This window comes from Lichenostomus cassidix, chromosome Z (assembly GCF_008360975.1).
Source record: "Lichenostomus cassidix isolate B80296 chromosome Z, HeHo_3.0, whole genome shotgun sequence".
Taxonomy (NCBI): domain Eukaryota; kingdom Metazoa; phylum Chordata; class Aves; order Passeriformes; family Meliphagidae; genus Lichenostomus; species Lichenostomus cassidix.
In genome coordinates, this window is record NC_139511.1 from 52,635,640 (window position 1) to 52,699,471 (window position 63,832).

The window sequence follows — 63,832 nt, forward strand, 5'->3', positions numbered from 1 at the left end:
TCGAGATGAGAAGTGGAGCGATAAAAATCCAGCCAGGGTCAATCTGCTACAGATACTTGCTTTCACTTTTGTAGCCTTTTTTTTCTTTTTCTTTTTTTTTTTTTTTTCCTCCATGCCATCTAGGAAGTCATTAGCAATGAAAACTGTAGATACAAAGATTTTGTTTATCTGAACATCCTGCTTACCTGTTTTAATGTTTATACATTCTAGAAATATATTTACTATCACACAAACAGTGCTGCCAAAAATGCTACCAGCAGCTTGAGAAAGAACAATTGATGTTTATTTTAACAGTATCCTCACAGTATTTTTAACTATATTCTTAATTATTTTGATTACACTCTTCTAAACTTTAATGAATGTACTAAAAATTTTATTTGGAAGTGTGCTCTCTCCTGAAACAGATCCTTCCAGACAGAGGACTTTTTCTGAGCAGTTTCCACACCTTTCCAGATACCATACTCAAGATGCTAGCTTGCTGGCAAGTCTCTCAATTTGAGGTTCCTAATATTCAACATCTGTGTATTCTTTGCATATCATTTGAGAATAGCCAATTAAAAGAAGACATAACCTCATATAAACCTGCCCCTTTAGCTGGCAGATACAGGAATTATGAAGAGGGTGAGAGAATAATAGGTTTGCAGCCTAATGTAAGCTTTGCAGAGGCTTGATACTGCTCACCAAGCTGAGAAGGAAACTGGAGGAGAAGGAGCAAGAGCTGTGTCCTGTGAGCTACAATGTGAACTGCTGAAGGGAACAAGACACATTTGCAAATCACAAATGTTTTATTTTCACATCTTATTGAAGAAGTATACCGTTATACTAGTCAAATTTCTATGAAGTACCGTTTCCTGTTTACCTGTTGTAGATTACTTGTGTTTTCTAAGATTTTGCTCTTCAGGTGATGATACTTCGAATTGTGATTATGATAATGTGCAATTCTAACTCAGAAGATGTGCATTTTAATTTCTTGGCCTATGAGTTAGCCATTATATTATTTTCCGGACACACATCATACAGTAACTTTAATATAAAAATATAAACTAAGATCTGATTACTGATGTTTGCTGAGTAGCCAGTGCTATTAATATGTATTGTATGTAGCACTCAATACAATTAGAGTTCGCATTAAAAAAAGGACACCTATATGCAGCTGGATAAAGGGGAAGTAATTAAAACCATAGTATACTACCTACCTAAAGCTTTAGAGTTAAGGCTGCCATGGCAACCTTAACTCTGCATTTCCCACCTTTAGTGATTTCAAAAGCTCAGTTTCACTCTTACTTTAATATAGTATTTCACACTGAATACTTTCACCAATAGTAGGATTTTTCTGAAACCTGACGTTTCTAGGACTCCTAATACTAACCCAGTTTACACAGCAACATTATAAATTATTCAGGAGAAACTGCACTAATACATAGTGCACAACAAAGACTGAACTTGCCTCAAGCTGGTGTAATGTATTATGGATATCTGTTAGCCTCTTCATAGATAAGGCACTGGCAGCTTTCCTTTGGATCTCTGTTTCATTTCCTCTGTGACATTGGCTGAAGAACTATCTGGCCTGAAAAACACCATATTAAAACTGAAGACAAGAAGGAACATATCTGCAAATATAAAATTGGGAAAATTATTTTATTTGAGTTACAACTCATGAAAAAACATTGGCAAGTGCACCTGGAAAAATGGCGGTAGTGAATATAAGCAACACTGTGGATTACTGCTGCATTGGATAGAATTGTTCCAATTTTGAACTTCTAACTTTTGCTTAGACTTCTGTGACTTATTTCAGGAAGTGTGTATGGGCACAGAGATATGTGTCCATCTCTTAGCTGCCTGCATTTTAAGATGAGTGTCAATTTTTTGGCTTACTAGTTGTCGCTGTTGAGCAGCTAGCAGAGTAATGAATGCATCGGTTCTCAGTGGCAAGAAGAACCTTTATTGTTTTGATTTCATCACATATATAGAGTTCTCAAAAGTCACCCAGATTGGTCAGTCAGAAGCCTTCCCCCAGGCCTGATTGGCCAGGCCTGCACTGCCCAAGTTCTGAGACACTGTTCCAAAAACATCCAAACTTTATCTTTATTTACAAAACACAAGAAAACTTCTCATGGGAAAAACTGTGCTAGCCACAACTAGTAACAAATGCTATCAACTTGAGAGAGATACACTTGGTTTTCAGAGCCAAAGTACACAGGACTAGCTCTTTACAGGATGCTTTACTTAAATGGTTATTAAAAACTATGTCCACTTATTCCTACTGTAAAGCTTCATAGAAAGGTTTTGAAGAAAGCATATATGTATATATATATATATATATATATGCTTTGAAGAAAGCATATATGTGTATATATATATATGTATATATATATATACATATTGAAAAGTTTAAGGTAATCGTTGGCCTTGTAAACAAAAATGTTCTGATTTCTTGAGCAAAACTCCTAAACACTAGTACATTTTATTTCTAAGCTTTTATGATACAGGAAAAGATTATTCATTCATCAGTGTCTGAAAGTATCTGGAGGATGCCAAGAGGATGAGCCAGGCTCTTCTTAGTGCAAGAGGCAATGAGCAGAAACTGATGAACAGGAAATAGTGCAACACCTGAACATGAGGAAGAACTTCTTTACCGTGTGGGTGACTGAACACTGGAACGGATTTGTCCATAGAGAGTGTGGAGTCTCCCTCACTGGAGATATTCAAGAACTGTCTGGACACACGCCTGTGCCACGTGCTCTAGGATGATCCTGCTGGAGCAGGGAGGTTGGATCACATGACCCGCTGTGGTCCTTTTCAACCTGATCCATTCTGTAGTTCTGCCAAACATATTTGAAATTTGGCAACCTTTAGAATAACTTTTGTTTAAGTAGACATGTAATACTCAGAATACTAATATCTTTAACAATCTGCTCCATGGGAGTAAGATTAAGATTAAGGAATTTTTTAGTTGATAGGTACACATCTTTGACAACAAAACCATTATATAAGGGTTTTTCCCATAAAATACTGTTATCATTTCCATCCAAATGGTGAAATTCAGCTCTTAAACATGAACAAGCTCGTTAATCAACTAAAACTGGGCATTCAGATGCATTTTCCACAAACAAGTAAGTGACCAAAACTGGAGATAAAAACCTGAAAGACACAGTAAAGAAATACAAGAGAATTTATGTTGGGCACCCATAGACAGCTCTTGCACCCTTCTCAGCCTCTGGCAGTGCACATAGGAGATGTTAGGAAAACAGAACACAGGTAAGAAGCTATATTTTATTTACTAATTCACAGGAGGACCTTCCCAATTTGTTCAAGCCTCAGTATGCTCATTGAGAACTCATAAATTCTAAGTGCATGCTTAAATTTATCAATTTTAAATCAAATATAAAATACAGATAATACTGATTTTGTTAAATGTTTAATTTAGGGGAGAAAAAAATTTGTATCTGTCTGTCCAGCAGTTTGGGGATTTACTGTATGTGCAAAGATAAGTTGATGGGGAGGTATTGCTTCCAGATCCATTAACCTTGAATCAATTTTTCTGAACCACTTCTAAAAACTTTGCAACAGTAGATTATCTACTAGACCTTTGTAACAACAATAGAATTCCTATTTAAATCCTAACCCTCAGAAACCTACATATTAGGCACATCCTTCTAAAACTTAACTGAATAGCTTAGGGCATGAAGAGCATGAATATCCTAAGAGAACAATGGGTTAAAACAAAACCAAGTGGCAAACCCCCAGATCTGTAGCATTGTGCAGTTGGTATTATTCACTGTTTTTAATCAAAATTCATGACCCTGTGTATTAATTTTAAGATGTATCTTCCTTCACACGAGAGAAAATATTAAAATTTGGGAAAATGTAGATCTTCCTTTAAAATAGTTTTATTTAAAGTAGTGTAATTACAAAATCTACAGAAATAAAGCACCGAAGTAATAAAATTACTAGTAATTACTCATTAATCTAACCACAGCAGAACATTAACCATGTATCATAACACCTTAAATGTCATCAAATGCATATAGTATATTTTGAACAGTAATGTCAGTGGTGCACTACAAAATATTTGTCTGAAAAAGATACAGGGATTATTTCTATGTAGACACCCCAAATAAAGATAACTATAAAAACATATTTGGCAATAAATTATTATTATTACAGATTAATGAAATCTGTATTTTATCTGGATTTTACCATTTTACACTGGAATTCACAGATATAACACACATGTTTGCAGAGTTATCTCACATTTTCATTTCAATGCCTATGATACAAACTACATTTCATAAATACTGTACTGTATATTATGTGATATCTATATGCATATAAAATTAGTGTACTGTATGTAATAAATCTATCAACTGATCTCTCACTTTAAAAGCACTGAAGGCATATACAGGCATACATGAGCATCACTGAATTTGGCTGAAGGTTGAACATCAGAACTAGTGTGGCTAGCACAGGTTTTTCCCATGAGAACTCTTCTTGTGTTTTATAAATAAAGATAAAGTTTGGATGTTATTGGAACAGTGTCCCAGAACTTGGACAGTGCAGGCCTGGCCAATGAGGCCTGGGGGAAGGCTTCTGACTGACCAATCTGGGTGACTTTTGAGAACTCTATATGTGTGATGAAATCAAAACAATAAAGGTCATTCCTTCTTGCCACTGAGAACTGGTGCTTTCATTACTCTGCTAGCTGCTCAACAGCGACAAACTAGAATGCTGGACAGTGGAGAAAAATACTGCATTTGTGTAATTAATTATTAATTTTTCATTCAGTATTTACTTGCTAAACTTTTGAATCTTTCTTTTAATGCCATTGTGCCTTTTTAATACTGTTTCCTGTTGTACATCTAGTTTATGTTCTCTGTATTATTATTAAAATCTTGTATTGTTTTCCTGGGGAAAGCTGTTTTTTCTCTGGTACATAAAATTTGTTCTAGACCTAAGTCTCTGGCTTGGATTCAGGCCCAGCATATCCTGTTTTCTAAATTAATTGCAAAACATTTCATATGGGTATCATGATTAAAAAGCTTCAGTCTTCACCCTGGATCCTGTACTGTATTAATCTCTGTTGTAGTGCCATTTCTTTCATTGTAGTTCAATTTTTTATTTTAACATATGTGCTAGGTTTTGTCTCAGTATCAAATATGCAAAAGGGATTACTTAAAACGAAGCTCTGTATTGACACAAGTTTCATTACATCAGAACTGGTTCTGAAGACTAAAAACATCATAAATGGCCATATATTACAGGTAGTTTTGAAACTGAAAAAATGTTTCAAGTAAGTTAAATAATTTCCCAGTACAGAAAGGGTACATAAATACATATTCTTCATCACTCTCAATGAGTGCTGTAGTATAGGTTGCTCTTTAATACAACTGTTTGCTATGGTAAAGCACATTCTAACCATACCCCTATCTGGGTTCCCTTAGGCCTTCTCTAATACCAAGAGGGAAAGAAAAGAGTCTGTAAACTCCCTAAAGATTAGACAAAGGTTTCCATAGAGGAACTGGGTTTTATTCTTCAGTTTTTCCTCCTTTAACTACTGAAAATTGAGATGTTTTGACCAAACCTTCCATCACTATTTACCTCCAGAGAACTAGAGCACTTGAGTTCCAAAAGTTTCAGAAAAATGCAAAAAGCACCAAATAGGGACTTTATTGTTGCATAAATGTTTTCAATCTATGAGAGAGACTACAGATGGCTTATCAGAGATCTCTTTGTCAATTACTTCTGGAAAACACTCTCCTACCTTTCAGAACTAAGTATAGTTTGTAGTTTATAGAGACTGACTTTAGACTCTGCTTCTGTTATAGGTCATAAATTTCTTTCATTGATTGTTCTGTTTCATTGCTGTTGTTCAAATACATTAGTTATACAAACTGTTCTTTTACAATACATACATAATTTTTATTCTAATGCAAGCATTTTTTTGAGGCAGAAACAGAAGACCAGTCCTAAGACATTCTATTTGGGGGAATCTGTTGGAATTACTAGTGCAAGTTCTCAGATTCTTTGTTGTGTAGTTGTTCAGTTGAGTATCTCTTGACCAGCAGTCTGATTCCTGACTAAAACCAGAAGTAAGGCTTTGTATGTCCTTTCTAACAGAAGAGTATCTGAAAACTGTCTGAGATAACAGTCAGGGTCAGGAAGTAAGACAGCACATATTGAAAAAGTAGAACAGCTCTCAGAACATCAAAGCACAGAGATTTGTCTCAGAAGGCTGTTGGCAATTTGTAAAATGTCAGGTTATTTCAGGTGCCTCACTGAAATGTGTAGCTAGGTTGACAAGTGAATCCAGGTAAAACACGGGGAAAAAATCCTTAAGAGTGAACAGTCTGTGCCAAAAAGAAGAAAAATGTTATTTGGTATCTAGATTGAGGCAAACACAAAATCAGGATACCTTGTGCCAAGGAGCAGAGGAAAGGGAGACCAGGAAAAAACACAGCAACACAAGTTACTTCAATCAGTAAATGCACTCCTAAATATTCTTTCTTTATTTTCTGGGGGTTTTTGTTTGTTTGTTTGTTTGTTTGTTTGTTTTAATTTTTGGTGTATAAAAAAATGTTGATTTTTAATACCCTGCTATAAATACTGTCTGCTGCAGGTATATTGATTGTGTTAGGTTATATTTATTGTAGGCTCCATGGCAAATGTGAGAAACCTATAAGCATGACATGCTTTTGGTTAATGGATAGATTATGGTGAGAAGAGTGGTCGAACAGTCTGGAGAGCATCCTTGGAATGAGCCTCCTGGGGAACTCAGGCTATAAGCAGTTGTATCACTGACTTTTAACAGTTAAGACAAAAAGTTTCTGCCTTGAGCAGGAACTAAAAAGTCTTGATTTCAAACAAATAACACAGAAAGATCATAACGGTTTTGTCCCATCTGGCACCCAAGCACCATACAGCCACTTCCTTGCTTCCCCACTAGCAGGATCTGTGAGATAACCTCAGACGGGTAAAAGTTAGAAAACATGGGTTGAGATACCGACAGTTTAACAAGGAAACCTAAAGCTGTGCATGCCAGCAAAGCAAAATAAGGAATTTATTCACTGCTCCCCATGGACGGGCAGGTGTTCAGCCATCTCAAGGAGAGCCGGGCTCCATTGCAAGTCACAGTTACTTGGGAAGACAAACAGTATAATTTCAAATGCCCCCCTCTTCTTCCTTCTTCCCCCCATTTTATATACTAAGCAGGATGTCACATGGTCTGGAATATCCCTTTTGTCAATTCCATCACTGTCTCAGCTGTGTCCCATCCCAGCCTTCCAAGTAGCTCCAGTCCCCTTGCCAGAATAATAAGTTCTTAAGGGATACTTCTTTGTGGCTGAACTTTGCTTTGCATCTTCATTCCAAGTATGCCATAAGGATTTGTCTCTCATTAATGTAATGCTAACCATAGCCATGAGCTGACCCTCATATGAAGATCCCATGTCATAGCCAAGATGATAAAGTCCTTTCACAGCCCAAACTTTCCCTTGCCAGTCCCACTTCACTGGGCCCCTGTGTTTTGTCTCTTTTTTATCTATTAAGTCTGTGTGTGAGTAGTCAGCCTTAAGCCATGACAGCTCCAACTCTTGTCTGCTCTCAGCTGAGTAAGCCCTCAAGTAAGAATTTTGAAGTTGAGCAAGCCTTCAACTCACCACTTTCCTGTCAAAGGTGGGAGCTTCAAGACTGCGTGTATGCACAAACTCATTGTTTACCTGCTCATGGTAAGCGTCCTCCCCAAGAAGGAATCACATTAAAGAGGACATTGAGGTGCTGGAGTGTGTCCAGGGAAGGGCAACAAGGCTTGTGAAAAGCTAGAAAATGTATCATAAGAGGAACACCTGAGGGAGCTGTGTTTGTTTAGTCTCGAGAAGGGGAGGCTCAAGAGGGACCTTAACGCTCTCTACAATTTCCTGAAAGGAAGGTGTAGTGAGGCGGGAGATGCAGGACTCCAGGAACTGGCCTTAAGCTGACAGGAGAGATTCAGATTACATATTACAGTTTTTTTTCCCCCCATTATTAGGGTGGTCAAGTGTTGGAATAGATTGTCCAAGGAGGCAACCGGGTCACCTGGAGATGTTCTAGAGGTGTTTGGATCTGGTGCTGAGCGATGGTTTAGTGGTTCAGGGGTTACAGTGCGAGTGCCAGGTGGGTGGTCGACGGACTGCATGATCTTAAAGGTCTTCTCCGACGTTCAAGATTTTATGATTCTATGATTTTGCTTCTGTCTTCTGAACTCCTCATCCTTCAGGGAGCAAGCATTTTAGTCTGTTTGTGGCCTCAGGTTTATCCTAGCACGCCTACAATTCTTGTTCGCCAAATCCTAATTTATTTAGCCGAATACAATACTCTGGACACACTTCTGAACAGTAGCTCGGTTACAGTGGGCCAGTAATTACAGAAAGCAAACCAGCTGCACTGTCATGTCTCTTTGGGCCCCTGCCAGGCCTGGGTGTCGCTGCAGCGCTGTGACCGCCACCTCCGCCCCTCACGGAGCCCGCGCGCGCACCAGCCGGAGCCGCCCCGCGCATGCGCCCCGCCGCGCCGCTAGGGGGCGTGCGCCGGGGGAGGAGGTCACGGAGCGGCGCAGAGCCGGGTGAGGGAGCGCTTCCTGCGGTGGCCAGGCCTCTTCCTGCCGCATGCCGGCCGCTTCCTGCGGTGTCTCTGCATCCGGGGACGGGCCTGCGCTCAGCTGCCGGAGCTGGTCTCCGCTGCCCGTCCGGCACGGTGCTTCCCGCGGGCCCGCCCCGCCTGCCTCCGCTTAGGCCTTGCGTGAGTGTCCCCTGGGGGTCCCTCGAGAACGGGGCAGAGAGCGGTGTCGGGTGGTCGGGCCGTGGTCCAGGGGGTGGTGGTGGCCCGGGACTCCTGTCTCGGCACGGGGGATGGGGACTGGCGGGGCTACGTGCGCCCGGGCTCGCCTCCACGGTTCGCTTGTGTGTTTCTGTGGGAAGTACACGCTTGTTTGTAAGCAGTGCCCACGGAAGCAAAGGTATCTGAACTGTGAGCTGCGAAACTCTTCTGGAGAATCTGGCAATTCCTGCGGAGGTAACCAGGGCTGAAAGTCACAGTAACGTTGTCGCTATCGAGAGGCAACGGTGTTGCTACATTGTTTTGGATTGGGGAAGGTAACTCCTCCACTGCTTCTCTTCCTGGAATTTACATCTTCAAAGGCTAAACCGAATGTGTTTTTCTTCTGCGCCTATCTCTTGAATTCTCAGTCACGGTTCTGTTACTAGTTAATTGTTTCCATAAACCGCTTCTGCTCGGGAGGACTGAGGCATGTTATCAGTTGTTCTGTCTGCTAGAAATGGAGAAGTTTGGACACCACACAGATACTCAGTCAAATTAAATGTCAGGTGACTTTCTTGTTATGCAACTCCGTGTAATTTCTTTGGCAGATTTGAAAGTGGACGTCCAGTAATAACTTCCATATGCATAATGCTTCTCCTCACCCACCCCATAAAACAGGGCAGGGGGGGAAAAAAGGAAGAACTGTTATAGCTTTTTCTTGGAGCTTGTGCAGCAATGTCCATGCATTTACTTTTCACTAGTGTGGGTCGTCATCACAGGAAATAAGGAACAAAGCCAAACTCAACCACATAAACTCCTCATTATTCATTTTCCTACACTCTGTGCTAATGCTGCTTGCAGTGACAGTCAGAGCTATCTGGCCAGGATCAATTTTAAGTTTAACAGATAGTAAACCTACATTTTTCTATTACAGAGTCTATTCAGTAAAATGATACTATTGATGCTATGTATGTATGATATTCTTTAAGTATGAGTAGATGATGCAATTGATGTCATCACTTGACTGCTTTTTTAAATGTCATGTCATGAAAAAAATACTAACTTTGTGAAATAACATGTAGCTCATGATCAGCTGCATCTTCATGTTCTTGTGAGGTAGTGAAGTGTTTCTTTCCATATATTGTGAACCTCATTGTGGAATGTTTAAAATAGCAAACAAATGCCACTGTTACATGGTACTTTTCCTTGGGATGAGAACTCTTTTATCTTCTGATAAGTAATTTTTTGAAAATGAAAATTTAAAATGGAGGGGGCCAAATAAAAAATTGCTTTTAAACATAAATAAAGTAAGCAGTAATTATGAAACTTTAGAGTATACAGTATTTTTATTCAGTAACTTGTCGTGAAAGGCAATAAAAGCTATCCTGTGATCACAATTCTCTTAAGCAATTCCTATAAGTATATTCTAGATTACTTGAATTTTTAAACCAAGAGCTTAAAAGGTAAGTAGTATTTCTTTTTGTCTTATTTCAATTTTATTTTAATTTTTTTTTTGTAGATAAAAGGATACATGTTCACTTCAAGTAGAAAGGAGCATGTTCCCAAATTCTTCCAACTTGGGTCGTCCACCCTTCCCTCCAAAATATCAACAGCAGAGTACTTTCTTCACTAAACTTCCTCTAAATATACCTCGTACTCTTCTTTCTCACCAGCCAATTATTGTTCCTCCACTTCATTTTCACTCTGCAATGTAAGTATAGTGAGATTTGATAGTGGGGATTGGGTCTGAAAGAAGTATTTCTGTCTGTGGAGGATAGTTTTCACTGTTTTTAACATTGAACTGCATTGAACTTCACAAAACATGAAGGTGTCACGTGTAAAAAAGAGCTGTATCATTTCTCTTAAAGACCTACAAATCTTAATGCTCTCCTGCATTGTACATAATGCATGACATGCCATTGCACTGATTGGGCTGTTAATCCACGGTTCAGTTTTAAAGATCTTTAAAGCTGTATTTGTTTATTGGGGAGAACAGGGAGGAGATGAGAAAGGGAAGAAATGTTTATTCTTGCATCTGTATTTGAAGACACCATAATGTTCTTTAGGCTTTTGAATTTAACAGTTCCTTAAGTGAATTTGTTTGCTAGCACCTTCTAACACATATGCTGGCAAGAATTACCATTTTCTATTTTTAATTAAATACATCATATAAACTGAAATATGTGCTCGTTTTTAATAGAAAAGGAAGATGTATTGCTTCTAAGAAAAAACAAAAAGACAGGACTTCTAGAGTTTAATATTCACTTAACAAAAACTACCAACCCATAAAAAGCATCTTGGTTATCTTATGAATAATACTTACGGACTGTAGTCTTTCTAGAACTCTTTTGAGTGGGAACTTTGAAGCTACTCCAGCTGTAACTCCAATTGTTACACTGCAACCAATGACTTATGGAAGTGTCAGTCCTGTGTCGAGGTCAGATGTCCTGACATCATTTCAAGGAAGGAAGTAAGTTCTTTCTATGTGTGTGACTAATACTTGTCGTAACATACCCGTTGTGAACTTTGTCTGATATCAATTTCGTATGCAACTTGAGATATATTAGAAATTGCAATACTGTATACTTTTTTCATTTTGGTAGATATAGTCCATATATTGGCTCTTTAAAGCATTGTACCTGTTTTTGACAATCTTAGTACTCATAAGAGACTTCCTATACCTAGTTTTTCTATTCCAACAACTGTAGCCTTGCAGAAATTATTTGAGTGATTTATTGTAATACTGCAATGGATTTTAGTTTGTGTGGGCTTGACTATAAGCAGGCTTGTGTCAACAAATGTTCTTTTCCTGTTAATTTGTCAAGCTAAGAATAAATGTGCACCCTCAAGCTTTTATAGAATTGTTCCATTTTCCTGATGACACATTAGGTGTTCTTCCTCCTTTTCTTAATTATGGGATGTTTTATTTTTCAAATACAAACTATTAACTTCAAGCATATGTAAGTTCTTTTTTTTAAAGAGGATTTTGTGGAAACCTAGTTTTTTCTAGTTTTTTTAAGAAAACTAATTTCAATTTACATTACTTCCTTTGTTACAACTGAAAGGGAAATTTCAGATTAATGCTTTTCTTTTAGAGCTTTAGGAAAATATCAGTTCTCCTTATCAGTTCAGATATACTACTTGATATGTGTTTCTAATAATTCTGTGAATCAACTGATTGGAAGGAGGTTCTATGCAGTCTGTCTTCAGTACTAGCTCCTGTACGCTATTTCTCTTCCAGAGCTAACAGATGAAAAATAAGCGCAATCAAATATATGCTATTAAGTTGTATTTGAGTATGTAATTATCCCATGAACTAAGGAAGTCCCTGGTTTCATGCTGCTTGCATCTTTTCCTCTAGAGCAGTCGGTTTTATGGAAGGCTATGCTATGGTGGGAGATTTGCAGTTGGCTTAACCAAACTTATCATTTGAGTTTCAGTTGGTTAGTGCAGACACTTGCCTTAAAGAATTGCATCAATCCAGTTCTAGAGTAGCTGCACTTCTGCAGTTTTATGTTCTCTTGTCCCATTCCAGGTTTGTTTCACATAGTACCTAGGATGGGCACACCTGTTCTGTGGCAAACTTGGGCTTAGTGAAGTAGTTACATCATTAAGCATTAGTATTTGAACTTTGTAGAAACTGTCTTGTAATCATAAGTTGGAGCTTGTGAACTAGAGGAGTTACACAGTCTCTCTCTCTAGGAGACAAAGTCAACAAAGTGTTCCAAATGATGCCAAACGGCAGCGGATTCATTCACATGATTCTGAAACAACTGTAGTTAACCAAGCAGTGCCTTTACCAGAAGAACGTAGATGCTCCTTTCCAGCGTCAGTTTCAGTTCAGTCTCCAGTGTTGCGTGCGCATGCCTCACCAGCTTTAATTGGATGTATCCCTCCTTTGCAAGATACTTTGTTTCCATGCTCTACAGTAACGAGGCTTCCTGTGGCCACGGACGAGGTAATGGCTTTCTGTGGCAGTGCTTTACTTCTGTCTTCAGAGTTGGCACCCACCTACCGAGAGGTGCTGTGGGAGGCTACGGAAAAATCTGCAAGGGTTTTTGACACTGTCATGGGGTATCTATTGCTAAGCTGCCATTAGAAGGTGTCAGTAAGTGTAGCTGCCACTGTGGTTCAATATCACCTCCTTGTGGGTGTGTGGGTTTGGAGCATTTTTACGGGGGCAGGGGATGTCAGAATGTTGTTTCCTAGTGTTGTTTGATTTCCACTGTAATGTCAGGAAACTTACATATCTGCTCTAGGAAGTAAAAATTGGAGAAATAGTCCATTTCTCACATAAGAGGTGGGGAGAATCCTGACTAAAAACTGCCACTGTAGTGGGGAATATATGAGAAGCACATTCTGAATAAATGCAGTCTTGGGCCTGTAAAGATGTTCTCTGCCTCTTTTCAAGAGGGCATGAAAGTTACTGTCATGGCTGTTCTGGAATATAGAAGAAAATGTAGTGTAGTTTAGAACTGTTTATTGTTCTGCGCCCACATGATAGAAGGGTTTTGGGTTTTTTAGTGTAAATATGCCTGTTGGTTACAGAATGTAACAGTGCTGTGAAAGGAAAGCAGTTAATGCCTCCTTCCAGCAAAGATCTGGCTACTTCTTTAATACTTTATGTGGGATAAAAAAAAAGCTAATTTAAATCAGTTTTTTTAATAATTATTTTCTCCCTTTTACTGGTAGGCAAACTGTTGACATCAAAGTCAGCAGAAAATGTCTCTGGTCTTTCATTATTTATTCCATGAAAGGCTGCATATACTGATGATGCAAAAAATATTTTCTGTGGTTTGACATTTTTTAACAAATGGAACAAATTTAAATTTAAAAACTTAGCAGAAATTTCTTCTAGGGAATTATTCTTTGCAAATTTAACTGCACTAAAACTCTAGACAATGGAGTAGATCATGTGAAATGGTGCTGGATTTTGCATTAAAAAAACCCAGCCTTCTGTGTTTCATGTTATTGCATCTCTGACAGAGATGTTCACTTCTCTGTGTCTTTACTTTTTGTATGTGTGTGTCCAGTTAAGTAAACAGGTTTTGGAGTTGTTTCAAGCATGTCGGCAGCAGGCCTCTGATTTGAACAGAAAAGAGCTCTGCAGAACAGAACTCCAGAAAGAAATTCAACTCCTTTTTCCACGTATGTTTTGAATTTGATTACTTAATGTCAGTTTGAATGTTCTTCAGGTTCGCAGTTCTTCCTTCCTCTGAAACTGTAATTTGTCACATCATGTTTATTTTCTGTTACAGAGAGCAGACTTTTTTTGGTTGGGTCCTCACTGAATGGATTTGGCACTCGTACTAGTGATGGTGATTTGTGCCTGCTGGTTAAAGAAGAACCAGTAAGTATTTTAAAACATACATAGTTAAAACAAAGTCTCATTTTGCTTGCGTGCTGTTAAAAGGCTGGATCCTGAAATAATAAAAAAAGGCTCAAATATTTTTGATTTAATAATTTAGTTTTGCACTCATTATAGCTATGAACTGTGGCCCAGTGGTGTGCAGATATGAATTCAACCTTTTAAACCTAACAAAACATATTTTTTAAAGCTTTCCGTCAATTCATAAGTGAAAATATACAGCAAAATGAAAACAAATACCTGGAATGAAGAAGATTGTTGTTTGGAGAACTATTTTAGATGCAGGAACTACTTTTAATAAGTAACATTTTTACACTATTATTTAGATTCATAGCTGCCTATTTTAGTTATCAGGCATAAAAATGAATTTGATAGACAAAATATCTTAAATATTTTTAGTGACAGAAAATGTTATGAGTAGATGTTAGATTGACAGGGTGTCTAAAGGAAATCTCAATAGACCATAAACTTGAAAGTATTGAAGTATCATTTAAAGGGAAGAAGAGGACATTTTTGTGTAAGTGGGGCTAGGTTGTCATCTATGTCTATAATTTTTGGTGTCTGATAATTACTTTGCATATTGAATGTGGATTGTCTGGCATTTGCCATGATATATATGTATGTTGGCTCTAGGATGTGTTGGTGTATATGTTCATGTCTTACCCTGAAAATTAATTTCATTTTAAAAGCAAAGCAGGCTTACTTTGAACGTTTAAATAAGAGATACCAACTTTTTTCTTTAATTTTAATACCACATTTCAGGTGAATCAGAAGACTGAAGCAAGACATATACTCAGCTTAGTCCAAAAACTCTTCAGTACTAAACTTTGTAAGTTACCGTCTGAAGTGAGGTGGTAAGAATATGAGCAATTCTGGAGAAGTATTGATGCACAATTGCAAATAATGTATGTAACTGCATCTTGTCTAGGTTCTAATCACAGTACTCTTTGAAGAAAAGTGATAAATATTTAGTAATGCTACTTGATGCTGATGAATGTTAATTAGAAAATCAGCAGTTTTTCTTGAAAAATAGTGGACTTCAATAATGGGTAGTATCTCAGATGACTTTTGAATTGTGGAGCACAATGAGATGGGAGTAGATTTCTGTTTGGGAAACCTAGTGAACTCTTGCTAATCTTCTAGATTGCAATGCCTTTCTGGGAAAAATGCACTTAAGAATTTGTGAAATAAGATGTCAGTCACAGTAGACTGTGTAGAATTGATTTTTTTCTTCCTTGAGGTGGAAGACCTTGATACCAGTGAAGTAATTAACTTAGGTGGCTAATGAAGAAAGTAATAAATTTTGACAATACCAGCCCATACAGATAAAATGTGACAATTCATAGTTTTTATAGGTTGTTATTTAGACTCCCTTCAGATTAAGAATTCAGATGGGCAGTTCTTGACTTAAATATGAAAGCCTTCTACTTCAAAGAGGCTTTTGTATCAGCCTTTGAATTTTAAAATACCCTGACATTTACTGATATCAGTGACTTTACCACCCTGCTTCCCAGACTTGTGTTACATTCTTTGATTCTACTCCTTATAGTGATCAGTCCTGCAGTGCTAAAAAGAACAAACCATAAGTTTAAATGCAGGCTTCAAAATTTCTTCATTGGCAAGCATGCATGCACAGATTTTTACAACTCATTTGGAAGAAAGACATGATAGATCTATTGCAGAATAGGCATCTGATATTTAATGCTTATTACTGTTGTATATTGACATTTGCATAAGTCTGAAAATTGATCTGGGTTTGCCTGTGGTGCAGCTCTCTCCAGTGCTTTCTGATAGCACAGTGATAAAAAAGGTGTGTTTCCAGGGATCAGAAAGGGAGCTTCTAAATGGGCAGTCTTTTTCAAGAGCTCTTGTTCTGTGACAGAGCATTAGACAATATCAAGTGTGTTTACCAACATCAGAAAGGTACGATGATCATGTGTAAGTGATCCTCAAAGGTATTTGTGCCATTGCCCATTTTTGATGCTTTCCTAATTCTCTGTTATCTTGCAAGTTCATTTGATCAGCTTGATTTTATCAAAATGTACTTTGGAAAGTAAGGCAGGACAAAGCACTGCTGAGATTATCACTCCTGTCAGGCTCTCGTAATTGTGGTATGAAGACCTCTTATATCATCTCTTCAGAACCTTAACATCACTGTGGCATTAATTCCTATACCTAGCAATCTGTCCTGTGTCTGCATGGATGTTTTGTGAATAGCACTGACAGGCAAAAGTTGTTTGAAAATGTTCAAAGCGAAAAAGCTTTGGCACATGGGTCTTTTCACTTAGATGTAGGTAATTTACAAGCTGTAGGACAGCTATGCAAAGATTTAGTACTTCTGAAATAAGAGATATCCTGGTTTCAGCTGAGATAGTTAATTTTCTTCTTAGTTTCTGGTACAGTGCTGTGGTTTGGATTTAATATGAGAATAATGTTGATAACACACTGAGGGTTTAGTTATTACTCAGTAGTTCTTACTATAAATCAAGGACAGCCTGTCTACCTAAATGTATGAAGCTGCCTCTGATAATTGTTTTCAAGTTTTGTACTGCCCTGTTAGCATGTAAGATGCTGTCCTATAATTTTAAGGTAATACCTCTTTGACAATATTAGTTAAGTCTTTCTTTCTTCAGTAGAAGAAAGACTGTAGTATGTTCTCAACAGGTGTTGTGAGCAGTCATAAAACTTACTGTTGCTTCGCATGAGAGAACGGAAATAAACATAGTTTGAGCCAAACGTGAAAGCTAGCAAAGTGTGTGCCAAGATATAAGAGAAACAACAGGAGGGAGAAAATATAAAGATGCTATTTGAAATTAAGTTCTTGCTCCAGTTTTGTGAAAGAGTTAAAGGACTAAAAGAAATAAAGAGGATATTTGTGGCATAGGTAAAGTTTTAGAGCTTTTTTTAACCTTTTTCCAGATCACTTCAGTTCAGAAACTTTTGAGAAGTTTTTTCTATCTGTGCCTGTCATAACATCTCCCTCTACAATGTTCCTGTGCATTCCAAAATAAGGACAGTTAGAGTGTGATTCTGTGCTTATGTCACTTTAATTCCATGGTTCATAAATGAAGAAGCATTCCAAGTAAAAATTAGATCAGTCTCTTTCACAATTTGTCTTCAGAACTTTAGGTGCCATCTCTTTTATCCTTTATATAGAGTTGAATGTGGTTGTTAGATTAGGATGTTTGGGAAGCAGATTTCAAAATTTGCTTTAGCTTGTTTCAGTTTCAGGTTTGTAAGCTAACAAGTGTGAGCAAGGAATTTCAGTCCATTAAATTTTAAGTCTTAGAGCAGAGGCTTTTCTGTGTTGTCATTCTGCATGTAGAATACCAACTGAAATGAAAATCTGTTCTGTTTTTGAATAGTCTAATCACAGAGCAAAGTAGAAAAAAGCTTCTGGTTATTTATTTACTGTTTTGGTGGGTTGTGTTAGTCTTAAAGGTTTGTATTGTGTTTCTCCTAGAGTAGAGAGATGTTAGGATAGCAAATATATAATCTATTTAAAAGACTAGCTGGTCACGTATAACTTCCTGGCTTGTTTGTTCAGATGCCTGCATATATATTTTTTTACAAGTCTGGCTTAGGTTCCCAGGACTGTGTGCTGAAGCCAATGTTTTTAGAAATGTGAAACATTAATTTGGGGATATAACTGAAGAGATTATATCTAAACTACTGAGAGTAAATTTCAGATTGATTCTTCACTTCAGATTCATCTATGCAGGATTAATTTGAAAAACACCATGGCAGTATTTGGTGGACAGGTGTTTACTATCTTCATAAATAACAAAGAGCTCATTTTCTTTTAGATTTACAAAGAGGTATGGTAGTGTTGAGACTAGTGTGTCAGAGTAGAATCTGCCTAATGGGCGTCTCGTGGGAAATGTGTAGCAGCTGGGACAAGTGAAGGGATTTGAACTCAGTTGAATGACTTTGAAGGACTGTGCAGGTCAGTGAGTGAATTCCAAAAAAATCAGCAGTTATTCCATTTTGTGGTAGGTTGTACCTTCCTAAATTCTTCATGAATGTGGATTCTGACTTCTGTGTTGCCCAGTTTCTCCTGTATTATAACCCAGTCAATGAGAGCAGGCTACATGCCCAGGATGCCCAAGATCTTTTTGGCATATACCGTGTTTGTGATTGATAGGCTGTAAAATTGCCTAATCTTTTATTCTATAACAGAAGAGAGTGAATTAAGCTGTTCAATCTGAAATTCTACATGAATAAGTTATATATGAACCAGTGCTTAGTCTGTTTTGAAGCCATTATATCCTTTTTCGCTGAGCCAAAATGGTGTTCATGGCTTTTTCATAGACTTGCCCAAACTGTGGAGTGGCTGTATAGATTTCTTTTCATGTATTTTGGTGTGACCCCTCTGGTTGTAGAGATTTCAAGATCACATAGTTTACTTAGGCACTCATTCAACCTGTATGTATTTTAGAATTCTACATCCTGTATTTGTGACTGTTTCTTCCCCTTCTTGTATGTATATGTAAGGTACAATATAGGTTCTGCTAACAGCATCACTAGTCTGAGCCAAGAAAGCGGATACCAGGAGGAAGTTGGTGCCTTCTAGCATCTTTGCTCTTCTGACTTCTTCCTTGCTTTTTACCATCCTGTGAAACAGATTGGGATTATGTTTTGGACTGTGTCTTTTTTCTTAGCCAGCTAATTTGGCACAGCATCCATCAAGTGTACGGAGGCATTTGCAGGCAGGGATGTGTTTGGAAGTGGATTCTCGCTAGAGTGAGTTCAGTTAACTTTTGAAGAGCATTGGGAAGGGTCATAGTGAAGAAAATTGAATTGCTGTGACAGACCACATACAAATCCACCATTGTCTACCATGTGCTAGTACATGGGAATCTTTGTCTTTAATTTGGTAGTGAAAGAAAAGGAGGCAGAGACCTCTGCATGCTTTAGACCTTCACTTTAAGGATGTTCTGGGATGCTGGAGGAGAGATGCCTGGATGTGTGTGAAGGTGCAGCTAGAAGGAGGGTTTGCTTGTGTAAATTGCACTGAATTTTGCAGTCAGTGAACATGAATTGAAGTTATTTATTGAAGATTCTCCCATTAATATCATGAGGAAGATTATCTTTTATTCTGAGTGTTGATTAGGCTCGTACAATGCATTAAAGTCCAGGTAGAAGATGCCCTCTGGTCAAATCTATCGGAGCATGCATATCCATAAAACAGTCTCAGAAAGTCTGAAAAAAAAAAGTGGAGTTTGTTTTAATTGAGTACTGCATAGCAGTGTTCCACCAAATCTGAATTTGTCAACCAAAAGAGATGATGCTGTTTAATCAAGGTGGCAATTTAACTGATAGAAGTACCTCTCTGCTTTTTCTGGAGAAAAGGAGATTCTGGAGATTTTATTCAAGATTATTTTTAGTCTGTAGTACTTGTACTGTGCCATACTTATTTATGCTAATTTGAGGTTAATTTATAGAAACAATGGGAAAATGTATGATGTTGGATATGGACAAATTCAAGTGGTCCTAGATTTGGCAACAGAAGTAATTGCTAAAGTCATGCCTTTTGCCCAAATTCATATCTTGTAACCTAGAGGCTCTACTTTTCTTTCTTTTCCATTATTTTCTTGGGCACATAATTAATAAAGGATTATAGGCAGCTAATGAATATAGACTGAGGCATCGGGAAGTATGGGGAAATCAAAATAATATGACTGGTGCAATGGTTTTGGGGAGCTGAGTATGAAGAGTGCATTCGGTGGCACTATGAGTGGCTGAGCTTAGTATGTGTGAGTTTGGATGGTCTGGCATTGAGCCTATGTGTCTGTTCTGTGTAGATAATGATCAATGTGAATTTCTTGCATGTCCTATCACATTAAAGCAAAAGGCAGATAAATTATTTCGTCTTTGATAGAAAGCGTTGTCCTGTTTTCAGTAGCATTTCCTAGTATGTACTTTATCATTCAAATGAATAGTTTTCAAAACAAGTTTTAAGTATATCAATGAATACTAGCCCATCCTGGTTGGATATGTTGCTGCTTCTTTTATTTTTGAATCTTAATTATAACTATTCAGGATTTCTCTTACAAGTACTGTTCCATGAAAGCATTGTAGTACTGCATTCCTTGTGTTCAAATTTCTGGAATATATTTCCCACAGAAAAATCTTCTACTCTATGTTCTTTTTTCTTCTCTAATGTTTGGTGTGGGTTTTTTTTTCACTGGTTTTCCTAGATTGGTCTTTTTTTGCTGCAGTTGCTAAAGGTTTCTTAGGTTAGCACAACCCTTTGGGGAATATATTTGCTAAATTTAATAAGCTGCTATTTGCTGTAAATCAGTCAATAAGACTCTACTATAGGATCTTTTATTAAGATCTGCATCTTACATGAACCTTAATTGCATATTTTTCTCCCTTTCAGCAAGCTACATTGAGCGACCTCAGCTGATCAGAGCAAAAGTGCCAATAATAAAATTCAGGGATAAAGTCAGGCAAGTATTCTGTTCAACATAATTTTTTAGGCTTTGACATTGGAAAGTACTCTATATATGTACTGCCCTTAGGAGTGGTCCCACTGTTACATGTGTTTATGTGTGTGGTGCAATAGTCGTATTGCAGATTTGTAGAGCTAGCATGCAGTGGCAGCCAGCTTATTTCCTTGATGATCTGAGGCACCTCTTGTGGCTGAGATGCTGTTTGGTTCCTGTGATATGAATTTTAAACAGTACATCACACATTTCTATGGGTTATTTGTGCATAGTGGACTTCAAGTTGACAGATCGTTTATGACAGAAAAACAATGGTGGGAAGAAAAATGTTATTGCTTGCTGTGCAGACATATCTGTTTAGCTACTTAAGGCCTAATTGAGAGTATTCGTGCTATGAAAACAACACTGAAACTAGTTTGTGATATTTTCTTGTATTCATTGTATCTTCATTATGAAAATATGAGAATAATTTACAGGGATGTACTAGGACAGAGAACTATGTATTTCCTATTGTGTGTGATAGAAGTATCTGACAGCGGAAAAAGTCACACAAAGCATTGAAACATGTTGACAGTGTGTGTAATGCTCATGTCATCCTGTGTTCATTGGCTTAGTTTTGTTACAGTGATATGTAGCAGCTTCATGTAGTAACACAGTTTCATTCTTCTATGTAAATTGGACTTTGAACAACTTTCATGTAGCTGTCTTCACCCATCTGTATGGTTGTAAAACTTCGCAACCCTGTACCTGTCTTTTGAAAGCAAATAAGCCCACTTCCCTGGCTTCTCCTTATGGAAGAATATCACAGCATGTTTTTATTATGCTATACCTTTATCATGGCAAGGTTCCTGCCCTGATAAAACTAAATTTTTCATGTTTACAATTTGAACTAATGTATATCATCAATTTAACCTTTTGTTTCATCTGAGATTATATACACTTATTGGGGTTTTTGCTTTATACTTCTTCATGTACACCCAATCCTGTATTTACTTTTAAAAATTTGAATGTTTTTTACTTTTCTCTTCTAACAGTACAGAAGATTGTTTCTTCCTTGCTTTCTGAAAGTATGATACTTGTCAAGCTAAAATTTGGGTTATATGGATTAGCTACATATAGCAATGCTAGTCTTTTCATATATACATGAAATGATAAATTCCTGGTGAAAATATTGAATGAGTTATGGCAGTCTAGCAAGAATATTTTTTCCCAGTTTAAAATCAGAAAATAAACTTTAAAAAGAAACCTTAAGTATGGAACTGGATGGAAGTGATTGTGAGAATGCTGAAGTATTTTTTAGGCACTTACAGTCCATAGTACGGTGACTTTCAAAAAATAATAAGTCATGATAATTATATACCTTATGACAGGATTTAAAGAATTCTTTAGTTCATACTTAATCAAAGTATAATATTCTAAGACTTCTAAGAGGCAGCACAGTATATTTTTGCAGAGTAAAAGTCAGTATTGTTCACCGTTTGGTTTTCTGTATTGCTTTTGTAGAAGAGGAGTGTGGCAGGGAATGTTGTCACTGGGTTGAGTTTTTTTTTATTGTAGTTTGTTTTTGTTTTGTTTTCTGTCTTTACAGTTATCTTTCTCCTACATAACCTGTCATCTTCCATCCATGTTTTGTCTTTCTATTTAAGCATCTGTCTCTTTCCAGTCTCTTATTGGCCTCTTGTCTTTTGTAGGCTCAGATGTACAAACACGTGTGTGCTCATTCATTTTTTCATGGAGGTCTTGAAAAATAGGTTGGATATCCTGTACCCAGGGCACTAAGCTTATCTTTGCCAGAATTGGATACTAAACATTACAAGCTTCGTGTGGAAACCAGTTTTTTGATGCCTAGCTGCTGGGAGAAGGTGGTTGAGTTCAATGGGTGGTATCTCTGTATCTAGAGATGCACATTCTAATGTGTTACCAATGGTCCATATATACCTGGAAATGGCTGAATAAGAAAGCATTCAGTTTGCATTTGTTCTTTTTTTTTGTCTTAAAATTTGGGGGATTGCTTTTAGGGCTATGATGGTTAGGGAAGATCCATTGCACTTAAAGACTAACCAATTTTTTTTGTAGTCTTTCCCAGGAAATTATTCCTATGCTGGCTCTTCTTCCCAACAAGCCTTTGATTAATTATCAAGATTTTTTTACTACAGAAGATACAAAAACTTCCTCTTCTGCTGCAGTTGATGTGCAGTTGACTCTTTTCTTCTCTTTTTGTGTTTTTTAGTAGAACTTGAGTCCAAGCAGCACAAAACCTTTTTCACTTGCCCCAACTGAAACAGCTGTTAAATGTGCATAGTAAAGTACAAAATAACAGCAATAGAACTTGCTTCAGTTGGCGTGTGGTAAATAGTCATCTTCTCAGTTTGGGTTAACTGGAATTTCACATGGAATCTGACATTTTTTTATTACATTTGCACATGCAGCTAATATTCTTACTGGTGTTCATGCTTATATTTACAACTGTGAAGTGGTAGCTCAGGCTTGTTTATTTCCTGTATTATGTACTACATTCTTAAAACATATAAATGGTCATACCTGATATTAACTCAGGTTTAAAATTATGCAGTATTTGTGATGCAAAGGATATTTTAATATAAAAAGTGTTTGTTTAAAATATGTAAAAAAATTCTTGTAGGCCTCAAATTATTGTGTTTCACCCAATTCAATGAATTTCAGGTCCATTCAGGTTCCCCTTATATATTCAAGAAAATACAAATGAGTATTTGGGTGAACAAATGCTATGTGAATGACACTTGTGCGTGTAAAATGGAAATAGCTGTGTGTCACAGATGGCTACTTCTTTGTCTAATAATCGGCTCTTCTTTTCGAGAGTTAGTGTTGCCATGGCTTATTGACTATGAAGGCAGTATCATTTTTTGAGTTGTTAGGAGTTAGGCTCTATATGCAGTAGGATATTCCAACTGGGGGCAGGTTGTGTTGTAAATAAAGCAGTTAGTGCTTGTTTACCTTATTCTTACTTAATTTTAACAGAACAAGTTATCAAAACGTTTTATTGCAAAGCATGTAGTGTTTTACTCAGAATTGTTTTTATTCCAAAGTACTGATTCTCTCTTACTGTCATTGCAGAAATGACTCTTACCTTCTAACCTCTTCCAATTCTCTTTCTCAGCTCAGATAATCCTTCCTGGTATCAAAAGTTGTCTGTAGTAAATCATATAGTGCAAGTCTAGTTGGGAGAAAGATTTAAGAAAAGTAAAAAAAAGATATCTTAATTGACCTAAAGTCTAAATTTGTATCTACATGTATTCTTCATGTAAAATAACAATTGCATTTTTTATAACAAAGAAATTCAAGTCTATACGTAGGTCAGGTACCATAAACAAAACTGTAGGAATCACAGCATTTAAAGCTCTGAACAAAATTTCTAGGGCTTTATATTAAAATTATGTTTCTCCATATCTGTCACAAAGTAGATAATAAACATTCAGAAATTTAATACCATGATGCTTGATTTTTTTTTTTCTCCTCCCTAATAGCAATGTGGATTTCGACTTGAATGTAAACAATGTTATAGGTATAAGAAATACATTCCTTCTGAGAACCTATGCATTCAGTAAGTTTTTATTGTATTTTCTTATTTCTTTGGACTGATTGAGTTTGTATTTTGGTATTGATCTGCTATGAAAAATTAGTTTAATACATTATGTGATTATGTATGTGTATAAATACCTATTTAGCTACATTGAGTAGCTTTAAGATAAGTTCTTGTTGCTCATTCTAAATATACATAGAATACAGCTAGGTATGTTTTCAATTGAATATTATAGTATTCAGAAGATAACAAAGATTCTTGTCCACATATCTACTCCAAGGGCTGCTTCATGTGTTCTGTAGATAACAAGATCATGATAGTAATGATTATCTAGTGGTATAATCTCCAGTTTCTTTTGTTTCCTTACCGCCAATGCGTGGCTGGTAGCCACCTATATCTTTATGGTGATGCAGAGTCTTTCCTTGGAAAATGCAAAATACTACTTCAGTATTTATACTATCCCAAATCAAAATCGTTTGTGTCTACTCAGGAATTTGCATTTTAGGGAGAGATTGTGACACAACCTTCTGAAAGAAAAGTAATAGGAACAGCACTAGCACTCTTAGTGGTTAACTAAGGTTTTCTTACTTTAACATCACAATGTCATTTGGGAGATAAGTACATAAGAAATGTGCCTCAGGCTATATCTTCTAGGGCATTTGCATTTGTTCCTTTACCACCTTCTTCGGTTCTTGCATAAAGGAGTTTCTTTCTATTTAGGGTAGGCAATTACCAATAGAAGCTACCTATACCAGTTAATTTTTACTAACATTTCAGTCAGAGTAGTTTGTGTTCCATATTCATGTTACTTAGGAGAGTCTACAACTTGTCCTGGATCAGTTGGTTAACTCGGGTTTCTTCATACATTCAGGAAGATATATGACTGGAAAAATATTTCCTTCCAAGTTTAAAAATAATAGGAGGTAATCATGTCATTTATGACTGCAGATGAGTGGTTACTTCCCCAAGTCTAATGTTGATATATTTGTTCATAGCTTCTGTGACAGATTGTCCTTTTCTCAGAAAATCACAGTAGGGCAGGCAGGTCCACATGTGAAAAGAGCAGTGGAAGGGGTCCTAGTATCCTACCTTTTCTTCTGTTCTGCTGTAGTACTCACTTTTATGAGGCCAGCAAAATTAACTTCGTGTTTCCTGAGAAGGCTAAATATTATTTTTTTGAGGTCAAGGAGTGAGTTAATAGCGATGGGAGACTTTTGATTGAAAATATTATCTTCTCAATGTTCTAGACCTTCCAAAATAGTCAAACTGTATAAAGCATATAGCTTGTCTGTCTTGTCTTGAACCAGAAAACTCAGGTGACATAAGGCAAACAAAACTAAGTGGAAAATTTTATCAGACTGTCTCTTTCCATATTTTTATAAGCCATATCAGCAAGGATGGATAGCCTTATATGTATTATTATGCTCAATTAAATGTGTGGTTGAAGGGCTTCAACCTGCATGGGGGAAAAAAATATCAAATTGCCTCTAATGTGGAAGATGTACTGGTCTCTTTTCTATTAAAACAGATTAGATGCTCAGGCAAACAAGGGACTAATTATCTTAGTGAACATGATAAAAAAGTTAAAACACTCCAATATTTCTGTGGCTGGTCTTTAGTCTATTGTGAAGTAGCCTTTCTGTTTTGGTGCCTAGGTGCTGTAGAAAACATTGAAGATGATGAGGCAAGGTGAAACAGAATGTCCACAGAAATTGTAGGTAGATTAGGCAGAGCTAGAAGGCGAAGGTCTGTGCTGTTATGTTACCAGTGCTTTGTTGAAGGAGACATGTCTGTGATTAAGTCCGCAATTTTTGCTAGATGTTTTTCAGTTAGTGGAAGCATGACTTTTTAGCTTTGAGCAAGTAACATTACTGAGCATTTTCTTGAGGGGTAGCTTGTATTGGAGTATCAAAGTTTACTGGCCATATTGCACGCTAACTTGGTTGTATACTAATTCCAGGCACTAGCAGACAGAATTTAATACCTCAAAATAAGGGTGACTAAAAAGATCTTTTCCACTGTGACACACACAAAATAGCCTTGTTTGAAACTGAAACCAATATGCATTTTTCTGTCATGAGAAAATCCTATTCTGATTAATGCATGTTAATACAGTGTCTGTACAGTACTTCTTTGGCATCTCACAGTTAGTGTACTAACTTTTATTTTTTAGTTCAACCACTGGTGAACAATGTCAGGAATAAGGTGATTGCTGGTAAAGAGTTTGGTTGTTTCCAAAAGGTCTTCCAGATCTAATAGGGCATTCATTCTGAGAAGAAGAGTACCACTTGCACTGGTGTGTGTGCTGAACCACTCTGAATGTGTTGTGAGAAAATCATGCTTGATAGTTTCTCAGAATAACAGAGAGTACCCGAACTGGTGGAGTTGTAGGATGTCTTTTGTCCCTGTGTCCTGATGTGCTGAATACAAAACTTTGTATAATGGTGTCAGGTTAGAAAAGATACTCCCCAGTATATAAGCTTTTAAGGCCAATGCAATGCACTTGACTAAATTGATTATCTGCTTCTGTGTACCTGCAAATAATAAATTAAGTATGCTGCAGAGTCCCAGGGTTTGTGGTGAGTGGTGAGTGATGTCTACCTACAGCAGATTAATACCTTAATTGGAAGGCTATCTATCTATTAATTAATACCTTAATTAGAAGGCTATCTATTCACCAGAAATTCAGAAGATCCTGTCTGGAATATGGCTGTATTTATGTCTGTCCTCATGAAACGCATATGTATTGATTTAAAGAGATACTGTATCTAACGTGTTATCTACATGAAAAGCTATTGAGAACAAGGCAAATTTAAAATTTATGTTTGTATGCAGGAGTTACTGCTCTAATGTATCCTGATGTAAACTTAAGAATAAGTTATGTCCTCCAACCACAAGAATTCTGTTCCCTGCCTTTGAAGTTTGTATAACCTAAATTTAAAAAAATAGTTTAGGATTTGTCCTGTCGGCAAGTTAATTCAGGGAAAATAGTACAATGAACTGGAGAGACCTTAGAAGTAGAAAATAACATCTTGCAAATTTCCTGGTATACCTCTTGTAATGTGTCTGTGGATCTTACTACTCAAAAGACTGTTTTCAAATGCAAATATTTTGGTTTGATTTTTATAGGGTGGATAGTAATTGTAGAATAAGTAAATTCTATGAAATGCCTGCAAGAGATAACCTTAAAATACAAAAATACCATGTTGATCAAGTAGGAGCAAATTTGATTAATTGCTATCTAGTTAAATGTATTTTTTTTGAGATGTGTTTATTTTACTTGCAGTTGAGAATCGAGTTAGTCCTTTAGTACTTCTTGTTAAGAAGTGGGCAAGTTTTCATGAGATAAATGATGCCAGTCGTGGTACTTTAAACAGCTACAGCCTTGCGTTGATGGTTTTGCACTATTTACAAAGTAAGTATTTTTTTATGTGTTGAAATTGTCTCTTTTAAGTTCCCTATGTAGTTTTCCTCTTAATTAATATAAAACAGTCAGTATTCATTTTCTACACAGAAATATTTGAAAGTTAAGTGAGTTTATGCAATTTCCTTAGTGTTGCATTTGTCTGTAACAAATGGACCTCTTCTCTGGAGGCAGTTACCAGCTTTAAAAAGGTTTGAAAAAAAGTACCCTCAGGACACTGTGTAGCTATAAAATAAACTCAAGTTCTAGTTCACAAAAATGCGTAAGGACATTTGCTCTAGTCGTCTGTGGCAGCTGCCAAAGCTGTCTAGGGAAGGGGAAGAAAAGATTCAAATAATCCTTTTCATGCAAAACTGTGATCAGTCAGCTGCCTGGGGAAGGAAGATCAGCAGTCCAGAAACCAAAGAGGAGCCTTTTACCTGTGCTTCCTCAGCCTTCTCTGGGAGAGGAGGGAGTGGGGAAAGAAGAAAGAAAGAAAAAAAAAAAAAAAAAAAAAGGCCTGCGGTATGGATCTGTGCATGCATCTCAGCACCAGATTCTTAGGTTCTGATGTTTTATTCATGCAGATTTTAAACTTTTCTTACCTGCTATGTGCATGAGATGATCCTGAAAGTGGCCTGTGTCCTAGAACTTCTATTAGTGTTTTTGTTGATGATCCTGTGGAGGGAAAAAAAAGAACGCCTTTCTTTTGCAGTAGTGTCCCTGCCTTTACCAGCCAAATTTCTTTTCTATATTATTAATTCATTTCCATATTCTTACACTCATGTGGATGTCTTTGGACCCAAGTTTAGTGTGGCTTGAGTTTATTTTGTAGATACATCGGTATCTTGTACATGAACTTTCTTCCAGACAATAGGTCTAACTAACTTGTACAGTAAGAAAAGGAAACTTGTAGGGTAAATGCTAGTGGTAAGTGGTAATTTGTCCCCTACCCTTCATCCTCTTAGTAAAGCTTAGTAAAGCATACACACCTAGATGCCATACCTTGATGGTTTGCATTGCTCAGATTTTGTTGCCTTTTAATGTAGAGTGGTAGAGAACTGGAAATGAACCAAAATGTTACAGAAATATCAGGTCTTTCATATTTCTAAACACCCACAAACAAAATAAAAATGGTTTTGAAGCAGCTGTGATAATTTTCCTAGCAGTCCTGATAGTATATTCCACTCTTTAAAAATACCCCAAGCGCATTCTGAGAATTCTGCTGTTCTGATTCTTAGTCCCTATGGACAATGGATTCTGTAACATCTCTTCATATGTAAGACCTTGTTGAAGAGTGAACTGAATCCCAAGTCCAAGATTTGTATACTGAGTTTATTTATTATTTTCCCTAGTGAATGATGTAGAACAATTTCTTAAGCCATGCTGAAGACATGATGTTAAAGCTTTAGTTTGAGGAGTGCTCTGACAGCTGCTTGAGTGGGATGTCAATACTTGTGGATTTTAGTCTATCAGTAGGACCACCTAATCTGGGTGATTTTTTTTCTCTACTTTATATTGTTCAATACATGCACTCCCAATCCATGACTTTCATAAAAGTGACAACTATCTAGATAATTTTGTGTTTCTTAGTATCATTAATGACTTCATGATCTTTATAACAGGTTTGCCATTTTGCAGACCAGCTAACACTATTAGACTGTATTTATGTATTTTATAGGAATTTTACTAGCAATGCCAACTAAGTGTGTTAGGCAATTTTTAATACGTTACATTTGAAGACTCAGTATGTAATACTTGGCAGCTGAAAAACATTTGCTCTTGCAGTGCTTGTAGACTGCTCTTGCCAAACCTGTAGTTCATAGACTTGTGTTACATGTAAGGAAAACAAGATGAGTGAAGCTCTGATTTTTCATTTAGGGAATCTAGATTATTTTCCCATAGTCATAAATTAATATGAACTTCAGAAATGAAGCTGTATCCAGCTGCTGTAGAATTTTTCTTGCCTTTTACATAGAGTGTATATAGAGCTTTCATTAGCTGAATAAAGTTCCTGTAGTACTGTATAGTATGAAAAATAGTAATAAAAATGTTTGCTGAATAACTAATTTTACAAAATGCATGAAGGTGAAGTTCTTGATAAATGGTTCTAAGATGGATTTTCAATGCAACTCTTTGATGTAGTTGATATGATCTTGATTTCTGTGAATTACATGAATCACAGCAATTTTAAACCTTTTTTTTATAGCCTTACCTGAACCCATCCTTCCATCCCTCCAAAAAAATTACCCAGTAAGTGTTTCTTACAGATTTACTACATCATATATGTGTGTGACACTGCTTATTTAAATATATGAATTCTTAACTATCTCTAATGAATTAAGTGGAATACAGTCAGTAGGTCAGGCCATTGAAGTGCTAAAACTGAGTGCGAAAGAAATTATTTGCTGCTTTTGATAATTTCTTTAGTGAAAATTCTGTTATGTATGGGAAGATTCCACATACAGTTAGAAGGAGGTGCTAATGAAACCACTGACCTAATTCTCTTTATGCTGGCCTGAAAATATCCCTGTGTCAGCTGTAACTTTCTGATTCGTATTTCTTAATGTGTTAAGTAGCGCTTTTTCATCCAACTCTGGTGCTTCAGAACTCCATGCCCTCCCACAGCTGTTTAGTTGCCTGATATTTCTGTGTGCAGAGAGTGATACATGTTTACTCAGGAAAGTATTTGACTTCTGTCCCACAAGAAAACACCTTTTTGGGACTTCACTGTTTTATCCAGATCATACTCTCTTCATTTCTGGAGAACTCAATGAATCAGTATGCTTTGATCCCTCCAGAATCAGGAGTATTATTAGTGAGATTTAATCCAAGAAAAATTATCTAGAAGTAAGAGCTGCCCTCCTAAATATTTGTCTGTGCACAAAAGCGCTATGGCTTGAAGTAGTTTTATGCTGTAATTTATTTACAGAAACTCCTTAGTTCCTTCCTCCTTACCTTTCTTCTCATGTGTCACTTCTAAAATTTTTCTTTCTTCATAGTTGACATAGTTTGGTGTTCCTGTCTGCGTATGGGTTTTTTAAATAGACTGCTGACAATTGTGCTGAGCTAGTATCAGAAAGCCATTCTGTCTTTTGCATGTATTTCCTATAATGCTGAAATGGGAATATTTAATGACACTGTGCATCAGGGAGAAAATACTGTGGTGTCAGCCATTTTGGGTAATTAGGGTAATTGAGATGCAGAAGAAAGCATTGAGCAATAATTCACTGCAGTTTTATTTCTGTGTTGTAAATCTACTTAGGGATACCTGTGATATATTTTTATGGTCTTTATCTTTTCCTCTGATTTTTTTTATGGAACTCTTTATCTTCTGGCTCTTGCATTGGGAGTGCTGAAAAGCATTTGAAACCATGTTTCATTTCATGTACACTGAGCATTATCTGATAGGTTTTTGAATTGCTAAATTTGCTAATTACATTTCCTTAAAGCTCATGTGCTGTAGTATTCTAATTTTTGTCCAGTATGTTTAGAGAAAATTGTTAAGAACTGGCACCTTTTGACTCATCTGTAGTTATAATCCAGACATTTATATTTGTAGTGTTTGAGCTGCTTAGAGGCCTTCAGAACACTATAGAAATATTAATGCCTTAAATCATTAAAGCAAACATATACAATACCATAAGCTGAAAAATCCAATGAATTTGTACTAAATACAAAGTCTTATCTTGCGTTGTGTGAAAATGGTAAATCACTTGCAGTGAGCACTGCTGTTAAGAATTGTATTTTTACCCTGTTCTGATATAGATTATATTTGATTTTGTTGTGCCTTTTAGTTATCTTACATTTGGATAATGGACTAAATATTCTGGGACTGCTAACAAAATTAAAAGAATAATTTATATGTGCTTACTATAAAAGCAAATTGCGAATGTGATTTTGGTGTACTGTCTCCATTAGGAATATAGTTAAATACTTAAAAATCATGAAACTTAAAATTTCTGAATACTGCTATTTTGAAGGAATTTAAAATGAAAAATGCAGCAAAATTATTTTAGTCTTGTGGCTTGCAGTAAGGCAGATGTCTGTATCAAAAAAACCCATATGTTTTTCTTGTGGTTGTAGCTGGTCAGAGTTGTCGCCATACTAAAACTACACAAACGTACTGCATCTCCCCTACATACACCTACCTACAGTTTTTCAAAATCAAATCTGCAGCTCAAATACTTCTGGGATCTGGAGGAAACTGCTTGCTTTAAATTGTTGGTACCATATGGGAGAGACATGCTTACATTGAGGAGGAAACAAAAGACAAATTCTGTGTCTCAGTATATCCCTACTGCAACTGTGAAGGGTGAAAAGTCCTGGAAGGCCACCAGATTTGCCCAGTTTTGCATTCTGTTGCTATGGGGGAGTCTCTGGCTGGCACCAAGCTGATGTGTTTTGCAACCACTAGTTTAGAGAGAGTATCAGACCATATCAGATGTGGGGCTATATTCTGTGGCTTCCCTTGCCCCGGCCAGATAAGGTATATAACAATAGCCCACAAGGTGTGTTCATTAGTTTCAGTGTCAGGAAAAAGACTTTGGGGTCCCTTTTTCTGGGATGTCTTAAAATAAAGGATAGCTCATTTATATTTGTTGCTCAATCATATCCTGAATCTACTTTCCATCTCTTAAAACAGCTTGAGGCAAAGACCCAGTAAGTGAAATAGAGACTAGTTTTAATAGAAGCTGAATCTTTTGCCTTCTAGAGCAAGTTAGGAAAAGAAAATGTACTTTGAAAGATGCTTTGTAATTCCATTTTTTTAGCAACCTCACTTGCATGCGGAATCTGTAAGCTGTGCCTTGTTTTATTTATCTAGTTATTCCCTGAGTCCCTCTGGCAGGAAGGAAAATACTGTTATCATTGTTTTACAACAGATGAATGGAGAGGAGTTGAAGCTAGTGGATTGTCATGGGTTGTCGTGGCAAAGCAGAAAAAAGTTTCTAGGTATCCCACAGCTGGTCTGACCTCTTGTTTACTGCACACAAACTGATTGCTTTGTTAAGAAATTATCTTAAATTACGTTTTTGGTTATTGATTTATTAAATATTGGTATGTCTTGACAGAAGTTTTCATTAAATCTTCTCCCTGCTCAATTTTAAGTAGTAATTACTTTGGTTTTACATGTAGAACTTTCTAATACAGTAATAGAACTTCTTACATAACAATTTTTCTGTATTTCAGAAAGATGAAATGCTGGGTTTTGCCTTCTATATGGGGTGATCAGCAACTCACAGTGCTTAAAAAAGAAAAATCTACTAACAGAATCACTAACGTGATTAATACATTGTTACAGTTACTGTTAATAAATGTTATTTTCTTACAGAAAAGTAATATCCATTATGCCTTCTATTTTGCAATACTTAGTTGTCTTTTCAAGACCAGCTTTCATAGTGACGTAACCACTAAACTGAGTGGAAATGTGAATTATTTATATGTGTTTCTCAAACTAGGTGGCTGGGGATTTTAATGGCTAGCTGCAATAGACTGTATCCTGTGTTTTTACTAGAGCACATGTCTAGAGTAATACACTTGTACTTTTTGAAAGCAAAAGCCTTTCTGAGCAAGGCAAATTTTGATTTGACTGATGTCTTATTGCCGGCCAGTAAAAAAATAGCTTATTCGTTTTTATGAAAAATAATTAAATAAAGTCTAACTTCCTGGCTGCTGAGGATGTCAACCTCACTGCAGCGGCAGAATTTTTTTGCAATTCAGAAGTTCTCAGGCACTTATATATTCAAAGTGTTAAAAAATTAATGTTGTTCTCCTTTTCTACTGCCTCCAAACATTTACTTACTAGTCTTAATAGATATCTGCTGTAATGATATCTGCTAGGCTTCTGTTTTGTATTTTTTGGAGGTCAGTGGCCTGTTTTCTTCTTCCCTTCCTCTCCTCCCTTGTATGTTTCTTCATCAGGTGATATACTGCTAATGCCACATTCAATTGTTGTGACTACCGTAGCTTTCTGTGGGAATGGGCAAGGAGTGACTTTCACTGTAGTACCTTTCTGATTAACTTCAGGGTAAAAACTGTATATACTGTGTGGCATAGGAACAACTGTTCCCTTTCTAGATCTTTGTAAGCTGCGCATGTGCTTTTTATGTCTTGTGTTTCCGTTGTTTCAGTGTCTTCTGATGAGCTGTAAGCTGTTAAGTTCTGCTCTCTGCTAACTAAAATAATGTTTTATATGTAGCATTAATATAATTAATCTCTGCAATGTATGAGATCAAACTGAAATTTTTTATCTCTAGAAAAATGTCTTTTTCGCCCCCAAAAGATGTTGCACAAAGTTCCAGGAAGTTTTTCTGGAGCTGGCAGAAGAGGATGGGAGTCTCAGACTTTCCAGTCCTACTGGTTTGATCACTAACAGAACTTTTTGCAGGGGAAGCACTGCTAGCTGTGGACATGGAAATATTATACTGTGTAGTGCTTCTAGTGCTATTCTACTACTATAAAGTTTGAATCATGCCTGATACTACTCCTAGACATAACAAATGAATGGGTGGAGAGGGGAAAGGAGATACAGTAATGAGTGAACAAGTTCCTAAATTTACATAAATGTGTTTCTTCATGTGAATGTACAGTTTGCTCCTGTGTATCTTGAGTTCATTTTCAGTAAAATACACAACATTGTTGTAAAATGGTATTAAAACCAGGTATTAGGAAGCTATAAAAATTGCTTCTCTAGCAAGAGGAGGTGTATTTTCTTCTGTGTACCTGAGAAGAACCTAAAGGATGCGATAGGCACAAACAGCAGGGCAGTTCTAAATCAACGTTTATTTAGTCTTGCATAGATTCCTTTTTAAGCTGGCAATGGTGCCTTCTTTTCATAGCAAACCTGATTTTTTCTTATCCCCATCATACCCACCCTCATTGTTTTCCCCCACAGAAAAGCATACCTCAGCTGTAGTGAAGCATTCTGTGTATTCAGGTGTTTCGTATAACTTCACAGTTGGGATTTGTTTTTATTCTTGGCTAGAAGAAGTGCTACCTGCAGTCTTTATGCTCATTATGCAGGAGGATGCAGGTTCATTTTTTTAGCCAGTGGGTTTCATAGGCAGTTTTTAACTCTGTGCTGTGGGAGAAATGTCAGGCCTTCGCTTTGGATTGTTTCTGTACTTCAGTTCAGGTATGAGAAATTGACAATAGGTGTATTATCTTCGCCTACCTTATCTCAGCTAACAGCAGTCATCTCAGTACAGGCTGCCTTACTCAGCTTCTGCTCTTGTGCAAGTCCAGTTCAAAGATTCTCCCATGTTAAAATTCTTTAGTAAACAGAAGTGAAGGGATAGTCTTGCATGTTCCTATGCAAGATGATTCTACCTGAGTTCAGAGGCAGTAACTAATATTCAGTGGAGCAGAAGAGAAGTAGTCCTTGGCATATAAGTTGTCCTTGAATTTCTAGTAAGCAAGTGATAGGAAGCTTTCTTATTGTGAAAAATACATGCATCTGGGTTAAGGCTTTGAGTGTGTGTGTGTATAAATGTATATATATGTACACTCTGATTTTATTTTGACAGGAATGTTTTGATTCTACTATGCAGTTGCATCTTGTTCATCAAGCTCCACGTACCATTCCTCCTTACATCTCAAAAAATGAATCGAGCCTTGGAGATTTGGTAATAGGCTTCTTCAAATATTATGCCACAGAATTTGAGTAAGTAATAAGCTCATCTTAGTGGTTTATAAGATGTGAAACTTTGATTCCTTTTATTCAACGTAGCAACACTTTATAACCCTTGAAGGGAAAAAAAAGCAGCAATGCAAGAGTGGTAAGTGAGAGAGAAGAAATGGGTGGAAAGACTAAATGACAACAGGAATGCTGGTAAAGTCTGACAATCTCTGCTTAGCTAGGCATGCTTTCCTGTAAAATAGGTGCCAAAAGTTAGAAAGCTTTGTCCTTTAAAAATTGCTGGGGTTTGTTATATTACACTATCCTATAACTGCCTATCCATGTGTGAGAAAGATGTATTCTTAGTTGTCATTTAATGTATCAATTGTGATAGGAATTATTTGGACCTTAATGGCTGTGCATGTCTTTTGTTACCCTGCATCAGTGGAGGTAACTGGCCAGGTGGCTCCTTGCTTTGACCAGAGTAAGTCTCTGTAGGCCTCATCTAGTGAAGAATTCTTCCGTGTATAGTTGTTTCACTCACATTATTTCACTCACATTATTTGCTAGAATCTGAGTTTAATTTTGACATTTGGACTTCCTTAGATAAGAGGAGGAGAAGCTGCAGTTGTGAGAGCATCTGAGAAAGCCTTAGGTTACAACTGTTTTGCCTAGTTGTCACTCATGTATTTCTGAATTTCTTAGAAAAACTGATAGTTATATAAAATATCAAATGGTTGTATCTCAATCAGCTTAAAGATTTTCTAAATAACTTATTTCTGAGGCAGTTGGTTCACGAATGGTGCTGTTCTGTGTATGTGCATCATCTCCATTTCTTGGAAGGTGGACAAAACGTAATTAGATACTCCTGTTTTTTGAAGTGTTCATATTTTACTTTAATATAAGAAGTGAAAAATTATAAAATCATTAAAACATTTCTGGAGTGTGCATCACATGTGAAATACGTAAGCTAAATCTGTATGGCCTGAATTAATTCATGAACCAGCTGCATTTTGTGCATGCTTAAGCTTAACTGAGGGATTTTTAGGTAAGAGATTTTCTTTCAATGATCTCTGCAGATAAGAAAATGGTCTTTTGTCATAAATGTTTCTCCTGAGTAACTGTCTTTTCAGCTGTCAAGAGGCAAATGACAAGACAGAGCTGGAGGGTAACCTCAGATTCTTAATTCATGTTGGACACTACATGAATGCTTTACTACTGTACTGTACAACAAGCTGTTAATCTTCTCATATATGAAAGTAAATCTCTTTTCCACTAAGGAAGAATTTTCTGGTTTTCCTGTGCAAAGTAGCAGAGATGATCTGGTCTAATTGCAGGAAAAATACCTAGTTCGACTTCTGTGGGTTTGTGTGCTTGTGAACATAGTCAAGACCAGATTTCTGTATAAGTTGGTGGCTGGTCCAGAAAGACCTCATTTATATCTGCAGTTAGACAGGATATGCTAAGACATGTGCAGATCTAAGTATTATTGTAATTATTATAAATCAGGAAAAAGTATTACCTAATTTTTTTATAGATGCACAGAGGAGCTTCTGGGTAAAGCAAAGCTTGAAAAAGTAGGTAGTGAACATAGGATAGTTGCTGATGTCAAGGGAAGAAAATGTTTCAAAGAACAACTGAATAAAAAGAATATCAAGATTGTTCTTCTAGTGTTCAGTATCTGTTAAGTATTTAAGCATTTCACTGGTGATACTCTGGTAAAAAGAAAAAAGAAAAGAAAAAATACAAGTAAAAATAGCCATTAGAATTCCTGTGTTGAAAATACTACTACATAGCTGAGAAGTCATTTGAGGAAAGGATGCACCCAAGGCGGCAGCCTATATTATTTTTAACTCTCTCTGCTACAGAAATAAAATTTAGTCAGGTGTACTGTTTATTTGTGTAGCCCTAACAACTATAAATCCTGTTTGAAAGGAATAGGGTTGATGTCTTGAAGGTAGTAAAATTCCTTGTAGTTTCATTGACCGGAGAAGACAGATTAGTGTACTATAGTGTACCATAGGGAGGAGCATGAACATGGTGCTTAAAATGTGTTGTGTGTGTGATAGCCAGCCAGTGAAAGCAAAAGTAGTGTCATGCTAGCCACATGATCTGATACATTCGCTTTGAAGTTGCTGATGGAAACAACAGTACAAATGAGAATGAGGGTAAGAATTAAACAGACAGAATCACAGAGTTATAGAAAATGCTGAGTTGGAAGGGACCCATCAGGATCATTGAAGTCCAACTCCTGGCCCTGCACAGGATCATCCCCAAGAGTCATATCATGTATCTTAAAACATTGTCCAAACATTTCTTGAATTCTGTCAGGCTGGTGCTGTGACCACTTCCCTGGGGAGCCTCTTCCAGTGCCCAACCACCCTTTGGGTGAAAAATATTTTCCTAATATCCAACCTAAACCTCCCCTGACTCAGCTTCATGCTGTTACCTTAAGTCCTGTCCCTGGTCATGAGAGTGAAGAGATCAGTGCCTGCCCTCCTCTTCCTCTCACAATGAAGTCATGAGAGCAATGACATCTCCCCTCAGTCTCCTCTTCCCCAGGCTGAGCAGACCAAGTGACCTCAGCAGCTCCTCATACAGCTCTGCCTCAAGGCCGTTCGTGATCTCTGTGTTAGGACACTCTCCAATAGCTTTATATCCTTGTTACACTGTGGCACCCAAAGCTGCCCCCAGCACTGGAGGTGAGGCTGCCCCAGAGCAGAGCAGAGCAGGACAATCCCCTCCCTTCCAGGCTGGCCATGCTGTGCCTGATGCCCCCCAGGACAGGGTTGGCTCTCCTGGCTGCCAGGGCACTGCTGATTCATGTTCAACTTGCAAATACGCACAGGGCTCTCTTAGTTCTGGTTATCATGGAAGAACTAGTGTTTTACTCCAGAGTGAGCTGAATATTTTGTTTGCTGTAATCAGTAATTTTTAAGTGTTTTTTTTCCCTGTGAAAAATTTACTAGTGCCATTATGCACTGAAATTTTGAGATTCTATTTCAGACATTGTGATTCTATTTCAGACACTGTTAAATTAGGCTATATTTATATGATCTCCACTAGGCCACTGAACTTTTCCAATCGGACTGTAATGTGTTTGATGAAAAGATTACTACAGAAAATGTGATTTCAATTTTCGTAAAAGTGATTTATGTAGGCTCCTGTCTGTGGATTAGGATGCACTACCAGGTTTGATACACAGAAACTGTTTTGCTGAATGAACAGCATGCAATCAAGAATGATCAGATCATATGTGAAGATCATAATTTTGAGCAGAATGAGTCATTGAAACCACCTGCCTACAATGTTTAACTGCTGATCTGTTTTACATGTAATGGTCAGGAAGACAGGAGAGGATGGAGATATATTGTTTTAAACTTCTCCCTGACTCTAGCAAAGACTATTAGGTATTTTGGTTAAAATCTGTGGTTTATTTTCTTGATGTAGGACAGGATGGGCCAAAAGAGTACAACAAAGGAAGAAACATCCTATGCAGTCCTGCGTAGGTCCTTGTGCTGTATTTATTTTCCCTTACGCTTTTAAACAGTTTTATTTACTTAGACTATAAGATGTTTCAGAAAATTGTTTATTGCCATGTGTTTATACAGTAGCCTTTCCACAGTCCTATTCTGAGGTTTTCAGTGCGTCCATAAGAAGTAATTTTTGTACCCCTTCATCCCTGTCCCCAAAGACGAGTTTGGAAATTTCTGCATACATTGGAATAATACACCTTATATGACAAAACTTGTTTTGCCTTCATGGTTGTATAATTACCTTGCCATAAGAGTTCAAGTCTGTGTAATGCTTCTTATGATACATCTGGCTACAGTTATGACTTTCAGTTTATTAATTTCATTTTAACTTTAACTATTTAAAACTGTCTGCTGATTACACAGTGAATGTGATCAAGTAAAAAAAAATTGTAGGTGTTCTACAAAGCAAGTATTTGGAAACTGGTCCATGTTTACCAGTCACTCTGAAGGAGGTGTCTGATTTCATTTCTGCAGCTGTGAGTGAAGGCAGCAGGTTTTCACTTGACTCTCTCCTTACAAAGTGAGACCTTGAAGCAAGGCATTGCTCCCCCCAATTTATTGCTAGGAAAGCTAGAGATTGTACTTTGTGATTACTTCCCTTAAATTTACTGTTGCAAGTTAAGTAGCAGTTGAGATCATTGACTGATCAGTGTTTGGTGGACGTGGTAGAAGCTTGGTTACGTTTTAATGACAAAATATAAAATTGCAGTGAGAAGTTGCTTGCAGCTCTTTTTGTCTTAAAATTGGTCAGGTAATAAAGGGATATTTTTAATACTATGTTGAATTAAATGTTTGCAACTTGTACCCATCTAATACAAGTGGCTTTGATTTTTAAGAATGCTCTGGGAAAGATAAGTGTTTTCTTTATGCTGGAAATGCCTGGTCTCTTTCTTTCAAATAGTTGCCTTCTCCGTGAAGGTCACATACCTAATGCAGCCAGTGACAACAGAAATAACTGATAATTGAAATAGCTATTTAAATGGCATTGTTAACTTATAGATTGAAAATACGTGCAGTGAGAATATCTGCTTTGTGTTGGCAACAATTAAGTTATTACATGCAAGCCAAAGTGGTTAAAATTGACACACAAATAATTTGCTAATCATAATTAATTTCTAATTCGGTATGATTTTGTTCCCAAGAGAATTTTGTGAGTCTATCAGATAAAGTAGTTGTTTTCAAATTTCAATAAAAGGCTTGTTAAACAGAAAGAAATGCCACTTTTTTATTGCTTTTTGCTTAAGCAGTGTATTATAAATGGGGTTTTTTTTGGTTTTTTTGCTGAGGGATCAACTATAGCCTAGGAAAAAAGGAATTCAGGAGAAGAACTACTGTTTCAAGCGAAACAATACTGCCTGCTTAAACCAAATATGCATCAAATACTTCAATGTATGACTTCTTCCGCACCCCACGCCCCCCCCTCCGCCTGGGTCTCTGATTTTTAAATAAGCTTTTAGAAAAAACAAACTGTAAGCTTCTGCTTGCAACCAGTGTTCTTGAGCTGCAGTTTAAGCTTGTTTGAAGCTCTAAGCACAGGGTTTTTGTATTTTGGTTGTGTGTGTGTGTTTGGGGTTTTTTGAGCAGTTCATCTGAATTAAGCCTGTGTTGATGGGCTGTTATTAAAAGACATGATAGGAAAGTATTGGATGGTTCACATTGTTTCTAATTCTTGCAAAAGTAGTCCACCATGGGAATTAGGGAGAGGAAGGAAAATGGGTTAGGGTGGAAGCTTTAGTTTACATTGAATGCTAGAAATGATCATCATTTTTACTAATTTTCTAAAGAATATATCAAGAGAAATCTAACTATACACACTGAGGTATCCTAAATCTCTTCATGTGCTGTGTCCTGCATTTTTTTAAAAATAAGCCCTATTCATATTTTTAAATGTACATGTTCAGCGGAAGTACAGTTATTCAAACAACTGAATTCTATAAGTGGCTTTAATCAGGAGTTGTATCCAAGAGAATTACAGTAATGGATTTTTAGCTGTCTTATCATCACTGACTTTATGGAGTTACAACAATGGATCTGTGGTTTAGGGAGGACAGAGTACTTCCAAATTTAACTGACAAATTATAGACAGTGTTTTAATTTACAGTTGCTGTTTACAGATTTACTGCAGGTGGTTGATGTACCCTGCCCAGCTCCTCCGTGAGGTGCACATAAGACCCATACAGCTGGTAGCATATTGCCCCGCTATTTCTAAGCCTCATTTAGTCAAATACATGATGATGTATTGGTGATCCAGGTGTTTCACTGCTGTGGTAGCTCCTTGGTTTACAGAATCACCAAGATTAGAAGAGACCTTTAAAATAATCTAATCCAACTGCCAATGCAGCACTACCATAATCATCCTTACAACATATTCCCAAGCACCACATCCACACACCTCTTGCACATTTCCAGAGATGGTAATTCCGTCACTTCTCTAGGGAACTTGTTCCAATGCCTGTCCACTCTTTTAGTGAAAAATCTTTTTCTAACATCTAATCTGAACCTCCCCTAGTAAAATATAAGGCCATTTCTTCTTTTTCATGAGACATTACAGAAGAGATCAACCCTCACCTGGCTACAAACTTCTTGCAGTTGTAGAGAGGGATGAGGTCTCCCCGACTGTCCTTTTCTCAAGAATAAAAAAACCCATTTCCATCAGGCACTCCTCATAAGACATGTTGTCTAGACTCTTCCCCAGCTCCATTGGCCTCTGGGCAAATTTCAGCATGTCAATGTGTTTCTTGTAATAAGGGACTGAAAACTGAACACGGGACTCAAGCTGTGGTTTTATCATGGCCGAGTACAGGGGGACAGTCCCTGCCCTGGTCCTGCTGGCCACACTATTGCTGATCCAGGCCAGGATGCCATTGAACCTCTTGGCCACCTGGGCACACCCTGGCTCATGTTCAGCTGCTGTCACCAGCACCCCCAGGTCCTTTTCCTGGCCCCAGCCTGTGGCACTGCCTGGGGTTGTTGTGACCCAAGGGCAGGACCTGGCCCTGGGCCTTGTTGAACCTCACACCATTGGTTTCAGCCCATGTTCCAGCCTGTCCAGATCCCTCTGCAGAGCCTTCCTGCCCTCCAGATTGGGAGGCCCAGCTTGGTGTGACCTACAAACTGATTGAAGGTGCACTTGATCCCCTTGTCCAGGTCATCAGTGAAGGCATTAAACAGGACTGGCCCCTTTACTGAGCCCTGGGAACAGCACTGGTGACTGATCACCAGCTGGATGTAACTCCACTCACCACCACTCTCTGGGCGCAGCCATACAGGCAGTTTTTTACCCAGTGAACAATGCACCTGTCCAAGCCACCAGCTGTTAATTTCTCCAGCAGAATACTGTGGGAAATCAAAGCCATCTGTCCGTGCAGACTACATCCACAGTTCTTCCCTTATCCACCTTGTCACAGAAGGAGATCAGGTTGATCATTCAGGATCTGCCTTTCACAAGCCCCTGCTGGCTGGACCCAATCCCCTAACTGCCCTGCATCTGGCATGTGATGATGCTCAGGATGAGCTGCACTCTTTAGTTAAGAGCAGCTCAAAGGTGGCTGGGTACGCAAGAACATAAAACTCAAAGTGGTTTTTTTTTGCTTCCATTACATTTGGCATATTGTTGTGCCGAACATCGTAGAGATGGTGGCTCATCATGCAGACTGTCCTGTAATCTGCCTGCTGTTCCTGTTCAAATGTAATTTCCTGGTTTTGTTATTGTACAGCTGCCTGCAGAAAGTGGTAGAGAGTTGTTGTACTTGCAGATCTAAAATTCCGCATATATAAAGTGTTGAAACTTTCTAGTAATAGGTTCTTTGCACCAGGAAGGCCTATGAGCTAGTTATTTCTACATATCTTTATACTATTGAGTATTTTTTATGGAATGCAGTATGTGACTTGTTTGCACTTATTCCTTACATTTCTTTTCTTCACACAGAAAATTCCGAAAAATTTGAGTCTATAATGTCTTTTGAACTTAGAAATAAATGTGACAATGAAAATGTAGTTTGACATTGTTAGTTGAAAAAATTATTCTATTGTGACTGTATGTTACTCATGCATACCTGTGATGCTCTGTTTTGGAGATGCTTTTTGAGCTTCTGTTAGTGGGAAAATTCTCTTGTTTCCTACCCATGATGTTAAACTAAATTACTCATTATTATAAAATGCTATGTTATCCAGGCTTATGACATTGCAATATGACAATTTTTTAAATGTAAATGGATACTCTGAATTTAGAACTAAAAGTTAAAATTTTTTGCAAATTGTTTTCCTTTTCTTTAGCTGGAGCCATCAAATTATTTCAGTTCGTGAGGGCAAGGCTATTCCAAGACCTGATGGTACTGAGTGGAGAAACAAATTTATTTGTATAGAAGGTAAAATGTGAAGCTGCATTATAATTTTGAACTGTTAAGGCATTAAATACATAAATCTATCAATTAGATTTTACCTTGGTTGTGTTTTGAGAAATATATTGCATGTGTGCATTATGTAGAGAAAGAAGTTTAACTAATGTAAATAGTTTGGAAACAGTCCAGTCAAAAACATTTGAGAAGGAAGCTTTAAGTTCTATACTGTTTAAAAATAGTACTCCTGACCTTTTCTTCAAGAGCACTCATTGCCCTGTTACTTTTGGAACAGGGATTAGGACCTTGATAAGGAATGGCGTATTTGCCAGTAGTGCTTGTTTTTCTGCTCCAAGAGAAAATAGTTGTCAGTTTTGCCAAGTTTGAGCTTCTGAAAAAACAGAACAGGTACATACTCCAATTACTCTCAAAGAATATTCTTTGTTCTAGAAATGTTCTGGCATTGCAAGTCCTAGCAGTGACCAGGTTTTGCGTATGTTGATCCCTTTGTGGCTACTACTTTTGACTGGCTTGTGAACATAGACTTTGTGCAGAGACTACATGATGCCTTCCAGAACTGCAGGGTAAACTCAGGTTACCTGTTGCGGGAGTTGCAGGTCTCAGCTGTCAGTGTAGAACTGGGCAGGAGCACTATATATGCAACCTGATTCATGTGCTAGTGACACCTTTCAGCTGCCATGGGTTATGTACATGGAGAAGATCAACAGGTAAGCGTTCATAGGAGATGAAGCTTGCACTAAGAAAAGAGAAGATTATAGACCAAGAGAAAGATCGAGACATTAGGAGAATGAAAAGAGAAGCACGGAAGGGACTGAGAGTTGCTGTGTAACTGGAAACAGTTGTCATAAAGGGAAAGGTGGCCTGTGCCCTGGCTGCAAATTAATGGAGGCTGTTAGGATAAGGATATTAAGGGTTCAAGTGTCAGGAGGAAACAGGAATAGAACTTGAACAGGAGACAAATGGTATGGGGAAAGTTGTTAGACACTGGAAAGGTTTTGCTGGGGGAGGAGGAGAATAAGGCAGAAGTCCTGTGGCTGGACAGACATTCTTCAAGATTGTTGTGGTTTAGGGCTGGACTATGTACATAATTGACTGCATTTGTGCTCCTCTGTGCACAGAGTCACCTTCAATCAACTTCATCTGCTAGTGAAGTTGGTTATTTTGTGGCCCAGAGCTCACCAAATTGGCCATGATCATATGAATGTCAGTGTAAAGTGACATAATGAGATTCCTGTCCTTTATTGGACTCTTTGGGGAAAAACCAACAGTTACAGGAGAAGAAGAACACACTGAAATATGGTTGCACTGGGCTCTGTAGTCTTAGAGTTGAGAAATGTGAGAATTAAAGAATCTGCACAGCTGAAATGATTCAGGATAGCATAGTGGGGCATTGCCAAGGCCCTGGTTGAATGTGGGAGGTGGAAATGCTGGGCAGCTATGTTTGCTGCTGTCACGTGATGCTGATTCATCATGTTGCAGGGCGTTATGTTTCAAGCTCTCAAGTATTTTATGGCATTACAAAGTGGGTGAATAATTAGGTTATATTTCTGCCAGGCTGGAAAACAGAATAAACATCAACATACAAAATAGATACTCTAGATTTTTCATTTAATTGTCTTAATTACATACAACTTTTCATTAATGCATTTGCATTTGAACTATTAAAAAAGGCAGAATTATCTATAGGTGACATATCTGATTCCTGCCTTTGTTCAGGACTTAGTGGGTTTAGCATTACATACCAAGTTTTTACTTCTAATTTGAGAGGGAAAAATAAAATTTCCTACTTTAATTCAAAGTAGGTTTCATGTTTATAACAGCTCTTAAGCTAAATTAGGTTAACAAGTCATGTAGATAAATTTCTGTGTACTTTGAGAAGAAGATTTCAAAAGATAGCTAAACATGCCAACATATTCTGTTTTCCAAGTCTTTGTCAAATTTTCCTGTTTGCAGAATAAAATTTCAGTCATTGGTATTATTGCACATATTTTAAAGTATCTAAAATATATTTGCTGATAGATTAGACAAGTCTGTGCCTGCAAGTTTCCACAGTTCTGCATGTAGTACTGTATTTAGACTAGCTCAAGAAAAATTGTGATCTGTTTCAAATGCTTAAGGCTGATTCTTGCCTGTAATTCTGCTGTTAGAGAAACAAATACAGTAAAGATGCTCTTTTCAGAGAGTTTAAAATATGATAGGCTTTTACCATGATGGGGATACAGACATACAAACAATCCTGCTTTTAGATAATATTTTGAACATTCATTGTCAGAAGCTCTAAACTGCTAGCAACTGTTTTAGTTTCAGTTTAAATCTTGTCTATATCAGGTAGTATCATATACTCTGCTGTTGAAAAAGGTACAGTGTGGAAAAGCGAGAGATGTGGCAGGTTTATGAGATAATTACATTGATAATCATTTAGGCAAATCAAATCAGAAGCCATCTAAGCTGCACCTGATTAATGCTTGTAGTTTCATGTCTTTCAGATCCACATGTTAAAAATTAATCAAAAAATTATTCCTCAGGGCTTGGCAACAGTTCTGAAGTCGTGTGATTTCTTATACTTTCATTTGGAAGAATGATCCTATTTAGCCTTTCCCTCAAGCATCAGTGTTAAAGCTGTGTTACTTTTTTTCTTTTCATATTTTCATCTCTTTGTATGAACAAAATAATTTATAATGAACTCTTACTGTCTTGATGGTTAGAAAATGTAGTGGTGTATAGAGTAGCTGATTGTAAAATTATTCTTGCTGTGGTTCAGGGAATCAGTTTGTCTTTTGACAGTCAGTAAATATGCAAGGAAGGGAAGATGTGAGTCAGCTTTTATGACCAGAGTGCCTTTTTTCCACAGATGGTTTCAGAAGATTGTACAGGTCAGCCCTTGTTGCTTTAAAACATAGATATATCCTGATTCAACATAAAGGTCCTAGCATTAAAAAAGCAGTAACTATCACATTCATGATACACAAATGAAATTATGTACTTCTTCATGTAGTAAGGGACATGGAGCTCTTAATTATACTAGATCACTCAAATAATGGGAGTGACATTAGAGGACTGTGTACGTTTTTATTTGATTGCCAGTTTTTGTTCTAATCTAAAAGTATAATGCATTCTAAAATAAAAGAAACCTGTCTGTAAATGTCCACTGAAAATTAGTTAGTCTGAAGGGACTCCTTTAAGAAAACTGCCAAATACAACATTTATTGAATGAAAAAATTTCTTTGTGAATTTAAATAGCTAGCAGAAATAAAAACCTAATGCCATGGAGTATGCGCTAAATTTGAAATTCCAGTCTTCATAAAGGTGCAAGCCCTTCTGGCGTCTGTTTAATGCTTTATTCGACTATACGACCTTATCTGAATAAAAGTAATCAATAACCAATTAGGAAAAAAAAATATACCTAATCTAACAAATACTTCTGTGGTTCTGTGGCCCTTAAGGTCTTGCATACATTCTGCCAGTGTGAAATATACAATGTTACTTAAGCAGTTCTCTAAGACAGAAAATACTATAAAATCTGTTTCATAGCACACTGTAATGCATAGTCTCTGCATTATAATTTTTTAGTATCAATTGTTTTAATGTTGGCAATGCTATCAGTAGCAAGAAGTAATTTTTTAATCTTGCAATTAAAAAAGTTCCAGACTATTAATTATGTTAGGAAAAAAAAGGGGAAACATCACATTAATTTGTAGTCATTTAGCAAGTAGAACTCCCAAATTGTTAATTTATGAACAAACATTGCAGAATAAGTATAAAGTGATAAAATATATTTTACAAGAGTTGGTATGTCTTATATAAAAAGTTATAGTAAATATTTTGCTATATTCTTAGTATTTCACTGAGAAACTGTTGAATAAGATGAATATAAAGTGAATAGTTCCAAGAGTCCCATGTGTAATAAATTTAAAAATATTTTAATATGCAACATCATATTGATAGGTTATCACATACTTTATTTACTTTTCACATACATTTTTACTGATGCATAAATTCAGCACATTCATAGAATGCTTCAATAGGTAATACCTGAGTTTATTATGAATGAGATTTTATTAGAGCATTTATAGAATCATGGAATGGTTTAGGTTGGAAGGGACCTTAAGAATCATCTCTTTCCAACTCCCCTGCCATGGGTAAGGACATCTTTCACTAGGCCAGGTTGCTCAGAGCCCCATCCAGCCAGGCCTTGACCACTTCCAGGGATGGAGCAGCCACAGCTTCGCTGAGCAGCCTCTTCCAGTGTCTCACCACCCTCACAGTAAAGAATTTCTCCCTAATATCTAGTCTAAGCTTGACCAATTCAGTTTAAAGCCATTCCCCCTTGTCCTGTCACTAAATGTTCTTGTGAAAGTCCCTCTCCAGTGCTCTTGAATGCCCCTTTTAAGTACTGGAAGGTGCTGTAAGAGCTCTCCAAGAGCCTTCTCTCCAGATTGAACAACCCCAGCTCTCTCAGTCTGTCCCCTTAAGAGAGGTGCTTCAGCCCTCTGACCATTTTTGTGGCCATCTCTGGACTCGCTCCAACAGGTCCATGTCCTTCCTGTGCAGGAACCCCAGAGCTGGACACAGCACTGCAGGTGGGGTCTCAGAGGGGCAGAATCCCCTCCCTTGCTCTTCTGCCCACACAGCTTTGGATGCAGCCCAGGACAGGTTTGGCTTTCTGTGCTGTGAGTGCTCATGGCTGGACCATATCCAGCCTCTCACCCACCAGCACCCCCAGGTCCTTCCCAGCAGGGCTGCTCTCAGTGAGATTATCTCCCAGTCTTTAATCATGTCTGGGATTGCCCCAGCCCAGGTGCAACATGTTACACTTCCACTTCTTAAACTTCATGAGATCCTCACGGGCCCAATTCTCAAGTTTGTCCAGGTCCCATTGGATGGCATCCTGTCCTGTTACGTCAACTGCACTGCTTAGCTTTCTGTCATCTGCAAACTCCTTGAGGATGTGCTCCATTCAGGGATTCAGGGCATTCCGATAATTCAGGGTTCAGGGTTGTTGGTATTTTTTTTCTTTTTTTCCTTTTATTTTTTAAATTGGTTTGTTTGTTTGTTTGTTTGGTGTTTTTTGGGGGGGCAATGTTGTTAATTTTTTTGTTGTTGGGGGTGGTGGTTTGTTTTGTTGGTTGGTTAGTTTAGTTTGGTTTTGGTCTGGGGTTTTTTTGATAAGTGTTATGTAGAACAAAAGCTTGAGAACCAAAGTGGAATTTGCTACTTCAAACACTTTTGGGAAGCAGTGATATGCTTGACCATACTTGGTTAGTGGAGACAGCCTAATTCTATATATTTTAACAGTTTTAATGTCTATGTTTGATATTGCAGAGCCCTTTGATGGGACAAATACTGCTCGAGCTGTACATGAGAAACAGAAGTTTGATATGATCAGAGGGGAATTTACACAGGTAAAAAAGTACATCTCATTTAATTTTTCTGGTCACTTTGTTTTTCAAGGTAGTTATACAAATGCTGGTCATTAAACCTGCCTGTTTCTGATGGTTTATGATTTGTACTATAAGTAATAAAAATGTGAGGTTTTTTAAAATACGTGGAAAATTATTTCATTAGAGTATTCATTAATGTCTGCCATTAAACTTCTTTCTCTTTGATTTAAACCCTTTCTCTTAGACTTTTTTGTGCCTATAAAATTGTAACAGTGGTTAATAGCTTTAAAATTACAATTTTGTCTTCATTCATTATTTTTTCCTACATGTATTTGACTAGTAATAGATAATGTTTTATACTTCTTACTATCCCTTTTTAAAATAAATATCACCACCAAAATAATGGGGTTTTGCTGATTTTTGTCAACTTACTTAAATGGGTACTTTTCTTTATGGAGACCGAAATCATAATTTTAGAACGTGAATAGTTCAAACAGGAACTTTCACTGTCCCAGTGAGGAGAGGAAAAGACTGTTTGAAACAAGGAAAAATTTAGACCTTGGTTAAACATCCTTTTTCTGAAAATCTTTGCTACCAACTCTCTTTTATGCTTTTCTCCTGTTATAGGCATTGCATTGGAATTGCAACTGAAATTCTAGTTCTGAGATCTAATTCTGAGATATCTGACTATTTGTTAATGTAGTTAGGACTAAGGATTAGTGCATGGAACTGGCTTCTGGCTTTAACCAGTTAAGACTCCCCTATTAAGCTGTCCTTGAAGGTTCCTGTTTACTCCAGTTATTCAAGATTTCAACTATCTTGAAGGTTTCTCCATAAAAAGTAATTCAATGCCAGATACTTGGAATAAGGCAAATACTTATAAGAGATACTGTAATCAGAAAAGGATAACATTTTCTTTGTAATTCTGTTCAGAAGTGTTCAGTAGTTCTTTTATTTAACCGTGTTAGCATACAAAATACTGAATGGTTCACATATTTCTACATAAAATAGTTGATTTTTTCAGTCTGCTGAAGTCACATTTACAAAGTAGTTTGGGCTCTCACTGTGCGGTGAAATCAGAGTAAACTTCTCTTTTCAGAGTTTTCAGTTAACAAAATTTGTTTCAAACCTGTGTGGTTTTCTGAAAAATATAAAAGCTGATGTTTGATCCTAGCTGTCTGTAAACCATATACTAGAGTGATACAGCCCTGAAAAAATGTCCTTTTTACCAGGTACCGTAAGAATGACAGTTGCCCTAAAAGTGCGAGTACTTTTTAATATCTTGCAGTATTTTTTAAGAAGCTTAAGGAATCTGTTTTGACATTGAGAGAATTGTTCTTCCTGTGGTTTTCATGACACATTGGAGGTTAAATGACTTCTGTGTAAACACAGGAGGGTCTGCAGTTCTTCGCAGGCGCACGGCCTAACAGATGTCCTGAAATTCACACTAGAACATAGAAGAAAGTTGAAATAACCTAATTTAGAGATACAACTAAGTACTGGAAATGACAATGCATTATATCATTTATCAGGAACTTTGACATGTGTGAATTTGAGACAATTATTTTGCAGTTAGAATACCAGCGTAATGCTTAAATATTGTTAACATCTCCATCTCCACAAATCCAGTCTGTTCTTGAAAGGCTTTAACTTCCTCATTAGTTTATTGCATTTTGTGTACCTTTTGGATTTTGCTTCCCTTAAAAAAATCCCAAAAACAAATGAACCAAAAAAACCTCAACCCACGACCTCTCTTTTCAAGAAGGGAAAAAATGTCAACTTTAATTTTGTAGAACTGTGATGCTTATTGCTTATAATGGTATTTAAGTTTTAATGGCAAAGATTATATAGCCTTTTTGTAAAAACCTTGTGGTTTTTTTTCCTCAGGCTTGGAGGTTATTACAAGACAAGAAAGACCTGAACTGTATATTACCTTTGAAAGCAGTCAAACAGAAAAGATAATCAGCTTCTTTCATTTTCCCTTTTTTTTGGATCCTGCTGAAATAAAGAACAGTGTCAAAATCAGGAGGCACTTACCCGATGGTTTTTATGACCTGTTTTTCTCTGTAAACTTTCGTTAAGAAAATGTTTATAAGGATGTGGCATATTTTATTATTGATATTTGTTAATACAGCTGTTCATTCAAAGATATGTTTTCTGAAAATGCTTGCATTGTTGACTTCTAGAAGAAACTCACAGCAAACAACAAGAATACATCTATTTTAAGGATAGTATGGGGATATACTGACTTGTTGCTTGCATGATCTCTGTAACCATTAACTGAGATTTAACAATGAAACACAGAGATTCAAAGTTAAACCATGTGCAAATCTGACTACGTCCTTAAGGCACTGTGCACTACCAACTTCTTGATGAGCAGAGAGCCTGTGCTTTACATCTGCTTAATTGCAGTAAGCACTTCTGCTCAACTTGGCACTTTCTAGTTTTATTTCACTTTTACTTGGAATAACAAGCAACTGTTTATGCAAATGAAGCTAGATTATGGTTGGTACTATTCTGAATATCAAGAGAGGTAATCTAAACTGGAATTTTCAATCAACAGTTGTACTATGAAGAAGATGAAATAAAAAAGCTCAGTTCAGTTGAATGCACATAAATGTTTCACATTCACACAGAGTAGGCAGGAAAATTTTTAGTGCTTCCTCTTACATATTTGAAGTAGTAGTGATGTCTATTTTGGAGAAAAAGACCAAATCAAAATCAAAACACCTCACATCAGTGCTAAAATAAGCTGGGCTTCCCATTTGATTTTGTGTAAATATTTGTAAATTGATCAGGCACTGTAAATTGAATCTAAATAAGTAATATTCCAAAAAGATTGCAAACCTTCTCTTAGACCTCCTGTAGGGCAATTTTCCCCCTCATATATTTGTTATTGAAGACCAATTAATTTTTACCACTGGTGTCAAATTTGTGCTTCCATTTTTTAAAGTTTAATATTTTATATGGTATCCAGTGGAATAAAATTTATATATGGAAGATACGGGTTATTTTTCCAATTTATGTTATTTTGTACAGCATATTTAAAATATTTCATATAATTAAGTAGAACATGAAATACCCCATGAGGTAGGACCCTTGTTGCAATTCATAAAAAATCTATCATGGCTATTCTGCGTCTGTGGGCAGGCAAAAGTTTGATTTATTGCATTCTCTAACAAGATTGCAAAAACCCTTATAACTGTAATATAACAAACATTATCACTTCTTGTGCAAACTTTTTACTTCTGGTTTATTTAGAAGTTCTAGGTACTGTAAACTGTATACCTGATGTCAGATTATTTCCTAAGCACTTCATCGTGGTCTAGTGTATGTAGAATTTTGACTTGTTTCTGTAATTGATTTTTCTTCTACAACTTAAACTGTCTTTAAGTTTCAATATGACTGTAGCAATCCACTGAAATGTTCTTCCTCCATGCATATGTTCACTCTCACTGCCCTTCCTCTATAGGATGGTGGACTTGGGTGTCAATGATAACATCCACTTTGATTCTCTTTATGTAAAATTGAAGCACAAGATTTTAGGACAGGATGATGTCTGGATTCAGAGATGCTGTACAAGCTTGAGGTAGATTCTGGGGATAGGAGGTGTTGGCTATGTCTTTTAAAAACGGTGCTGGCTGTATCTTTGTCTAGAAAATTTAAGACTTTCCCAACGTAGGATAGACATACATGTTCAAGTTGGTAAAAATATATTTAAGTGAGCTGAATGTGAGGAACAAAACTTTATGAAAGGCATAAAACTTTATTTGTTTGCATTGCATCACCTAAAGTGTCAACATTTCTTACACCTTAAATTAGTGCTTCATGTTTGAAACCACTTCTTCCTAAATGTTTTTTAAAAGTTAGTTTAAAAAATTGTGCTACCTCTGAGCAGTTCTGTAAATCGCCCTACCAATCCAGTGGTATTTTTAATACAAGTTAAGATCTTAACCACAATGGTCTATGTCTTTTATAAGAATCTTTTTGTGTTGTTTTCTCAAGTTGATGTCCTTCCAATAAGCCACGTGTATAATCAGAAATAGAAATTCTAGAGGGTAGTTTTCCCCAAGTTTTTTTTTCTATAAGCCAGTTTATACCACGTTTGTTAAACAGAGGGCTGCAACTTTTCTCAGAAAGCTTCAGATATAATACCACAAAATAAATGGCTTGGGGAGATTGGGTAGGAGCTGAGCTTTAACTTTGGACTCAAAGCCTGAAGTTGTTAAAGGTTTAATGACTTGGGTTTTCCTCTACCCTGGGCAAGTATCCAGAGTGAAGAATTCACTAATGGCTATTATAAATTTTAATGTTAGGGTGAAGTTTTCACCTTTCCTCAGCTTCAAAACCCAATTGTCCCAATTTAACCCAATTGTCCTTTGGCATACACCCTAGCAGGAATAGTTTTTTCTGAGAGATCTTTGGTAAAAGGTATTTTTCACAACTGACAAAGGTTTGAGTGTGTATGCAAGATGCTCTCTTCTCTGGGATTTGGTACTGTCTTGAAAGACAGCTGCTTTAGTTCAGCTCTTCTATTTATTTTTTTCATTATTCTTGACTACTCTTTTTGTCATTGGGTTTGCTTGTCTTCTCTCACCTTTTGTGTCAGAAACCACTAGTGTCTTCTCTAAGGTTTTAGAAGCTCTCTTTAGTCCTTCTGTAGTGCTTTTAATTAACAGGCTCAGAGGTGCACAGTAGGATCAAACGTTGGCAGGAGCTTCCCATCTGGTGATAGTAATGCAGACCTGGCATAGGCTATACACTGTGAAACTTAATGTTTCTCTTCTAGCTCTTGCTCTCACTTGTCCTGAGATGTGAATGTGTAAGTGAATTCTCAATACTTGTACTTTTGACAGTATAAGGTATTATTTTTTAAAAATCCCTTACAAAGCAATCAATATAAATCAATTCTAAGACTCACGTTACAGGGTGACATGGTTGTTTGGGATGTAAGATGATTTGTAGAGAACCTGAAGTTAGCATTTGTGAATGCATTACATTTGTGAATCCCAAACATTTATTTGGAACTAGTGCTTTACTTGAACTTGGGTTACAGGACTCAATTCACAGTATATTTGATGATGAATTTAAGTCCACCAGAGAATGTCACTATTGATTTATTGTACTCCACTTGCTATGGGTTGTCCTGTATTTTGTAGTTTATTTTTGTTTGCCTTGTTCTCTGTAATCCTTGTGTGTTCAGGTATAAACCTTTCCCTTGATTTTACCGAGTATTGATGCTTGTAGCATGAAAGAATATGCAATTTTGGTCCATTTACAGGTCAAATTCACTTGTGAGAAGTACAGATGGGAGAGCATTAGATCTGGAAATAATTTGAAGGGTTTCTGGTAAAAGAGTACTTGCCTTTCTCGTCCTGTGCTGAAGACTGAATCAAAACTTGGGCGATATATGTATGTTTCATATATAAGCATTTCTAGAAGACTTGTAATGCTCTTGCCTTTCACATGTAAAAACAATAAGAAGTACTGTTCCTTAAATTTAATTTTGCTGTGTACACTGTCTATGCCATTGATGAAATGTAGAGTCTAATTTAGCTTAATATCTGTTTCAAATACACTTTTCAAAAAAATTACATTGTTGCCTTGTTAATTGTGTATGTCACTGGGTAGGTGAAGAGGGTAGAAAGGTTTTACTTGTACATACTGTTTTGAAGTGCCCAGAGAATTTTTATTTAGCATGCAGAGGTATCGTGTAGTCAGAAATATATGGTTGGGTGTTTCTATACTTACAGCACAAGGAAGAGTTTGCAGACTGATTTATGACCAGCTATTTATTTGAAGAACAATGAAAAAAACCCCAAAAACAGGGGGCATTAGAGTTATACTGTATATACAGTCATTTATACTTGAGATATCTTGGAAGTTCTTTATTTAGAATCAGGGGATTAGTGCTTTTCCTCCTCTTCTGAATTTGTTTTAATAAAGTCATTGATTTGACTATCAGTAGAGATTGGAAATATTTCTATTTTCTCTGTGAAAAGCACTGCATTTTGTGGAAAATGCAGAATAATAAAGGGTAAATGTGGCTTAACCTAAACTGCATGATAGTATAGTTTGTCTTTGCTTTAAACTAAAATTGGTTCAAGTCTGCTCAAATAGGAAGTTTTAAATGTCCTGTGATTTAACACATCGACAAACAGGATTTAAATACATTCCTTGTGCATGGTTAAATACCACAGTGCATGTGATGCCTCTTACAGTACAATATTAATAATTAAATGTGTTTGTCAGGGGCTTATCCGCTAGTTACTGTATTTGACCTTCCCAGCTCAAGTGCCCAGAGGCACTCTGGGTGTGCTCAAAGGCAGAACTTGCTAAATGCACCTTCTCTCAGGGCTGCAGGAAAACTCTCATGCTTCATCTGTGCCATCCAACCCAAATTTGCTAGAGGTGACTTGAGGAAGGTCTTCTTGGACCTCTTGCTCTGTGCTGCTGCCTGACTGCCCTGTCTGCTGTAAAAGTGGCAGCAGTGGGCAGGCAAAGGGAGCGAGCAGCTGGAGAGATAGCCATGGGGCTTGGCCACGTGTCCTGGCACCGCATTGGTGCTATGAGCCAGGGTAGGAACAGCAGCGACTCTGCGCTGTAACTTTGCTGCTTTCTATTTAAAGACTGCCCTGAGTCAGGAGAAGTGAGTGCTACTGGGGATGACAGTTGCTTCAGGCAGCCCTGGGGAGGACAGGGTTGGGGGTAAACATCACCGGCAAGGGCCTGAGCTGGGAAGGGAATGGAGGGCTCCCGCGGCGCCGAGTGCAACAGGGCGTCTGAGACCTCGTCCTTCATAGGAGATGAAGAAGAAGAGGAAGAAGAGGAGGAGGAGGAGGAAGAAGAGGAGGAGGAGGAGGAGGCTGTGGACCCAGAGGAAGCAGAGGAGCTGACTAACAGGTACCATCTCTCCAGGGACTCACAGCCCCAGGGAAGCTGGCAGCTCCACCCCAAAGCATCAGCCCTCAGGAGATGCCAGGATTGGAGTCCCATGCTGGTTTAGTGGCTTTTCCCCCTTTCCTTACCCAATTGCTGCAGATTAAGAAAAAGGGGGAGTAGAGAGCTGTAATATTTTTTTCAGATGAGTATGGCTGTAATTAAGTTTTGTGTGGTAAGCGCCTACCCCAAGTTCCCTGAAAGCTTTTCTATTTAAAGATCCTCTGATGTGCCAGCTCAAGTGGCATCTCCTTCCACTCCTCCCTCTCTGGCTGACTCTTTGTCACATATGGATCTTAAATGCTCTGCAGATTTGCTTGTCAGGGGGAAAATGCTCAAAGATGATAATCGTGCATTAAAATGTGTTCCTTTTTACGGCCCTTTATTCCTTCCCACTTGTCCCTCCCTCTTCAGTTTCTTCGTTCCTAAAAAAGGAAAAACTTGTGCATGCCTGTTATGGCTGGTCATGATTTCTATGGCAGATTTTTGTGGTGGAATGGGAAATACTCTATTCAAATGCCTTTGATTTTTAATTTTTTAAAAATTATTTTTGTTTTCTTAATAACTCTTGCAAAGAAACAGCTTATTGTCCTATGTTGATCTCCCATCATCAGGTATATAACAAGCAAGGCAGTGGCCCAGTGCCCTGCCCAATGGTCCTGCGCAGGATGCGGAGGCATCTGCAACCTGATCCATGCAGACAGACCCTGGCTGTGCCAGCAGGCGTTGATTTCATAAAGAGACCATGAGAGTCCCCTGGCACACACCAAGTCTCAAGATTTCTTCCTTGTCTTGAGTAGAGCCCCTCAGTTTTGAGTGGATACTTTAGGAAGAACCTAAGACATTAATGTTGTTAGCTTAAGGATTTTTCAGAAACCGATTTTTAAGAAATGTCTGTTTCTAATACCTCAGTGCTGTGAAGCCATCCGCATTTAACATCACTCTGTGTGTATCACAGTTCATAGTGCTTTCTGACATTGCTCATGGTAACTGGGAGAAAAATTATGGCAGAAGAGGGGTGGGGGGCTCTGTGCAGCCTAACCCACCCGAAGTGCTGCAAGAACAAAAGCCAAATGGGGAAATGTATCCTAGGACTGCAGGAAAATCCTTGTGCATGGGGAGTAGAGAGCTAGTTTTCCACAATGGGGGGACTTTCTGATATGTAATGCTGCTTTATTCCCAAGGGACGTGTTGGCTTTTCAGTCCTATGCTGGCAGAGAGGGATTGCATGCCAATAAACATTGCTTGCAGGTGTCTGTAACCCTGCAAGAAAACCAGCTAAGGTCCATTAAATGGAGCTGCTCACAGCAGACAGCTAAAACACAACTGACTAGATAATTTTTAATGGAATCTGCAATTAAATAAAATTCAAATTTTGAACCATAAATAGGAATTGCTAAAAAGGCAGGGAAATCTATGTAGCCTCACTGTTGTTTACTACATGTGATGAGAGGATGACTTCTCCATGGGTGCCTGTTAGCAGCTCCTCACAGCTGGGTCCTGCTTCTGGCTGGCAGCCTCTGCAATGCAAAGTTGGGCATTGCATCTCAGCACTTATTTAAATGACAGTAAACAATCCCTTTAGCTCCCAGTTATATTAAATACGGCAGAGTTTATGCTTAACTGTCTAAATAATAAACAGGTCAGAGTCCACCAGAGAGGTTGTTAACAGCTATGCTAAGTGGTAACAGCGTATTTGAATTGGTTAGTTTAATTAGGTTAAAGGGGATGTAAAATTTTGGGTTTGGCACAGATGTGACTGCATCAAGCACTCAACAACAGCTTAGAAAAGTTAAATAAAACTGACTCTTTAATTGCTTAGATGTTGTCGCAAATGTCAGCAGGGTTGTTGAGCTTCAGGCCTCCTTCTGTGGTGAGTGCCTGGGCAGAGCTCCTGGCAAGAACAGACAGGTTGAGCCCTTGAGACATACTTACTCAAGCTGTGAGCTAATTATTTGTTGACAAACAGGTTTTCAAGCTCTCCTTGCACAACTGATTTTTTTTGTAAGCAGGGGCTTTGAAAACATAGCTCAGAGGAGGTGTAACTAATACGCCAACTTGGCTGATGGCAGCCTGTCCTGGACCCTGCTGTCATCAATTTATTTTTAACAACCCCGAATTCTCTGTTGCTTCTGCTTGCCTCCTTTGAATGCAGTTGAACAGCACCTGGTTGTGCAAGTCAGTGGGAAAGTCCCCGCTGGCTCCAATTTCCGCCTTTCAAGCACGTTAAATAGCCTCATACCTACTTGATATGAGAGTCATGCAGCAAGATGACTGCCCCAAGGTCAGGAAGTGCTTCTGTGAAAGAAGCAGAAGAGCCCTGGTGTTCCTGAGACACCAGCCACTGGGCTCTGACCAAACTGCTCCACTTTCATACTGTGCTGCAGCAAGTAAAATCCCAAAAGCTGCAGCAGAACTTAGGACTTGTTCCAAAACTACAGTGCATGCATGTAAAAAGCAAAGAGTTTGGGTTTCATGTATTTATTACCCTTATTAATGTAATGTTTAAATAATTTGGTTTCCCAGCACAGTTTTTTATATAAGTAAAGGGACTAGCATGAAGAATCACACCTATTAAATAGGTGGGATAAGGGCTTCATGTCCTTGTCAGGATAAAACCCCCACTGATCTGTATAAGATCCATGCAGCATCTTCTTTCCTTTGGGTGTTTTACTATCTGGGATAGATGATCGTGGCAGATGATTTCTGTTTCTAACTGTGTATCCAATTAATCACCTAAACAGGGAAAATATTTTTGAGGTGTGTCCTGTGTTCTTTAAGGCAAGCATGAGTATGAAGTTAATAGGTGTTAATTTTTGTGTTGGTAATGGTGAAAATTAAGTCTAACTATAGTAAAATTGTTTACCATTTAACTGGTTTACATACCCAGTGGAATATCTGTGTCTCTAACAACCACATGATGGTGAGCAGTTCTGACACAGTTCTGTCTTTCAGACCATTCTCAGCTGATTTCCTTCTACAGTGGGAAGGTCTATGGATGTGTCTGTGTGCAGGGTTTACATAAAAATGGTTCTGCAGCCAATTTAAGTGTTTCTAGACAGCTTGTTTGCCTGCAATAGGTAAGGCATTTTATCTTTTATCTGCTCATTTATCATTTTATCTGCTCATTTAGTGGTGACCTATAACCAGTAAATGCAGAGAAAAATGGGAAGAAAGTCCTTGAGTTCTGGAATTTGGTTGGTTTTTTTTCATGAAACAGTCCTTCCACAGCATCAGAGGTGTGTAAGCTTTAGAGCCAAGTCTAGTTTAGAATGATTGATGAAAATAGGTGGAAAGAGGAGCACAGTGGAGAAGGCGTCTTCCTGCAATGTAGGGGATGCTGCAGCATCTAGGAGAGCAAAAGACTGGAATGATAGCCAATAGATAGCGGGAAAGAAGGGGTAGGGAGTGCTGGGGATTTGTCTTCCATAAAAAAGGTTACCATACTGTATCCAAAGCAGAAAAAGACATGGGGAAACGATGTGTGTTTTTAGATGCCTCTAGATGAGGCTGTGCCTACCTTGGGCCAGGGTGGAAGGGGCTGTTCTTCTGCCACAGGCAGCAAGAGTATGGGCAGGGAAGGTGAGGGAGGTGGGAAGCAGAGCTGTGCAGGCCATTTCAAGCATGTCAGGGCAGAGGCTTGAGCAAAAGGTGACTAAGAGCAGCTGAACAGGGCAAAACGCTGAGGTGGGGGCATTGCAGAGGGGAGGAGTGCATCCAGCCCCTACTTGCTCCTGCAACTGGGCACTCCATGTGTTGTTTCTCTTCAGCCTTTTAGATAAAACAGTCCTTAATAAAGGCCTATATTGCTGTTGGGCTCTAAAACAACACTCGGACTACAAGAAGTTCACTACTGGGTCTCAACATGGTGATTAAACAATTGTGTAAAGGAATCCAGTCCCATCCAGACTGAAGTGCATGGTATCTGTGCTCCCTCTACAACATGGTGGAGAATCCAGAATGCAGGAGCATGGCAGACCTCCAGAGCATGGAGGTGCTGTGGCTTCTCAAGCAGCATCTGATCCTGCAACTGGCAACGCCACGAGGCAATGCCATGACCTGGTGTCTGGAAAACAGACTAGCACTGCAGCAGGTTTTGTCCCTTCATAAGAGATGGAATAAAATGTGTGAGACAGGCCCAGCTCCTGGATCCCAGCTAGTCACAATAAAACCCGGCTTTGTACCTGGACAAGAAGCTGTCTTACTGCTTTTAGAAAATTGTTCATTTGAATTTGGACAGATGCATGACCCACTCTGTTGCCAGAAGAGGCATCATTAACACCGAAAGATATCAACAGTAGCTTATCAAGTGGAAGGCTGGGTTTAAAATGGTGTAGCTCCCAACTCTCTTAGCCTGAAGAAGGAGATGGATGAGCTATAGCCCTGTGAAATGCAGAATAATAGGCAGAGACCTTGCTGAGCATACTGATTGCTGTAGGGGAAAAGGGGCACCGGGGTGAAGGCAGAAATTACAGATATGTACAGAATAAAAACACAGCACTGAAAAGTGTTTCCTTCAATTGGGAAGGTGAGCTGGCCAATACCAATTTCCACCACTCCTGCACTGTGCCTGAAGTAGGAGCCTTCAGAAAATGGGATCTTGTCAGTGCGGACTACAGACATAGGTTGACATCTTGGTCATTATATCTGTGTTGTTTTCAGCTTGTGAAGAATTATGCAGCAAACAGCTACAAAATGTTATGATACCAGCCGTGACAAGGTCTGATGTGAACAGGATAAAGGGAGGCTGGAGAGAATTTTAGACAGCTTATAGGCTGGCTGCATCTGTCTGTGATAGAAGTGGTGTGCACAAGTGGATAGACCCTATCACTGTGTGTCTGAACTCAACCGCTCCAGCAGCTGGGGAGGTGAAAACCCTTCCCTCATATGATACATAGGGGAACAACTGTCCAGCCCGCCAGGCTGGACTAGAAACCTGAAATCCCACTGGATACAGCACAGAAGTCACAGTGAGATGCAAAGGGCTGTGAGTAGCAGAAGGAGGCAGTAAGAAAAATCTGGGTTTGAGCTATTATGGCAGGAGGCATAAAACTGGTTGTCAATGCCTCCAAGGCTAATAAAAGGTTTAAGTCAATGTCCTAGCAGTGAAAAAGAAGCTGACAGTATACATGTCAACATGAATGGGTGTGAAAGTCCGCATGGACGAAACACAGCACTGGCCTTTGCCCTGGATGTCAGTGGCTTCATATCTACATTTATGAGCATCTTTGTGCAAAGATCTTTTTGCAATAGCAGACACTTCCTCTGACTAGAGAGGGGTCTTTCAGCTACTACTATTCAGCTTGAAAACTGTTCACAAAAGGGCAGGATATTGAAGTGTGTTGGAATTAAATGAGTTCTATGTCTCTCATTCTGGTCTTAAAAGTATAAAGCACTGTTTCATCACACTGTAGAGGAATATGAACTGTGACAAGTTTGTGACCATGAAAATAAGATAATAATGCAAATAATTTTTCATAGACAGGGTCAGGGCAACCCGTTCTTATTCATTAATATCAGCCTAAGTTGGAGTGCTGCTCTCTACTGCATGATGATTTATTTAATAGCACCAAACAGTGCAGAAAAATAGGTTTAAAAATATGAGAATGATTTAGAAGTTGAAAAATGCAAAAACAAAAAAAAGTAATCTGTTATTGTGGACACAAATAATGGAAAGCTTCCTTAGTACTATTGCTATTGATTTTTCTTTTTTTTAAATTTAATATTATTTTGCTATGTCCAAGTCAAATTAATGCGAAGCCATGGCACTCACAAAGGAAAATCTAAGAGAAAAATTGGTGCAGATGTGTTTTGTTGTACCTTGTTCTCTAACCTGTACATTTTGCCCCATGGAGCTAGCCTTGCTAGGGTATTACACCAAGGCAGATAATCAGCTGTACATCCTGGGGCTTATATCTGTTTGAGAGCTGGGTTTGGGAGGGCAGGAGGAGATTGGATAACATGCAGTTATTTCATATTGTGCTATCAGACATGCTTTGAATTGTGGGCTTTCAAGTTGTCCTGCTAGTCATCTCCACACCAGCCCCATCACCACAACTGGCTTTAAACCCCATCACTGGAGTTGGGACAACATTGTGTTCTGGGACAACACAGTATGTGCTGTCCCACCACTGGCTGGTCAGGCTGTTGTACCACAGGGTGATTTCAGTCTTCAGTTAGCACCGAGGACATCAGAGATGAGATGATCTGTGCCTCAGTCAGCACAGACCTGAGTGTAGACCAGCCCAGGGCACCCCTTCTTGTTCTGGGCTCTGGAAAGCAAATTCAAGGAATGGTAAGGGCAGCACCACGAGCAGCAGGATTACATTTCTGTTTCCATTAGGTATTGTGCAGTTTCACTGAGCATGCTTTACCAAAAACTTACAGTACAGAAAGTTGGCTTGATGGAGCAGTTATGACTTTCCACAGGATTTCTGTTCCTCCTTCAAAGACCTCGGCCTTCTGACTGGTGCTCAGCACCCTCCAGCGCCGTGCCACCTGCTCCTCAGGAGTGTTTCCCCTGCCTGTGTAACCTGCAGGTATCTCTGGCACCTGTGTGGTGCTGGGCCACAGCCCCTGGCAGTTGGTCAGATGGGTTTTGCTTCTCTGATCCCTGGTCAGTAGCTAGGTCTCTTCACTTTGTCTGAAGTACTTTATCTGAAGTGCTTTATCCTAATCAATGGAAAAGTGACACTTCCCTCTGTTCAGTGGAAGCAGGATGTTGTGTGGCTGCAGATGTGCATTCTTCCGTTGAAGTGACAGAGATTTCACTGCCTCTGCTCTACTGAAGGCTATATCTTGTCCAGCAGATACTCTGCCTTTCTTTCCATCAGCTACAAATGAGCTACTGTCTACTCAGGAAATACTGGGGTTGAGTTTTGATTACCTTCTCTGTGCTTTTTTTTTTTAGTAAATGTTGTAGCCCTTAAATACTAAACCCTCCACACATCATGTCTTTTAATTGTTTTTGCTAACCTTTACACTCTTAATTTGGAAACTTTGAAGAATTTGAAGTTTTCTTTTCTGAAGCTTCTCAGAAAAGCCCTTCTCCAGCCTTTTAATTTTTTTAGCTGAGAGATTTGGTTGCAGAATATGATAGTGTATTGATTACACTTCATAAGGTTTAAAACTAGCTTTATGAAACATTGCAGTTTCATTTGGGGAGATCTCAGTATATTTTTATTGTTGAATGTATTCTAGATTACTTAGTTAAATATCTAGAGTGCTTAGAGGACGAAATGTGTGAGAAGACAGTTAACAAACTAGTGGATAGACTCTCTACTGCTTTGAGCATTGTATAATCGTTCACACTTGCGCAAAGCAAGTGTGGGTGCTATTAAAACACTAACAGTATCTTTGAAGTGTTTAATGAAAGGTTTAATTTATACTGTGAGATAAACACACGCTGGAGAATAGCCCCAGAATCAGCTCAATATCACACTGGCAAAACAAGGTCAGATCAAAGACTGTTCTTCCTTCATTGTCAAGATCATTTAAACACCTCCCCTTCATTGAGCTAACCTTGCAACATGCAGTTTCACGCAAACTCATCTAAAATATAGTTGTGAGATGAAATATGACTTTCTTATGCTTGTACTTCAAAATTTATGCTTATGCAGTATTTTTACAACTTTGAAAACTGTTTTTTTCTTTAATGAAAAAATTCAATTTTTCTGCCATAATTTATTTTGTTGTGTGTTTTTACAGCTTTTTTTTGTTGTTATTTGTTCTTTTTGTTTGTAGTTTAAAAGATCTTATCCAAAGTGAAGATGTGAAACCCAAGCTGCAGTACATCATTACTAACCCTTCCTTTTCTATGGTAACATGCCAAAGTGAAGACAGTGGAATAACCTGGGAAACCAGCTCGAGCAGATCTTCTACTCCCTGGACCTCAGAAACTAGTACAACTTCTGATCTTTACAGTATGGAAAGTTCACCAGTAGGTTCCCCTCCAGGAAAAGTCATCTTTATTATGGATGAAGGCAAGATTGTTCGGAAAAGGACACGCAAATCTTCAAATAAGGTGCCAATGGCTACAAGATCAAAGGGAGGCCAGAGCAATAAAAAACGGGACTCTTCCGGAATGCAGAGGCAAGAACCAAGAACTGTTCTAGCAGATGTGCAGCCCTCCATGTTGAATGTTGAGCAGGTGGAAGAACAAGACACAGATGAGGAAATGTTGGACACCAACGAAGATATAGAGAATATCGCAGAAGAGCCCGTAAAACGTGCTCCAATAAGATCAATATTTCGGGAGAGCAGACTGAGAAAAGTTGGTCCAATTCTTGGAGGACCAGTACAAGCTAGAATCCAGCTGTTCAACTCAATTTTTGGAGGGACGGGGCCACCCCCTGAAACACTGGAGAAAAACAGAATCCGGAGAAGTAGCTCAGCTTCAGGAGACTCTGAAAAGTTCCTTGAAACATCA

General features: G+C 37.9%; 1 protein-coding gene across 3 annotated transcripts; it reads left to right on the forward strand.

Moving 5' to 3' along the window:
* Positions 1-8,552: 8,552 nt before the first annotated feature.
* Positions 8,553-54,059, forward strand: TENT2 (terminal nucleotidyltransferase 2). 3 transcript variants are annotated; one of them, XM_085043288.1, is made up of 15 exons: positions 8,553-8,772; positions 10,310-10,501; positions 11,123-11,260; positions 12,493-12,748; positions 13,824-13,938; positions 14,049-14,140; positions 14,921-14,987; positions 20,544-20,613; positions 24,114-24,190; positions 27,456-27,584; positions 29,782-29,825; positions 35,099-35,235; positions 43,002-43,093; positions 48,407-48,486; positions 50,353-54,059. In XM_085043288.1, exons 2-15 carry the CDS (start codon positions 10,347-10,349, stop codon positions 50,425-50,427), a joined length of 1,527 nt encoding a protein of 508 aa, XP_084899414.1. In that variant the 5' UTR covers positions 8,553-8,772; positions 10,310-10,346; the 3' UTR covers positions 50,428-54,059. The 3 variants fall into 3 exon arrangements, with proteins under 3 accessions (XP_084899414.1, XP_084899416.1, XP_084899415.1); XM_085043290.1 differs by having other exon boundaries at positions 35,123-35,235; XM_085043289.1 differs by having other exon boundaries at positions 11,132-11,260.
* The last annotated feature ends 9,773 nt before the right edge of the window (positions 54,060-63,832 follow it).

What these genes read in the sequence shown, in the direction of transcription:
- TENT2 (XM_085043288.1), top strand. Translation starts at nt 10,347, where the DNA reads ATGTTCCCAAATTCTTCCAACTTGGGTCGTCCACCCTTCCCTCCAAAA. An exon ending in ACATCATTTCAAGGAAGGAA is followed by an intron (nt 11,261 to 12,492) that starts GTAAGTTCTTTC and finishes CTCTCTCTCTAG; the next exon opens with GAGACAAAGTCAACAAAGTG. An exon ending in CAAATTTATTTGTATAGAAG is followed by an intron (nt 43,094 to 48,406) that starts GTAAAATGTGAA and finishes TTGATATTGCAG; the next exon opens with AGCCCTTTGATGGGACAAAT.